The 72,089-nt window shown below is 33.7% G+C and overlaps 3 protein-coding genes and 1 long non-coding RNA gene across 7 annotated transcripts; 3 read left to right on the top strand and 1 right to left on the bottom strand.

The window, feature by feature from the left end:
• Positions 1 to 17,038: 17,038 nt before the first annotated feature.
• Positions 17,039 to 25,037, top strand: LOC112536521. Of its 3 annotated transcripts, XR_007215443.1 has the most exons (8): positions 17,039 to 17,498; positions 17,900 to 17,965; positions 18,630 to 18,710; positions 21,519 to 21,625; positions 23,135 to 23,723; positions 23,843 to 24,247; positions 24,319 to 24,431; positions 24,560 to 25,037. It is a non-coding gene; the product is annotated as an uncharacterized LOC112536521 (long non-coding RNA). The 3 variants fall into 3 exon arrangements; XR_007215442.1 differs by having other exon boundaries at positions 17,039 to 17,965; XR_003080513.2 differs by lacking the exon at positions 21,519 to 21,625 and having other exon boundaries at positions 17,039 to 17,965.
• Positions 25,038 to 49,550: 24,513 nt separating this feature from the next.
• LOC125369848 lies at positions 49,551 to 50,819 on the top strand. The gene is made up of 2 exons (XM_048373121.1): positions 49,551 to 49,960; positions 50,162 to 50,819. The coding sequence occupies exons 1-2, from the start codon at positions 49,551 to 49,553 to the stop codon at positions 50,817 to 50,819; spliced, it is 1,068 nt and encodes a 355-aa protein (XP_048229078.1).
• Positions 50,820 to 53,130: 2,311 nt separating this feature from the next.
• On the top strand, positions 53,131 to 56,277 carry LOC8271097 (vesicle-associated membrane protein 722). 2 transcript variants are annotated; one of them, XM_002530099.4, is made up of 5 exons: positions 53,137 to 53,471; positions 53,854 to 53,995; positions 54,071 to 54,191; positions 55,729 to 55,791; positions 55,956 to 56,277. In XM_002530099.4, exons 1-5 carry the CDS (start codon positions 53,282 to 53,284, stop codon positions 56,103 to 56,105), a joined length of 666 nt encoding a protein of 221 aa, XP_002530145.1. In that variant the 5' UTR covers positions 53,137 to 53,281; the 3' UTR covers positions 56,106 to 56,277. The 2 variants fall into 2 exon arrangements, with proteins under 2 accessions (XP_025015054.1, XP_002530145.1); XM_025159286.2 differs by having other exon boundaries at positions 53,131 to 53,471; positions 53,854 to 54,191.
• Positions 56,278 to 56,699: 422 nt separating this feature from the next.
• Positions 56,700 to 57,987, bottom strand: LOC8271096 (transcription initiation factor TFIID subunit 8). The gene has a single exon (XM_002530098.4). It carries the CDS (start codon positions 57,801 to 57,803, stop codon positions 57,030 to 57,032), a length of 774 nt encoding a protein of 257 aa, XP_002530144.1. The 5' UTR covers positions 57,804 to 57,987; the 3' UTR covers positions 56,700 to 57,029.
• Positions 57,988 to 72,089: the final 14,102 nt, after the last annotated feature.

Below are 72,089 nucleotides of genomic sequence, written 5' to 3'. Positions count from 1 at the left end.
AAAGGAAATGAATCGGGGAGTGAGAAAGTAGATCAGGAGAGAGAGAGAGAGAGAGAGGGTGATGGCCGAAGAAGAAGAAGAGGAAGGCGGCGGCGTGCTGTTGTGGTCGTGGGTCGGAGCAAAGAAAGACGGCGCACGAGCTTGCGGTGTAGAGCAGTCTGGCGGCGGAATCGCACGTAGGAGCAGCGCCGGAGGCCGTCCAGCCGTTCCGTGGTGTTGGCGGCCGAGTCGAGTGGCGATCGGCTCCTCGACGAAGGGCTCTCTCGCGGCAGATGGCGGCTGGGTGGCCGGAGTTGCAAGATCCGGCAAAGTGAAATTTAGAGTAGTACCGTCATTTTCGACTTTTCCAAATGAGCTCCGTACGGAGGATGGACGATCGGAGGACGTATCCCGACTCTCCTCAGCTCAAGCTTCGCATTGGCACCGGTTTCATGGCGATCGGGCATCGTTCGCGAATCGACGGCCGAGATCGTTCGCAAATTTTTCCGGATGATCGGGTCTCAGATAAGAAAATCGGAAGCAGAGATTGTCATCAGCGCGTAGTTGTGAGTCCGATGGTGTGTTCGGATCGTCGATCGGACTTCGGCGGCCGGAGGCGAGTCGACCGAGCGATCCAGCGTCTCGGTAATTTTCTCTGGCCCGTTGATCTTAGAAATCCTTTGATTTTAAATTTGTGCTTATTGTTTTATGTTTAGTATTTAATATTTGTGAGTCAAAATAATTGTTTGTCAGTTTGCTTACCTCGTGTTTTGTATTGTGTGGCGGAGTCGGGAAAATAGTAAAGTTTGAGGACCCGACTCCCGTTGTTTGAATTGTTAAGTATTTGAAGCGTTTTTCTGGCAGGTCCTGGACCCGTTTTTACGGGGGGGTAATGTCCGTGTTGTAGGGGAGGTTCTGCCAGATTTTTGGTAGAATTCTCCCGAGTTGAGATTCTTAGACAGTCAGTCCTAGGAGTCTAGACCTAGGATTAATGATCGATTGTTTCAGCATAATTGATAAATTGTTTTCCGTGATTAGATGATCTGTCTGTTCGGCTCGCTCCAACCGAGGCACCGGAGCAGAGCTAGGAGGTCGCCCAATCCAGTGAGTTAAAGTCACATAATCTCTACACTATTGCCAGACCTAATTTTGATATGCTATCTTGAAACTCATATTTAATATGATTATTAGTATCGCAATATAAATAATTTCATTTAATTATTATTTGCCGAGCTAAATTTCAATATTGTTACTAGTAATATTATATCACTATTTTGATAGTTAATGTTATATTCACACAATTGTTATTATTATTTTTCCACATATCGCACGTTGTTTCCTCGAAATTCTGATTCTTTATTTCGATATGTGTTTAATAATTTTGCTAGACCATGATTATTATTATATTTGTTGAACGTGATTTGGAATGAGGCTTTAGTAGAACATGCCACCTGGTGGGTTGCATCAGGACCGCGTGCGCACCGGTAATGATCATGGATATAAGATTATTATGGATTTGTTTGCCCTGATCGAGCATTGCTCTCTGGGCTGAGTTCAGTTGATTGCCGGAGTTAAGGTCCCTGATCGAGCAACGCTCTCTGGGCGCCGGCTTATTTGGAATTCAAGTGTTCAGGCTGGAGGTAAGGTCCCTAATCGAGCTTGCTCTCTGGGCGCCAGACCTGTTGGATTAAGAGAGTCGAAAGGCTACTAGAATTTGGGGTTAGGGTCCTACTGAGCCACTCGTCCCGTAAAAGTAAAAATATATTTTTATTTATTCATTTATTTATTTATTATGGTATGATTATAATATGGGTTGTATTTACGTCCATGGTTTATATATTGATTCGAATGATTAATATTTTCTGTGAAGAAAGCAATAGGGTATGATTATAATATAGGTTGTATGTATGTGCATGGTTTGATATACTGATTTGAATAATCTATATTTTCTGAGAAGAATGCAATGGTCCCCAGATTATTTGATTTTAACTCACTCTCGAGACTGACAGTCTCAATTTACTTTTTTTTTTCAGATGCGTGACTGTTAGTCTTCCCGCGACTCTTATTCAGTAACCCGACTCCTTCATCATCGGGTGATGTATTTGATTTGGTATGTAAATTGGTAAATCTTAGATTCTCCACAGTAGTAATAGTAGAGGTATCAGTTGTAAATTTTCTGAGTTTCGGGTCTCGCCTAATTTTTCTGGCAGATCGATGTATTTATGTAGAATGTAACTATTAAGATAATTTATGGCTTTAATAATATTAATTTTGAGATGAGATTTGATTGAATTAGTGAGTTTCAGGCTTACTACGGAATTCGGTGGCCTTAAGCCTACCCATTTCCTAGTGCCGGTCACGGGTCCACGGGTGAGGTCGTGACAATGACATACTAGCAACAAACATTACCAAGAGACACATAGTAGCTAAATGAAGTGCGAATTGTTCGAGCTAAAAATGCTGATAATATAACGATGACTCCCTGAACCATCATTACTTTTTTATGAAAATCTTACGAGTGGTTTTAGCGCTAGGTATTAGTTTAAGCAATGATTGTTGCCATCATTAAATGAGGTATTTAATGATGCACAATTGTCTATCATTAAATAAGTACACTAGCGATGATATATGTCCGTTGTTAAAGTATTTTTAGTGGTAGGATATCATTTTTGCATATTAAAATTTATAAAACAGTTAGTGGCGACCACTTGCCGTCTTTAAGTTTTTTTTTAAATGAGCGTTGTATTTTGTACTCATTTCTTCCCTTCGCCCCCTCTTCTCCACTCTTTCACTCCTTCTCTCTTACTTCCTCTCTCTCTCTCTTTATCGTCAATCATCAATTGTAAGAGGTGTTGCCACAAGTATGGTTCTAGTCCAATTTGCTTATGTTTATGTTGTTCACGATAAAAAAATAACAATTTGGAGACCACATTTAGCTACCATAAAAGTGTGATGGCTATTTGGACGCCACTCATAGACCACTTTATTATCACCGAGAGATAAAATTATATTTTGTGCTATTTACCGACCACTTTGCAACCATTTAGCGACCACATAAAATCTCGACCAATTAGAGATTACAATGTTGGTCTTTAAATTGGACACCAAATGCTTACGCATAATTTAGCGACTATTTAGAAACCACAACCATGGTCTCTAATTTAGAGACCACATGACGTGGTCACTAAAATAGTCCCTAAGTTTTTACAGGTAAAGTAACAACCACTTAGAGACCACATAAATGGTTGCTAAATTGAGAACTAAATATTAAGGGACATTTAGAGACCACACGACGTGGTCACTAAAATGGTCGCCAAATTTTTAGGGGTAAAGTAACGACCACTTAGAGACTACAGAAGTGGTCACTAAATTGAGAACTAAATATTAAGGGACGTTTAGAGACCACACTTATGGTCGCAAAGCTAGACACCATATTATGTAGTCTATTTGTTAAGTATATTTAAAAAGGATTAAAAAAATTATATATAATATTTATAGTATTAAAAATAGAGAATATGATATTTAAGCATTTTATTATTATTAGATCTTTTATTTATATATCCATTTATTTATTTAATTTTTATTTTTAAATTTTTTATTTTTATTTATATTTAATAATATATGCTATTATAAAATAAATATGTATATAGAGATTAACTATATTACTAATCATATTTATTATGTTTATTTTTATTGTATTATATATTTTGTTTAATATATTTCCAATTTTTTCTTATATATAATTTTTTTGTTCATTTATTAATATTAAATTATTAATTTATTTCTATTTTTTAAATTTCATGATATTTATATTTATATTATATATACATATATTATATAATTATATTATAACATAGTAATATATGTATATATTTATTTGGTTTGTATAAAAATTATAGTTATAGAATAGTTAATTTATTAAAAAATAGGTTAACAACCACAATGTATGGAGTTACTGTCACAACCAAATTTATTTACTTCTTTTTATTAATAATTAATATTCATTAGCATGTCATTAAACATGTCATTTGCATCATGATTATATATGATCTATTTTATTATATTATGTGGTAGATAAATAAATTATTTAGTTACATATTGATTTAATTGAAAAGTAATGATTTTGGACTAAATTGAAAAGTTAGAAAGAAAGAGGATTAAATTGTAATTTGCCTATTTCCACACCAATATACCACCTCTTTCATTTGTTCTTATCTACGTATGCTTTCCAATTTCCTTTTCTTCTTTGTCTCTCTCATTTTTCTCCTTTCCTTCTTCAACTTTGATTTTCCAAATCAAACTCTACAAAACTTTTAGTAAGTGAAAATCAAATTCTTCTTTTAAGCTTGAAAGATTTGGGCTTTCTTAATCAAGGAAAACAAAGGTGAGTAATTTTAATTGCTTGATTTTGCTGTAAATTAGGGTTAATGATATGAAATTGTTGATGATTATGTGTTTTGGAATTGTTTAATCAAGAGTAAACATGCTTTTACTTGTGATCTTGAAGCTGAAATTTCGGGCAGATTTTTCACTTATGATTTCGTGACCTTAGAGGCTTTATCTCGAAAATTTTCAAACATGAAAGTTGTAGGTATATGTCTCAAGAATATCTCTGTAAAATGGTTTTGCAGATTGTTGAGTGAGTAGGAACTTATGAGGTTCGATTTTGTCATTGCCTGCTTTTGGTTCAAGCAGTGACCTGGTTTTTGTGCTGACATTTTGAGGCATTTAGAGGCTGAACCAAGCAGAGAGTACATGAAAGTTGTTCATTTATATATGTAGTATATGTCTGAAAAATTTCATAATTTTTGGTTGAGTATAACGTGAGATATGTTGAACTTAATATGGCCTCAAACTGTTTTAAGCAGAAATCGGGCTTAGGATTCAGAAATTTATTGCTAATTGTGTGTTTCACAACTTGAGCTAGAAACGTCCAAATTGAGTAAAATTAGTGTCTATAGAAACTTTAGAATGTTAAATTTATATCTGGAGAGTTTCATCAGAAAATTCATTTGTTTGATTGGTCATTTAATAGGAAACCTTTTTTCTGTTCTGTTTAGATGGAAATTTGAGCAGCTGTATAGAAAATGCCATAACTATTTCTATACCAATGATTTTGAGGTGATTCTTTCTGCTATGGTTTCTATAAAAATGGAAGTGTAATTCTGGAAAATATGAGATTTTTATTAATTGTACATAAGTTTTGGTGTAATTTCTAAGTCAGTACCTACAAGCTGCCTTCATCAACAAATATGTTGATTTGTTGTCATTCATCTCATGCATCATATTAATATCTAGAATATATGTTATTTTGTTGAAATGTGATATTTTATTGATAGTAAATATATATATATATATTTATGCCTTGTGATTGAATTGTATTTGTATTGAATATGTGAATAGGTTCATCCAAAGGCAAGGAAGTGGTAAGAGAAAAGAATAGGATTACTTTGTTATCCTATAACTTCGGTAAGTATTTAATAGACTAAACTTTGTGTATATTGAGTAGGGACTGCTGTTTGATTACTTGATAATTTCTTGGTTGACTGAGTTGATATTAGTTATGTTTTGGCTTGTTATAAAGTGAATTGATTGTGATGTGTTGTGAAGTGAATTGATTGTGATGTGTTGTGAAGTGAAATGATTGTGATTAAGGATTGATGACTTTTGTATGGATATTGTGTGATCGGAAAGCCGAGCCGGGATAGCTACCCGAGTATGTGAGATGGCAAGACTGAGCCGGATAGTCTTGTCAAGTGGTTACTGAAATTTAAAAATGTGAGGAAATGTAAGGATGAGTCATCTGATCCTAATTTGATAGAAATAATGTGGAATTGAATTATTTGACTTGGTTGAGTTTGAGATTATTTGCATTACGTGAGATGAAATTATATGTTTATGAGAATAACTGAAATGGTTGATTTTGTGATTGTTAGTTAAGTGTTGGTATAATTTTCTGTATTGATAAAGATTTGATAATTCTAGCCTAATATACTATAGTTTAGTAAATTAAATGCTTATTGAGTCGCTAGCTCATTCCTTAGCAATTTTTTTTTTCAGGTTAGTGCAGTTGTAGATAGCCTTAGTTGTGCATTGCTCTTTTTGCATCAGTCAATATTATCAGGTGGGCCAAAGGAGTTATCTAAAGCATTGGGGCATTTTGGGAACTTGTGTGAATTAAACTACTGTATAAATATTTCTTATATATATTAAGTATGTCATGCCACTTAAATTGTATGAATGTATATTGTAACTAAGTAGTAAATTATGTTTATAAAGTTATATATATATATATATATTGCTATTCAATGGGAAGTTTGAGTTGGGGTGTTATAGTTTTGGTATCGAGCGGGATTAGACCACTGGGACATAAGTTTGAGTACTTATATTTGTGTTTATGTTATGTTATATGAAGGTGTGTATGTGTTGTGATATGTTAAAGTGAGTTGGAATTTTTAATATGTTCCAATATGTTAAATGCTTGTGTGATTGAATTGATGGGAATAGAGGGGATTAAGAGCATAACATACAAGCATATAGTAATTATGCACAACCATTTATTGTTGTGAAGTTTGTTAATGATATAGGCATGGATGAGCACTCCATTGGCCCAGTAGGTTCACATTCGTCAGTTCATGCACATCATATTGAACAAGAACAGATGCATGAAAATGAACAAATTACAAGGAAAAGTCGAAGGGTATGCTCAAAGAAATAGTCAAGAGTTAAGAAGATTAGCTCAACAATGACCACCACCTCCACTAAACGTACTGCATTGGATGCAAACTTTGGAAAGTTAAGAAAGCATGGCGGGAAAGAGTTTGAGGGACAACTGATCCAATTGTAGCAGAGGAATGGCTAAAGTCTGTTAAAGGTGTGTTTACACAATTTAATACCCAACCGACAACCCAAATGAAAGTGAGGTATGCAACCTCATTATTTCTTAAGGATGCTAGAAATCGGTGGGAGACAGTCCCGGTAGCCAAACACAACCATTGACAATGACATGGGAAGAATTCTTAAAGGAGTTCAAGATGAAGTATATGCCACCAATATATCAAGAGAGGAAGAAACTTGAATTCCTTGAATTGAAACAAAATGAGATGTCTGCCGACTATGAATTACAATTTACAAGGTTATCTAGGTATGCACCGGAGGAAGTGGCAAACTGATGAAGAGAAATAGATTTGAGAGGGTTTGAGATTGGAGATTCATGAAAAGTTGGCAGTGCAACCACCTACCTTTATTGCTTTATTGGAAGCTCGCAACAAGAGCGGTAAGAATTATTCTTAGAAAGAAATATATTAGAAGCAAAGAAAAAGAAGATAATTGGGACATTTACTCCATCTTTCTCTAGAGGTACCTCATTTACACCTAGGGGAGGATCGGGGAGGTCAGCGAGGGAGGTTTTAGAGGAAGGGTAGTTATCAGTTTAGAGGGCCAAGTAGTATAACTTTGGGTAGAAGTGGTGGATCAGTGAACATGCGAGGTAATTCTGGGTTTACTGGTAGAGGATATAGACCCGTTTGTGGCACTTGTGGAAGGACCCATTCAGGAGAGTGTTGGGGACCGAGAGTGCAGGGTTTGTTATAGATGTGGGAAACCTGGGCATTATGCCAATGAGTGTGTGGTAGGTAGAGGAGCATCGAGTACCTACCATTCAGGAGGACAAAGTAGTGTTGGGGATAATGTAGTACCTACAACGACTGGTCGTGGTAGAGGTAGGGGAGGTAGAAGTGCAGCCATGCAGATATGTCCATATTGAAGATGCGAACCAATCCTTACCGCAGGCAAGAGTGTATCTTTATTACGAGGTGAAGCAACTACTTCTCCGGGAGATAATAACTGGTATAATTCCTATTTGTAGGCATGATGCATATGTGTTAGTTGACCCCGGATCTACATGTTCATTCATTTCATGTGATTTTGCATTGAAAATGCATTGTGCCATTGAATCTTTAGGACATGATATTTGTGTTTCCGATGCCCTGCTTCGGAGGAGTAATAATGGTGAATACCGTAGTTCGGGCTTGTTCGTGATGATTTGTGGTACAAATATGTCGGTAGACCTAATTGTGATCAATTTGCGAGATTTTGATGTGATATTGGGAATGGATTGGTTATCTAGAAATCATGTCATAGTTGACTGTTTAACGAAGGAAGTAAAAATGGTTATAGATGGGAAATAAAAATAGTGTTCACGGGTGATGTGGAAAATTGTACCTACATGTTTGATTTCTACTCGCTTTTCATTTAATGAAATTTGGGTGTGATGCTTATCTTGTGAATGTGGTGAACCGGAATTGTTAGTCCAGGGGTTTCAGAGGTACCAATAGTCAAAGAATTCCCGGATGTATTTCTAGAAGAATTACCTGGATTGCCACCTCAACGAGAAGTGGATTTTGAAATTGAAACTATTCCGGAGTTGCTCCTATTTCTATAGCACCTTATAGAATGGCACCTACAGAATTACGGGAATTGAAAAAGCAACTTGAGGATTTATTGGAGAAAGGTTATATTCGACCTAGTATATCACCGTGGGGAGCTCCAGTGTTGTTTGTGAAGAAAAAGGATGGAAGTATGAGACTTTGCATTGATTATAGGAAGTTGAACCAAGTTACTATCAAGAACAAATATCCTTTACCTCGCATTGATGATTTGCTTGATCAACTCGGAGGGCAATCATATTCTCCAAAATTGATTTGAGATCTGGGTATTGGCAATTAAAGGTTAGAGAGACTTCTATACCTAAAACGGCATTTCGGACACGATATGGTCATTATGAGTTTGTTGTTATGCCATTTGGTTTGACCAATGCACCTGCAGCATTCATGTCTTTGATGAATAATATTTTTCAACCGTATCTTGATCAATTTGTGATAGTCTTCATTGATGATATTCTGATATACTCCGAAATTCCCAAGACCATGAACATCATTTAAGAACAATATTACAAACTTTGAGAGAAAAACAGTTATATGGTAAGTTTAGTAAATGTGAGTTCTGGATGAATAACATTGCATTTTTGGGGCATATTATATCTGCACAAGGTGTTCAACCGGACCCATCTAAGGTAAAGGCTATTCAGGAGTGGGAATCACCAAGAAATATTTCAGAAGTTCGTAGTTTTCCGGGATTGGTCGGGTACTATAGAAGATTCGTGAAGAACTTCTCCATTTTAGCAAAGCCATTGACTAATCTGTTAAAGAAACAAGTGACTTTTCAGTGGAATGATAAATGTCAAGCTAGTTTTGAGGAGTTGAAAAATAGATTGATTACAGCACCTATACTTACATTACCTATACAAGGAGGGAATATGTAGTCTATACAGATGCTTCACTTAATGGTTTGGGTTGTGTATTGATGCAGAATGGAAGGGTTATTGCTTATGCTTCTAGACAACTTAAACCTCATGAACGAAATTATCCTACACATGATTTAGAATTGGCTACAATTATACATGCTTTGAAAACTTGGAGACATTATCTTTATGGAGAGACATTTCGGATATTCACTGACCACAAAAGCTTAAAGTACATACCTACACAGAAAGAGTTGAACCTCAGGCAACAAAGATGGATGGAATTATTGAAGGATTATGATTGTACCATTGATTATCACCCAGGAAAAGCAAATGTTGTGGCAGATGCACTTAGTAGGAAGACTTTGGAAAGGGTTGCAGGTATGATTTCATATCAGATGAGTTCCTTAATTTCACTAAGAGCTATGGATATGCATTTTTCTATAAAGAATGGGGTATTATTGACTACAATGAAGACTAGTCCCCAGATACTAGATGAGATCAAACATGCACAAGGTAGTGATGCATACTTAAAGAAGTTACAGAAGAAGGTGCAAGATGGTAAGACAAGTGAACTAATCGAGCGAGATGATGGAATGTGGGTTATGAAAACCAGGGTATATGTACCTAATGTAGCCGCATTGAAACAAAAGATTTTTTGGGAGGCTCACAATTCTCCTTATTCAATGCACCCGTGAGTACAAAAATGTATAACAATTTGAAGCCACATTATTGGTGGTCGGGCATGAAGAGGGAAGTTGCGAATATGTAGCTAAATGCCTAACTTGTCAACAAGTGAAAGCGAACATCAATCACCCTGCAGGTAAATTACAGTCTTTAATTATACACCGAGTGGAAATGGGAAAGAATTACTATGGACTTTGTTGTTGGTTTGCCTCGCACTTTTAGGAGAAATGATGCTATTTGGGTAATAGTTGATAGGTTAACAAAATCAGCGACTTTTTACCTATTCAACAGAATGATTCATTGGATAAGCTAGCCAACTTGTATGTGAAAGAAATTGTTAGGTTGCATGGTGTACCTATCTCCATTGTTTCGGACAGGGATCCTCGGTTTACATCTCATTTCCGGAAGAGCTTACAAGTGGCAATGGGAACTAAATTGCATTTCAAGATCGCTTTTCATCCCTCAAACAGGATGGGCAATCCGAGAGAACTATTCAAACTTTTGAAGACATGTTACGGGCTTGTGCATTAGAGTATAGCCGGAAATTGGGATGAACAGGTACCACTTATGGAATTTGCTTATAATAATAGTTTTCATTCTAGTATTGGTATGCCACCATACGAGGCATTATATGAGAGAAAATGTAGAAGCCCTATATGTTGGGATGTAGAAGGGTTGAGACAATTGGAAGGTCCTGAAATTATTCAAGAAACAGTAGACAAGATACAAGTTGCGGGCGAGTGTATCAAGGCCGCACAAGATAGAGCGGAAAAGCTATGCGGATAAACACAGGAAGGGAAATTGAGTATGAAGTTGGGGATAAGGTTTTCTTGAGAGTATCACCATGGAGGGGTATCCTTCGATTTGGTAAACAAGGTAAACTAAGTCCTCGATATATCTAGTCGTATGAGATTTTAGAGCGGGTTGGTCCTTTAGCCTATAGACTTGCATTACCCCCGAGTTAGCTCAAGTACATAATGTTTTCCATGTTTCTATGCTTGACGATATCGATCTGATCCTAGCCATGTCATCAAGATACCAGAAATTGAAGTTTCTGAGAAACTCACATATGTTGAAGAACCGATTCAGATATTAAACCGATAGGTTAGAAAATTAAGAAACAAGGAAATTCCTATGGTAAAGGTGAAATGGAGTCAACATTCATCTAAGGAAGCAACTTGGGAAGTAGAGAAGCATATGATGGATAAATACCCGAGCTTATTTGGCATGTCTGTTGGCGATTAGTTAATTTCGAGGACGAAATTTTTTAAGTGGGTAGGAATTGTCACAACCAAATTTATTTACTTCTTTTTATTAATAATTAATATTCATTAGCATGTCATTAAACATGTCATTTGCATCATGATTATATATGATCTATTTTATTATATTATGTGGTAGATAAATAAATTATTTAGTTACATATTGATTTAATTGAAAAGTAATGATTTTGGACTAAATTGAAAAGTTAGAAAGAAAGAGGATTAAATTGTAATTTGCCTATTTCCACACCAATATACCACCTCTTTCATTTGTTCTTATCTACGTATGCTTTCCAATTTCCTTTTCTTCTTTGTCTCTCTCATTTTTCTCCTTTCCTTCTTCAACTTTGATTTTCCAAATCAAACTCTACAAAACTTTTAGTAAGTGAAAATCAAATTCTTCTTTTAAGCTTGAAAGATTTGGGCTTTCTTAATCAAGGAAAACAAAGGTGAGTAATTTTAATTGCTTGATTTTGCTGTAAATTAGGGTTAATGATATGAAATTGTTGATGATTATGTGTTTTGGAATTGTTTAATCAAGAGTAAACATGCTTTTACTTGTGATCTTGAAGCTGAAATTTCTGGGCAGATTTTTCACTTATGATTTCGTGACCTTAGAGGCTTTATCTCGAAAATTTTCAAACATGAAAGTTGTAGGTATATGTCTCAAGAATATCTCTGTAAAATGGTTTTGCAGATTGTTGAGTGAGTAGGAACTTATGAGGTTCGATTTTGCTGCTGCTCTGTTTTTGGTTCAGCAGGTGACCTGGTTTTTGTGCTGACATTTTGAGGCATTTAGAGACTGAACCAAGCAGAGAGTTAAACATGAAAGTTGTTCATTTATATATGTAGTATATGTCTGAAAAATTTCATAATTTTTGGTTGAGTATAACGTGAGATATGTTGAACTTAATATGGCCTGCCCGAAACTGTTTTAAGCAGAAATCGGGCTTAGGATTCAGAAATTTGTTGCTAATTGTGTGTTTCACAACTTGAGCTAAAAAAGTCCAAATTGAGTAAAATTAGTGTCTATAGAAACTTTAGAATGTTAACTTTATATCTGGAGAGTTTCATCAGAAAATTCATTTGTTTGATTGGTCATTTAATAGGAAACTTTTTTTCTGTTCTGTTTAGATGGAAATTTGAGCAGCTATATAGAAAATGCCATAACTATTTCTATACCAATGATTTTGAGGTGATTCTTTCTGCTATGGTTTCTATAAAAATGGAAGTGTAATTCTGGAAAATATGAGATTTTTATTAATTGTACATAAGTTTTGGTGTAATTTCTAAGTCAGTACCTACAAGCTGCCTTCATCAACAAATATGTTGATTTGTTGTCATTCATCTCATGCATCATATTAATATCTAGAATATATGTTATTTTGTTGAAATGTGATATTTTATTGATAGTAAATATATATATATATATATTTATGCCTTGTGATTGAATTGTATTTGTATTGAATATGTGAATAGGTTCATCCAAAGGCAAGGAAGTGGTAAGAGAAAAGAATAGGATTACTTTGTTATCCTATAACTTCGGTAAGTATTTAATAGACTAAACTTTGTGTATATTGAGTAGGGACTGCTGTTTGATTACTTGATAATTTCTTGGTTGATTGAGTTGATATTAGTTATGTTTTTGGCTTGTTATAAAGTGAATTGATTGTGATGTGTTGTGAAGTGAATTGATTGTGATGTGTTGTGAAGTGAAATGATTGTGATTAAGGATTGATGACTTTTGTATGGATATTGTGTGATCGGAAAGCTGAGCCGGGCGGATAGCTATCCGAGTATGTGAGATGGCAAGACCGAGCTAGGCGGATAGTCTTGTCAAGTGGTTACCAAATTTAAAAATGTGAGGAAATGTAAGGATGAGTCATCTGATCCTAATTTGATAGAAATAATGTGGAATTGAATTATTTGACTTGGTTGAGTTTGAGATTATTTGCATTACGTGAGATGAAATTATATGTTTATGAGAATAACTGAAATTGTTGATTTTGTGATTGTTAGTTAAGTGTTGGTATAATTTTCTGTATTGATAAAGATTTGATAATTCTAGCCTAATATACTATAGTTTAGTAAATTAAATGCTTATTGAGTCGCTAGCTCATTCCTTAGCAATTTTTTTTTTCAGGTTAGTGCAGTTGTAGATAGCCTTAGTTGTGCATTGCTCTTTTTGCATCAGTCAATATTATCAGGTGGGCCAGAGGAGTTATCTAAAGCATTGGGGCATTTTGGGAACTTGTGTGAATTAAACTACTGTATAAATATTTCTTATATATATTAAGTATGTCATGCCACTTAAATTGTATGAATGTATATTGTAACTAAGTAGTAAATTATGTTTATAAAGTTATATATATATATATATATATTGCTATTCAATGGGAAGTTTGAGTTGGGGTGTTATAGTTACTGTTTTAGCTAAATGAAACGGTAGTCCAACTTACACTTTGCCTTATTTTAGCGGCCACATCAGAGACCAATAGAGATGTGGTCTCTATCTGTGAAAAATATCGAATAGAAGCTCTTTTTCCTCCTCTCCCAACAGTTTTCATACAAAATAGACTAAATCCCTAATTGATTGGTAGGGCCACTAGTCTCCAGTGTTGCTCTTTTTTCTTCCTCTTGTGCGTCGCTGCTCAACGTCTCTATCTCTCTTTGGGGGTATGAAAAATCAGTCTCTCTCTATCCTCTCGTCAAGTTTCTCTTCCTCTTCATTCATAAAAATCTACAACCTTATCCGATTCTCTTATAGGTTTAGCAACCATTTTCGGTTTCTTTCTCCTTCTCTCATTGTTGTTCGAGGTTGGCTTTGTATTCTAAGATGTGTTCCTCAAATCATCGTTGATTGTATCTTACTGTTAGCATTGTTTAAGCAGCAATTCATTAATGAAGAAAATGAATTTGTTACTGTTTTTGGTTAATGTTAGTGAATAACAATGGACCTTTTTTTAAAATTTTGTAATGGTGAATCAAATGAATTTTTTTATGGTTAGCTTTTTTATTTTATTAGAATTTTTGGTGAATAATTTAAATTAGAAATGTTACTGATTTTATTTTACTGTTGAGGATATGTTACGTTATTGATCTTGTGATTAAATTTATACCATGATTTTCTTGTAATACTAGTAAATGATTTTGTTACGGTTCAATTTGGATGTTATGAATAGAATGTCCCTCGATTCCTATCTTGCCATGTCTAGTAATTATTTTCAAAATTTGTAAAGTACTAGATATACAAAGATGAAAGATGGATTAGTATAAAGTAAACATGAACCTTTTAATAAGATTATAAAGATAAATCATATAGTATATAAGCTGAATAAAGTTGCTTTTGTAATATGATTCTATTATATACTTTCTACTGATTATATTTAAAGGGCTCACCCGATGTACAAAGTATTTTATAGCTATTGCTAGTTATGAAAGGAAGGATGCTAGTATACAGTTTTTTTTTTTTTTTTTTTTTATTTTTTATGAAACCGTAATATACAAATTTCTAAAGAAATAATATTAGTTATTAATTGCACAAAGAGTTGTCATGCCATATCGTGCATAAAGTTTTTAGAAGAATTAATTTCTAGAAACCTTCTCCTTATTTGTCTGCTTAGTACCATGTAAGTTAGGGAGGATCCCATCCCACCTTCCGTCAAAACAACAATCAAGTCCACTTTGCTCCAAAAGTAATTAGTACAAGCTTGAAGATTAATTAGATCTTAAGTTAAAATTGATTAGAACCCTCCAAAATAGTTCTCCATAGGTTTCTTTAGGAATGCTATTTGTACTTAACTTAGAGTTTTGAGTTATAAATCTATTAGGTTAGAGTTTTTAAAATGGCAATGTTATAAATTGGCGACAACTCTATAATTTTGTTAGCTTAACTAGTATATGCATAATAAATAACTATTATAATTTTAGTATTAAGACTTAAATAAATAATCATCTCTTTAAAAATAGCAAAATATTCAGACCTCAATAGGATGATTGTAAAGAAATAAAAAATGATTATTCTTTGAGGCATTACTATTATAATCAAACATCTATATTCACATGCAGATTATTTGGTTCAAACATGCACGTCTGAAGTCATTTCCGTGTTTTTTTTTTCCCTCACTTTCTTTTCATTTTTTTCTTTGGCATTATTTAAAGAATTTATTAATAGTACAAAGTAACATAGGAAAGGCGAAAAAGAGAAAATAAAAAAATTTGACATTTATTATTATTTCTATATCAAACTTAGTGAGTTATTAAAAATAGGGCTTTATTCTTGAATTGAAGCTATTCTTGAATCAATCTCAATCTTGTACACGACTTTAGTTAATTAATTGACATGCATTTATGTGTTGTTATTATAGAAAAACATAAGTGAGGTTGAAGCTAGATGTATCAAAGGCCAATAAATGTTCCTAATCCTAAGTTTATCGACGGTATTGACAAATTCATTGATTCCACGTGCACTCATCCAGAATGTATGGACAAACCAAAAATAAAGGGTCCATGTCCACACAATAAGTGTTAGGACCGCCAATACCTAGATGTTTAACCAGTGAAATTACTTCTTTTGAGATATGGCTTACCGGGATATTACGTATGAACAAGAAACAAGGAGACAGAGGCAAGGACCACTGAAAATCAACCAGTTTTTCTATCTAAAGAACCCGCAAAAATAGTTGACAACCAGTACTACAAAATAGTGATGGATGCTATAAGACCTTCATTCAATCCCAATTTTGATGAGTAAGAGATTTCTAATCTGGAGGCATAAAATTTATCTGACATGCTACATGCAACATATAATTTGTTGTGGCCCAAATGTCAGACCCATTCATAGTTATCTTTAGTCTTTAGAATGCTAAATATCAAGGCTGATCACCATTTATCAAAGTGTGCTTTTGATGCAGTTGCTCAACTAATCAAAGATGTCGGCTCAAAGATGCACGTTTGGTGTAATATTCAGAATTTTTCTTTTAATAATAGTAATATTAGTAATAATTAATAACAAGTTTTATTAAATTAATATTACTTCATTTTTAATTAATTTATTTAGGATGATTTAAAATAGAATTTAATGCTAGATAAAAATAAGAGAGTTATTTTTCTATATCTAATTAGTTTGATTTTTAAGAAATTAATTAAGTAAATTTCTTGGGCAATAAATTATATTTTTGTTTACTTAATTTTCTTCCCATATGAGTATATGAATTGAATTCTATATTTGAAAGTTGTGAAAGAATTGGTAAATAATATTTTTATAAAAGAATTTATTAGGGAATAGCAAATCTTAATTAGCTAATGGTGTTGATTTTAATTGAAAAATAGTTAGTAAATTGATTAACTAAGTTAATTAAGTATTAGGATTAAATTGACAATTAATTTTGGAATAAGGATTAAGAATATAATTGCTTTAATCTCGAGTTTTAAATGAAAATTTGTATGATTGGTATTTTTGTAATTTAATATGTCGATAAGGGCACTTTGGTAATTTTACTTTTAAAAGCAAGGGTAAATAAGTAATTCTCTATTTTTAATAATTTTAATTTGGCCCAAATTAAGTAGCTAGGGGCTTAATTGAAAAGCTAAAAAATAGTTGGAGGATTAAACGAAAATTTTACAAGGCGAAATTTTTAGTAATTAATAAAGTTGAGGGACTAAATGGAAAATAAGAAAAATTGAGGGACCAAATGTCAATATAGAGAAGAAAGAAAAGAAGGAGAAGAGATCGACGTGGGATAGGGAAGAGGAAGGGAAGTAGCGGTTAAGTGGTGGCATGCTTCGAGGCTTCAAAGGTGTACGGGAGAACGCGAGGAAGCAACTGCGGCTTTTCAACGCCATTTTAGGCGTTTCCAGCGTCCTTTGGCGGCAAGGTTGGTCTTAAAATGACCGGTGAGTTGAGGGCTTCCTTTTAGGGGTAGCAGCGTCAGCGTTAGTGGCCGGAGGAAAGAGTTTCGGTGAAGTGACGACAACAGAATTTTTGAGCTTTTTTGGCCGTCTTCGGCGAGCTTTGGCTGATCAAAGGGCATATCTGGACCCCTCTCAGCTCAAGCTTTCCAATGGCAGCAGTTTCGCGTCGATTGGACTCCGTTTGAAAATCAACGACCGAGATCGTCCGTAAATTTCTCCGAATGATTGGGGGGTCAGATCGGAAGATCAGTGTTGGAATCATCATTAGTGCATTGTTTCAAGTCCGTAGGCGCGTTCGGATCGTCGATCGGACTCCAGTAGCTGGAGGCGAGTCGACCGAGTTATCAAGCGTCTCGGTAATTCTCTAGCCTGATGATTTTATAGTTTGTTGAGAAAAATTATATAATTAACTATTGCGTTTAGCATTAGAAAAATTATGTGAGGATTGTTGGCCGAAATAAATAGTGTGTTGGACCGTTTGTCAATATGTGATTTGTGATGCATTGCAGAGTTGGAAAGATTAATGCAGTTTGGGTGTCCCAACACCTGTTAATTAATCGCAGTATATTTGAAGTGTTTTTGGCAGGTTCTGGACCCGTTTTACGGGGGCTAAATGTCCATATTTAGGGGAGATTCTACCAAATTTTCGATAGAATTCTTCCGAGTCGAAATTCTTAGACATGGAGTTCTAGGAGTCTAGGCCTAGGGTTATTTATCAAATGTTATACTTTTCTGATTGAATTGTTCCCGTGATTAGATAAATCCGTCAGTTCGGCTCGCTCCACCCGAGGCATCGGAGTAGGGCTAGGAGATCGTCAGAACTGTGAGTTAAAATCGTATATCTGTTTACATGTGTCATGCTAAGATTTTACGTAATTCTGATTAAATGATTTAATATTTTAATTATTTATTTAATTACTATCCATACATGTATCATTTTCTGCATCAATGCTATTGAAAATGCATGTTAACTCAGGATGAGATGGCAGTAAAACATGTCACCTAATGGGTTGCATCAGGACCGCGTATGCACCGGTATGAATCTGAGACAGATATTAAAAGGTAAATTTAGGACTTGCCCTAGTCGAGTTTAACTCTCTGGACTGAGTATAGTGAGTTTGCCGAAGTAAAGGTCCCTGGTCAAGCATTGCTCTCTGGGCGCTGGCTTTGTTGGAAATATAAGTGACCATACTGGTTTAAGGACCTTGGTCGAGCTTTGCTCTCTGGGCGCCAGTTCTGCTGGAACGAGAGAGCCGAAAGGCTAAGGCTATTAGTAATGGGGATTAGGGTTTTACTGATGTACTCCATCCCATAGTACACTTTGTGAAATTTATTTTATAGAAACATGGCATGACACGTAATTTTGCATGACTTAATAGTTTATTATAATTAAACAAATATTTTATTGAAGTGTTTGTTTTTGTTTTTGGAATATATGATTTTAACTCACTCTCAAGACTGACAGTCTCAATTTCACTTTTTTTCAGGTGTTGATAGTTTTTTTGCAAATCTTTTCCTCTAGCAGCTCGATTTCTTCATCTTCGGGTTAAACGTAATTGACTTTATTGGTATGTTGACTTTTAAAATTCTAGAATCTCCGCAGTAGAAATTCTAGATTTACCTTTTTGTAACATTATATAAATTCAGGTCTTGCCCAATTATGCTAGCAGACCAAATTTAATTTGTAGTATCTGGTGGCTAAAGTTTAATTGTGGAAAAGTGCCAACAGATAAAATTTAAATTGCAAATTGTTTGAGTTAGTGAATAGTCAGGCTTACTACGGGATATGGTGGCCTTACGCCTACCCATTCCCTAGTGCCGATCACGGGCCCATAGATCGGGTCGTGACACTTGGTTCGCAGTTTGAGATTACTAATAGAGAAGATATATTATTGTTTTAATGGCTGCATGGTTTATTGGGGGAAGATGTTAACTTGACTGTGTGCAAGATTTGTGGCCATCCAAGTTATAAAAGATGACATGCCATTAAAAGCAGTCAAAAGAAAAATAAATGTACCTTTTAAAAAATATATTACTTCCTTTTGACGCCATAACTTCTTAGATTATACGCTTCAAAAGCAACCGCTAATGAAATGAGGTGCCATATGGAGCATGAGGTCGAGAAAAGTGTAATACAGTCATCAAATTCTATTTCTTAGAATCATTTTAATGATGTTCATCCTAATTTCTCTTTCAAAATCAGAAATGTCCATCTCAGACTCTACACTAATAGATTCTAAGCTTTTGGACAATCCAAGCAATAGTACTCATGCTGGCCAGTGATAGTGATAATGTATAATCTAACCACCCCCCCCCCTCAATGTGTATAAAAGAGACATTGATATTTTTAACGGTCCTTATTATAGGACCTCAGAATTCAAAACATATGATAGATTTGTATTGCACCCATTGATCAGTGAATTAAAGTAGTTATGGGAATATAGGTCTTAAGCATTCGACACTTTTTGAAATCAAAACTTTTAATTACGAGTAGCCTTAATATGGACAATTATCAACTTCTTCGTGTATGCAATGTTGTCTGGTTGGTCCACCACCGGTCGTTTGGCTTGTCCTTATTGAATGGAGGATTCTGATGCCTCTACCCTAAGTAAGAGTGGTAAGCAATCATGGTTTTATAATCAAAAGAAGTTCTTAGATGCTGATCATCCTTTTAGAAGGAACATGAATTTTAGAAAAATCAAATTGTGAGGAAAGTTGCACGCTTAGTTAGATCGGGAGAAGAAATATTGGGTATGCTTGATGATATCAAAATGAAAAAGGTAACAGATGGATATTCTGATGCAACTAATGGTGCACTAAGTAAATCATGGGGCTGGAAAGAAATGAAGCATCTTTGGGATTTGCCCTACTAGAGCTCCAATGTAATTTGACATGACCTTGATGTTATGCATATTGAGAAAATTCTTTGACAATTTTTTTAATAAAATATTGAACATACCTAGCAAAATAAAGGACAATATGAAATCTAGGCAAGAGTTAAATGAGTATTTTCGGAGGCCAGAGCTTGGAAAGTCTTTGTCAACTAGTAAATACCCAAAGGCTTGTTATAGACTTGATAGGGAAGTTAAATTAATTTTGTTTGAATAACTTAGTAAGTTGAAATTTCCTAATGATTATTTGTCAAATATGGAAGTATGTGTGTGTGGATATGAAAAAGTTGAGGTTGTTTGGTATGGAAAGCCACGACTACCATGTCTTAATGCAGAGGTTAATGCCTATCGCCTTCCATGAACTACTACGGGGAATGTGTGGAAGGCTCTGCAACAGTCATTGTGAATGAAGATATGTTTAGATTTAAAGTTGGGATCCCAATTATCTTATCAAAGCTTAAGAGAATATTCCCTCTGAGTTTCTTTGATTCTATGGAACATCTTGTTATTCACCTATCATATAAGGCTCCATTGCTGGACTTGATGAAACCCATCTAGCACAAGGAATTCTACTCCAACAAGAAATCCTAATAATGCAAATCCTACTAGCTCAAGGAATCCTACTCCAATAAAGAATCCTAATTCAACTAGAAATCGTAATCGAGTAAGGAGTCCTAATTATGAGAAACCATCTAGCACAAGGAATTCTACTCTAATTAGAAATCCTAATGATGCAAATCCTACTAGCTCAAGGAATCCTACTCCAAGAAGTAATTCTAATTCAACTAAGAATTCTTATCCAGCAAGGAGTCCTAATGATATTAGGAGTTCAAGCGACAAAAAGAATTCTAATTCCACTAGAAATCCTAATCCAACTAGGAGTCTTAGTCTGATTCAAAGTCCAAGTGAAATTGGGCTTAATCAAGAAAATGAGCCTCAAGTTTATTCATCAACTTAATTCAACATATGGAGGCATGATCAAGTTAAGATATGCCTAAAATAATCAAGCCAAGCTATTTGGAGTCCAATACTGAAGAATGGGTCGCATATCACATGTTACTTAAGCCAAATTGTCATGTTAATTATATGGGCTAGCGTTGGATGAATTTTAGGAGTTTTGTTCATTTAAAGAAGTCTTTTAATATTTAGGAGTCTTGTTTTAAGTTATCTTTTTAGTTTAGAAGTTCTATTCCTAGTCTTATTCTTATTTGTTTCCTTATCATTATTAAGATTTTTTTACAGCTTATATAAGCTGGTACGAATTCTATGTAATGACAGGTTATTGAATATTGATTATTTGAGTTAAATCTCTTATTTTGTTATGAAGTTGGTGAATTTATCAAGTGTAGACTTAATATTTTACAAACTTAGTTTAATCTAAATTTATGTTTATGTTAAACAACCTTTAATTCTTTATAATTAAGGTTCTTAAGTATAAGTTATTTAAGGGTATTGTTGGGAGTTAGAGTTTCTTTTCTTGATTAGGTGAATGATCCTTGGCAAAGGCATCAATATTGAATACGGTTTTGGCACAAGTTAGTTATGTTCGTATCATGACCTGTTCAGTTTCGGTGGATGCATCCATTTTAGAGGTTAGAAAAATCTATCACTATAATCTTTTTAATATTCTAATGTTTTCTTTCACTTGATATTAGCGCAATAACTTTGTAAGGATCTTCAAAAGTACAAGAATATTGTGAGAAATAAAGCGTAAGCGGAAAACTCAATATGCAAAGCCTATTTAGTATAGGAGGCATCTACTTTTTACTTGTACTACTTTGAGGATCATTTGCCAACAAGCAAGATCTATGCCTTACAATTATGAAAGTGGAAGATGATCAACCAATTTACATTGGAAACCTTTCCATTTCCAAAGATAGTGGTAGATCATTTGGTCATTTAAGAATAAGACATATGACACCAGAAGAGTACAAGCCTGCTAAGTCATACATTTTATTTAACTACAAAGAAGCAAATCCATTAGTGCGGTTAGTTTTATATTATTATTAGAAACTTAATAATTGACTTAGAATTTCATTAATCACGTCATCTAACACTATACATTATAGTATTTACACGGATATATTACGACAACACAATCCAAACTTTTGCGGATGAAGAAGTGGATGAAAAACTTGAAGTGGACTTTCCTAAATGGTTCAAAGCATATGCAAGTCTTTTCTTCTAGCAGTGTTTGTTGAAATAATGAATGTTTTTTTAATATATCCATTGAATTTAGTTTTATATTCTAGGCACACGATTCATTAAGTAATATCCATAACAATTTCTTAAAGAATCTTGCAAAAAGGCCTTTGACTACTATTACAAAATACCTTGGGTATTTTCTAAATGATTATAAATTTCACACACAGTTCAATGAATAGTAGGGCATGCATCAAAGGCCAAAATTATAGTGTTTTGGAGAATGATTTCTGTGGTTGGCTAATTGAGGTTGTCCAAATCGAATATCCTAATTGGCCAATTAAGAGAATAGTTTTATTCAAGTTTGAATGGTTTCATCCGATGACTAATGTGGATACAATGGTTCATGACAATATAAAATTATTGAAATCAATCATAGAAGACAATATGGGAAATACGAACCATTTGTTCTTGCATTACAAGTAGTTGAGGTGTATTATTGCTTGTACCGATCCACACAACAAGATAGAATTGAATGGTGGGTTGTCTCAAAGCTTAAACCTAAATGAATTATTGATATCCTTGAAAGCTATTCTCAAAATAAACTTGCACTTGCACAACCCCCATTTTAGGATGAGTTAATTGAAATATATTCTATTGAGACACTAGAAGAGGATCAACTTACCGCATTAGATGATCCGATGGGTGATTTAATTGATATTGCAAATGATCTTCAGAAGAAGAACGAGAACCACAATTAGAAGCTTTCTTTAAATCAGAGGACGAATTAGATATGGATGATATAAATAACACTCATAGTGAATAGAGGTACTTATATGATGGTTGTATGATTAAATGGTTATCTTTTGGTTATCCTTATAATGATGCACTTTTAAATATTTATTTATTATATTATATACTAATTTGCTTATAATCATAATTAATGTTTTATTATATAGGACAGTGGCTAGATGACACCATAATGGCACCTGAAGTGATGGATAGGGTCAAGGCTCATGTGGGGGACCTCCATCCCACCAATAGTTCGTTTGCAATGCCTAGTGATTCCATCGCTCCATCCATATCCACATCTATAACTCCAACCCTATCAATAATACCACCCCCATTGTCAACTCCACCCATATCCACAGCTCTATTCTTGAGTGCACCTCCATTCACTAGAGTGCCATCGCCGTCCATTGGCACCTACTTGACAATTGGCGATCCAAGCCTGACTTCACACTCATCTCCATCACAACTGACTACACCTATGATGCCTGGTGCTGTGTTAAGCTCGGGTAGTTGTGGAAGTGGTTGTAAGAGGATATGATTAGAAGATAGAAAGTAAGTAATGTTTTATACTTTATGTTATGTTCATTATGTTTTTTTTAGTTTAACTATTGTTATATGTGTTTAATTTAAATTTGTTGAGTCACACCACATGGCTTCCCGTATACCTGTATATTTAAGGAAATTATCTATTATGAGGGATATACATGGAAGGCAATGCCACTAGCAGCTCAAGAGGGATACTAGTATGAGTTTCAGGTTAGTTCTACATTTATATTTGTGTATTTATTGATTTTATCAATGTTACATATTTGAGGAAGTGTTGTATTAACTTAGAATGTGTTTTATTGAGTTATGAAGTGTTTTATTTATTACAGGTAATTTGCCTCAACTATTTGAGGTTTGGATAGTGCATATTACATGGGAGACTCTGCCAATTTTTTCAAAAAATTGGTATATTTAATTATTTTATGTATATATATTTGCCGAAATGTTTTGAGTGGGAGGACTCTATTAATGAGATTGTGAGGTTGGCATAGGAGAAGCTAGCTGCCAGGAGATATAATGATATGCTACACAGGTGGAGGGCAAGGTTGACCCCCATGTGTTTCATAGGAGGTTTGGGATAAATGACAGGCAAAGTAGTCTAAGAGTTCCTTCCGAGCAATTGCAATGCGTCAATCGAGGAATCATCTGAGTGAAATAGGAGGCCCTAGATCGAGGCCGACGCGACACACTTATGGCTCCATCTTTATTCAAGAGCACGTTAAAAGGATCGTAAGGTTGTTATATATTATATTTTTAATATAATTTAAAAAGTTACGAAAAATTATATTTTATTTTTTATTTTTAGGAGATGTTGAAGGTGCATCCCCGGTCAAGGTCCGGATGTTCCATGAGACTAAGATAACTAAAGGCAATGATGGATCGAGGCTATATGTGGATGACCGCGCCATGAAAGTTGGGGTAAATGCGTAATAAATAAATTAATTTAGTTTATTTAATTATTTAATTAAATAATTTAATTTAGTAGGTTCATTTTAATTATATTTTTATTTAATTTATATATTATAATATGTTTAATGATTAAGCAGGAAAGCCTTGAAGAGCGTATAATAGAGGCATCTCACGGTGAAGTCGGTAATCCGGTGACACTGTCCTAAGAGGAGGAGAGAATTTTCTTAGAGACAGTTTAGGCTTTATTACATAGCAAATATGTATATGGGACATGCAAGAATAAGACATCTTCATATCACTCTGATGTCTTAACCTCCATAGTTGCCACTAGTGGGATTGATGATCACCGCTTTCGACAGCTTGAAGACACGAGCTTGTAGTTGGCAAATCAGTTGCAGGAGAGACGAGTGGATTCAGCTGTTGGAGACCACTATGCGCTAGTTGGTGTAGAGGTTGACCCTAAGCACTCAACAATATGTCCTGACCCCCCGACGACAACTTATAGCAAGATCCACCTTTTGGTAAGTCGTAAATTTATTAGTACTTCTTCTTCTATTTTTAGTATTCTCTCAGTGTACATCAACTTTATGACCTTAGATTTGGTTATTTATTGTTGTTAGGGTATCTGCACTTATTAAAATTTTTATACATTATAAAATTCTTAATTTAAATTATATTTCTCTTATGTTTTGTTACTTTGTAATTTAAAATTTTATTTTTCATTATATATAATTTTAATATAGATAAATTAAATGACATAGTAATAATAAGACTAAATATATTAAAAATATCCAATGAAAATTAATATAAAAAATATTTCGATATAAATTTAGCTACCACATGCTAAGTGGTCTTTGACGTGGTAGCTAAACAGAGACCATTTAGTGATCACAATTAATTGATAGCTAAAATTAGAGACCATCTATTTAGCAACCACTTTTGAGTGGTCTCTAAACTAGCTACCACTTAGCGACCACATCTCGTGGTCTCTAAATTGACTACATAAAATTTTGGTCGCTAAGTGGTCTCCTACATCAATGAAATAATGACCAACTAGAGACCAGACAGAGACTACATTTAGGGTAGCTAAATAGAGACCACATGATATGGTTGCTATTTTTAGAGACTATATTGATTTATAGTTGTTATTTTTATTAGTAACCACATGATGTGGTCTTTAAGTCTATGTTTTAGTTTAACAACCACATCTGGTGGTCTTTAAACCACTACTTTTTTATTGTGGATATGATTAGTTTAATCAATAAGGTCCTTAATAGTAATTGAGATTTTTTCATTATTGCTTTTGTTGTGCTTTATATGTTTTCTATATCAATTCTTAATAGAAAATGTATTTTAATAATGAAGCATTAGTGAGCCCTTTAGGTAGAAGAAGAGGTCTTGCTCTTTGGTGGACATATATTTAGATAATTAAATATTCTTATAATTTTATTCACGTTCATTATTCCAATTTGGAAAGGAATGCCTCTTATTTTATCACTTTTATTTATGGAAGCCTTTATAGACATTAAAGGTAGCACGTTTGGGATAATTTTTTGAGCCTCAATCCCAGGTTAAGGAGATCTTAATTGTGTTTTGTATGACCATGAAAAGAAACGATGTAATGAGATTGACCAAATGTAGAAATTTCAATTTTCAAATTGGGTAAATAGAGCTAGTCTTATTAACCTAAATTACAGAAGAGAACCTTTTACTTGGTCAAACGAGCTACTTAGTTATAACTTGATTCTCCAAAGACTTTATAGATCTTTTGGTAGTCCGCAATGTAAAGAATTATTTTATAGAGCTCGAGTCATCTCATGGTTCCATGCTTAGATCAAATCATCGACATATAGTTTTATTGACTGACGTCAAACTAAAGATTCTAGGAAAAGCTTTAAATTTGAAGCTAAATGGCTAGACGAGATTTTAAAAAGATTATTGATCCTGCTTAGAGTATAGACCATAGAGGATCTTCTATGTTTTCTATTTTCAGAAACTTGGAAGATTGTAGGAAAGCTTTAGTTAAGTGGCAACAGCGCCAAAAACTTGATGGGCTAATTGTGTTAGCTATAATCTAAGGCAGTGATCCTATCGATGCAGTCTAGCACTCATGGCGAGTATCAAGGTCGTATTCCTTGGGAAAGTGAAAGCCTAGAGTTACTACTTTGTTCTTTGTTATATTAACCTAAAATGAATGATGAATAATTTCTAAACTAACTAATAGCTACAAGCTAAGTTCTAAGGGAGATGCAGGAATGAATGGATAAATGAAATAACAAAGACAAGAAAGCAAACCCAAAGGGAACCTAAACTAGTTGGCAATCAAACAAAAGATAAAGGATTGATGAGTCTAATTATGCTACCCGTGGATGAATTCTTAACTGGATTCGGTTTCTCTCTCGAGATAACCGAATTCCTAAACCTAATAACCTAAAGTTGGAATCTCTTCCTAACGATTGATTCTTAAATTAGCATTACGCTTTAATCCGCCTCTATTAAGCTTTGTTAATTCTTAATCTGGCTAGTTAATTATCCTTATCTCTAAGTGATTATTAACCAGTTCTTGCTATTCAAAATTCTAATTGCCAAATGGACTTCTCAATCACATAAAGCAATCTAAACACCACAATTCACAACGTTTCATGAATAATGCATTATCTTATTAATACTGAAAGCAAGAAGAATACAAAACTAACTCAAACAATCTAACAATATAATATTAAGCCAACATAGTATAAAAATCCCAATGGATTTAATCAATCTAGTTAAACATGTTCATGTTTAAAACAATCTAGGAAATCAATTATAATAAAAGAATAATGAAAATGAAACATGTATACCCCTTTTCTCTCGAATTGGATGAACAGCTCCAAATCTAGATCTGTACTACGATTAATCTCCCAAATTGCCTCTTGAATTGCTCCACTACTATTTTGCACTCGAAACTTTGCGATTCTGGGGTTCTTCGTCTCTGCAACTCTCTCCCGAACTCAGCATTATGCAAAAACTGAACCAGCCGCCAAGGCTCTCTCTCACCCCATACTTAGCTAACCCTAAAAAAAATAGTTTACCTTATATAATTGTCTCAGCACGGCCAGAGTCCAGGCCGTGCTGGAACTCTGGATCTCACCAAGTAGGTTTTCACCATGGCCGTGCCCCCGCCGGTGCTGGCCACCATGTGCCGTGCTGGAGGCCGTGGTGGCTACGAAAACCGTGCCCAAAATACCATGTTTTGAAGACCGAAAGCTCATGGTTGGTCACGGCGAGAGTCCAAGCCATGGTGATCAGCACGGCCTTGACCTAGGCCGTGCTTAATGTATGCACTGGGAGCTCTTATCCGATCTTGATGAATTCCCGTTTGTTTTCGCATGTATTGATCTATAATTGCTCAAATACTGATGATGGTCCTATAAATTCTCCTGAAATACAAAAGAACACAAAACACGGGTGATCTTGGAATAAAAGCACAATAATTGCTAAGAAAATACGCAATAATATGCAAGCAAATATGTGTAAAACTATGCATATCAATTATTGATCCTGCTTAGAGCATAGACCATAGAGGATCTACTATGTTTTCTATTTTCAGAAACTTGGAAGATTGTAGGAAAGCTTTAGTTAAGTTGGATAAGGAGTTATTGCGAAGCCTAATGAGGTTATTAATTATTTAATTGCAATTGATAATGCTCCAATGACTAAGAAAGAAAAAGAGCATGAAATAATAATGAGTCAAGAACTAAAAAAGCTTGGAGTATGGAAGATGCCTATTATTGAATCTCTTAAACCTATTTTATTCATACACAATTAAGTATATCTCACATTTTTATTAAGTGTTTACATGCAAGGCAAAAAGGATCAAAATCCTTCGTCTTCTTAGAACAAGGGGGATTCACGCTTGTGAACTTTTTATCACACTTTTGAATTTTCTGTTTCACAACTTATGAAATAAAGTTCCCACTCGTGAAAGTCTTATAGCTCAAAGGTAAAAGTACCATAAGGATTCATGGTTAGCCTTCCCAGCCTTGAATGTGAAGATTCATAGCCATGAATAAATATTCTCGCTCGTGAAGTTTGTCTATCTTGAAGAAGTGAAACCGTGATAGTCTTCACAATCGGCTTTCTCAGCCATGAAGTTGAAGATTCACAGCCATGAACAAATCTTCACACATGTGAAGGAGATTATGGCCACGAACCTAGATTTTCACCCGTGAAGGACTTTTTTCTCTAGAACTTAAGAAACCACAGAATACTTCACAACCAAAGTTCCTAACCATGAACTTTTGATCATGCCTATGATGGCTTTTAGACTTTTAAATTTGGATTTCGCGTTGAAGGTTCACGGCCGTGAAGGAAGATTCTTACCCATGAAGCTACATTTATGAAGATTGTTGAAACAACTATTTTTGCATTTATTTGAGGCTTTAATATCTCGAGTTCATCTAGAACTATATAAACTTCATTTTTAATAGTTCTAGGGCAACCAAGAGCAATATTTTTAAGGCACCATTTGTATTAATTCTCAATAACTTTAAAATATTCTTTAATTTCATCTTGCTTTAAAGACTCAAGTTTAGGCTTGAATCTTTAGGGGGTTGAGTGATTAATTTTTATATTCAAAACTCAAAAAGGGTTGATTTAAGTGTTTGGGCAAGGGATTGATTACTCTTGTAACTAAGATTTGTAAATCTTAGATTGAGCCTTAGAAAAACACTTGTGTATAAATGTTAGCCATTAAAACACTTATAAGATGTTAGAGTTTGAGCCTTGAGAAATACCTAGGTTTAAGTATTAGCCACTGAAACACTTGTAAGAAGTATAAGTGTGAGCTTAGAAACACTTGGGTTTGATTTGGCACCCATAAAAGGATCATTGATACTGAAAATCTCAAGTGAACCTTGATAAATGGATGTAGGCTAGAAGTTGGCTGTACCACTATAAATTCTTGAGTTTGATTTTCTATTCCCTAAGCTCTTATATTTACTCATGTTGATTTTATTGCTCACATTATCATATTGGATTGTTTAATTGTTTTAACTAATTGCTTCCACTAATATTGGTTTTAATACTCAAGTTTTTCAAAGCAAGATTTTTTTGTTGAAATTGATTTTTGTAAACAACTAATTTACCCTCCTCTTAGTTACCAGAAGGTATTTCACCTATTGCTTTTAAAGGTCTAGAATTAATTGGTTGCAAATGAGGGATAGAAAATCTAGACTTTCTCATGCCTCTACCCTAACAAGAAGACAAAGGAACTACATTTTAATGACCATGGCGATTGGGTGGAAAATGAAAGAGATCTTTAATAATTTTATTGCACAATTTCGTTTATAATTAGTATTCCTCTAAGCCTACTTCTCATTATGAAGAGTTTTTTGTTACATTCCTCAATATGTACCTAACTTGTTCAACCAAGATCTTTTAGCTCCCATTTTTGGCTTTGAGATTAAAAGAGCTATTTTTAGTATGCAAGTTATAGAGCCCCAGCCCTTGATGGCTTTTGAATGTATTTTATAAGAAGAACTGGGATTTGATTAAGGCTAAGCTTTGTAGGTGTGAGTACAACTTTTCAGGGCTCGCCCCAAATGCTTAGTGACCTCGTTACTGCATCTAGGTACCATTCTTTGTATGAGACTTTTTCAAAATGAGTTGCTCAATTGAGGGTCCTAAGGGATTACGAAAGGCCTTAAGACTAATTAGAGAAAGAGTCGCCACCCGATGAGAACAAGACATGTTTCGAGGTGAGGATGACGACTTTGTACCCTTTCCGAAGAGACTAAGTTTCCCCCTCCCTAAAATCAGAGATTCTAGGTTCGAAAAGTTAAGTATGGATATGGAAGGTTTATGAAAGCACTCTTATCCGCCTATGTGGTAAAGCCTAGTCTCTACTAGAGTAGACGAGCCTTTGCCTATCCTAGCAATATGGATTCTCAGCATGTCCCTAGCCTAAATGCTTGTGAGGTTAGAGCGTGTCCTCGCTCTATCCTCGCGCGAGGGCTAGGTAAACTCACATGAGGTTACCTTAGACATGCCCTAGCTTGTATTGGGTGCGCACGAGATGAGTGATTCGCACGGGGTCTAGGTGGACTCGTTCAGGCTCAGAGTGAGCCTGTGCAGGGTTACTCTAGACTCACGCGAGCTCAGGCTTAAGATTAGGGGTTTTTGAAAAAAAAATTTCCTTTTTGTTTCTCTTTTTGTGAGCAATTTCTTTAGTGTTTTAGAGGCTATAGTCCTTTTTTCTTTTTCGACTCATAGCCATTTAAACCTTCTCATCATTGGGCTTTATATAACTCTAGCTTTTCGGATTTCCATGATAACAATAGGGTTGTTAAATCCTTTCTCAAGGAGGTTACCTTCTTAAGGAATTGAACAAAACTAATATTGCTTTAATCCTTTAAATTACCTTACCCTGAGTAGATTTCTCAATTTAGACCTACTAGTTTTTGTAATTTTAATTATTAGATCATAGCTAATATTATTGTCTTTATTGAAGCCTTGGCTTCTAAGCTTATCAACTAGTTTAAATATGCCTTTGTCTTAGGTAGGAATATTCATGATATTATTATAGTGGCTCGTGTTGTTTTTCATTCTTTAAGAACAAATCCTGACAAGAGGTTTAAATGGATGTTAAAGCTAGATGTGCATAAAGCATATAATAGGGTGGATCAGGTTTTTCTTGAGTTAATCTTGACCAAAATGGGATTAAATAGAACTTTTATTCGATGGATTATGCAATATGTCACCATTGTTTCATATTCTATTCTTATAAATGGATTCCTTCTCAATCTATCTATCCCTATAGAGGTTTAAAACAAGGTGATCCTTTGTCCCCTTACCTTTTTTTATTTGTAACAAATACTTTATCTATGCTTATCAGGCAACTTTGATTAATGGTTCTATAAAGGGTTCCCAAATTATTTCTAAGTGTTCCTTTCTTTCTCATCTCTTTTTTGTTAGTGACACTTTACTTATGGGTGTAGCTTCTATTAAGGAGGCTTCTACTATAAAAGATATTCTTGATCATTATACGCCTTGTTTAGGACTGAAAAGTTATTCCATAAGTCTGTTATTTTCTTAGCATGTGAGTATTTCTAATGCTTTAAAGAAAGCGATTTGGGAGAAGTTTAGAATGAAAGAGATGGATAAAGAAGATAAATACTTGGTTTGCCTTCTGTTTAAGTGAGCTCTGAATCTGCTGCTTTGAGATTTATCCCAAACGAGTTTACGTCTAAAGCTCAAAGATGGAAGAGAACTTTGCTTTCTCATGCTGGACGGGAGGTAATGATTAAATCTTACTCTCTACCCTTCCAAGCTATACTATGAGCTGTTTTCGATTTCCTAAGAATGCCACTAGGAAGACTAAAACTAGTATTTAATCTTCCTTTTTGTGGGGTAATAAAGTGGATAAGGGTGGTCTTAAGCTGATTAGTTGGGAAGTTAAAACTAGGTCTAAATGTAAAGGAGGGTGGAGTTACAGAGACATGGATGCCTTTGGTCTAGCTCTATTTAATAAATCATCTCTGATCCAAATTCCATATGGGAGAGAACTATGAAGGTCGTTTATTATTCTTCTACTTCATTATTAGAAGTTCTATTTCGGAATGGGGTTTCTTGGGGGTGGAGAAGTATGCTGGCTGTGAAAGGCATCATTAGAAAGGGGTTTTAGGAATTTGTATTAATAATGGTAGAAATACCTCTATATGGAATGATCCTTGGACTCCCAACCTTTCTCTTTTTAAACTATCCTCTTCTCAGACTCCTTAATGTGCGTAGAACAAGGTGTCTTATCTAATCAAAGATCATAAGTCATAAAATGTAACTTTATTAATAAACTCGCTCTCTAAAAATTAATTAAAAGCCAATATTATAGTTCCTATTGGCCCTAGCAATATGGAAGACAAATTTATTTAGATTCCTAATGCTAAGAGTAATCTTACTACTAAGTTTGTCTATCATTGTATTTGTAATTTGAGAGATGATGTCTCTTATAGATATAAAGCTTCTGCGTCAAGTTGCAATGATAATGTGTTTTTGAAATTTGTTTGGAGTTTAAATCTTACTCCTAAACTCAAGTCCTTTTTATGGAAAGCAGCTAGAAATGATCTGCCAACTAATTTAAAGTGTTTAGGGTGAAAAGGAAATATTTTTCAAATTGTAATTCTTGTAAGGAAATCGTGGAGCATATTTCATTTTCCTGTGATCATGTCAGAGCTTCTTGGCTAGCTTCTAATTTGAGTTTCATTCCTCAATCGATGGGCTTTCTTATTTTAAAATTGGTGGCTTAGTATGGTTGGCAAGGCTGTTTCTTTTTTATAAGGATTTTCTTGTTAAGTTAGCTTCTTTATGTTCAAGTATTTAGAAGGCTAGAAATAAAGTTGTGTTTCAATTTGTGTTTCTTAACCCTTTTCTATCTATTTACAGAGCTCCTCTAGAGCAATTCAAACTTGTACTACTTTTGTTGTTGAAACTTTTACTCTTCTTTTTATTGTTAATATTGCAATTGCATTGCAAGCTCATAGATTGGATTTTTGAAACTCATTGTCTAGCTCTAGCTGAAGCTATTAATATGCCTGATGATTGCCCTTGGGACATCACTCCCATTATCTATAATATTTTGCTTACTCTAGCTTATATTCCTAGGTTTTCTGTTAATTTTGTTCCTAGGAATTGTAATCAGATTACTAATTGGTTAGCGTCATCAACTTTGAAAAATAATTTCCAATTGGTGGGTTACTACTCCTCTTATAATCTAGCAGCCCTTTTTAAGGGCTAATTTTGGCTAATGAATTTTCTTTTCTATTAAGAATATTACTCATATAATCATCTTTTATATTTATTTATGTCTTTAAGTATTAAATAAGAATATTAGAAATTGAATGCAAAAATTCCTATTTTTATTATTTGATTGGAATATTACTCAAATTAAAATTAGTTGTTATATTAATTTTTATATTATAACAAAAAAACTCACCAATAAACTGAACATTTAGAATTATAACAATTAAAATTATTTACTCTAATTTAATTTTTAGTTTTTATTTATTTCTTAAGAATTGAATGTCATATAGACTCGACTCTTTTATTAATTAATAAATTCTGAAGAAACCAACTTCGTTCCACGTTGGATAATTAATAATTCTACTATTCGATAATTAATAATAATTTTTTATAATTATTTATTATTATATGAGATATTTCAACGAGAACTAGAATATGAGTAAATAAAGATAGTGTCACGACCCCACCCGTGGGCCCGTGACCGGCACTAGGGAATGGGTAGGCTTAAGGCCACCGAAACCCGTAGTAAGCCTAACACTCACTGATTTAAACAAATCTCAAATTAATATTATTAAAGCCACAAATTATCTTAAATGCTACATTTTACATAATTTAATCGGTCTGCCAGAAGAACTAGGCGAGACCTGAAACTCAAAAAATTTACAACTGATACATCTACTATTACTACTGCGGAGAATCTAAGATTTACCAATTTACATACCAAATCAAATACATCACCCGATGATGAAGGAGTCGGGTTACTGAATAAGAGTCGTGGGAGAACTAACAAATACAAATCAAAAATAAGAAAATGAGACCGCTACCGAGAGTGAGTTAAAATCAAATAACTGGGACTATTGCATTCTTCTCGGAAAACATAGATTATTCAAATTAGTATATCAAATCATGCTCGTAAATACAAATCATACTATAATCATACCCTATTACTTTCTTCACAGAAAATATTAATCATTCGAATCAAAATATCAACCATGCACGTAAATACAATCCATATTATAATCATACCATAATAAATAAATAAATGAATAAATAAAATATATTTTTACTTTTACGGGACGAGTGGCTCATAGAACCCTAAACCCCAATTTCTAGTAGCCTTTCGGCTCTCTTAATCCAACAGTCCGCGCCCAGAGAGCAAGCTCGATCGTGGTCCTTACCTCCAAACTGAACACTTGAATTCCAAATAAGCCGGCCAGAGAGCATTGCTCGATCGGGGACCTTAACTCCCAGAATCAATCAACTCACCAGAGAGCAATGCTCGATCGTATGCATAAATCCATAATAATCTTATATCCATGATCATTATCGGTAAGACGCGTCCCGATGTAACCCATCAAAGGCATGTTCTACAAGCCACATTTCCCAATTCGCAATCATCACATATAATAAATATTATTATCCGATGAACTCAACCAACACATATCAAATAAAGATTAAAGATTTAAGGTAAAACAACGTGAAATTTGTGAGGAAAAATAATAACGTTTATCTTATTATAACATACTAATAATAATATTTATATTATTTCAAATATTAATAATCAAGTGAAATCATTCATTTTGCGATACTAATAATCATATTATGCATGAACTTTCAAAATAGCATATTAAATCGGACTTAGCAATAGTGCAATGATTAAATGACTTTAACTCACAGGATTGGCGACCTCTAGCTCGGTAGAGCGAGCCGAACAGACAGATCATCTAATCACGAAACAATTTATCAATACCGAGACAATCGATCATTAATCCTAGGTCTAGACTCTAGATCGATCGTCTAAGAATCTCGACGGAGAATTCTACGAAATCCCAGAACCTCCCACAACACGAACATTACCCCCCAAACGGGTCCAGACTGCCAAACACTCCAAATATCCAACAATTTAAACAACGGAGTCGGGTCCCCAAACTTCACTATTTCCGACTCGCCACACAACACAAAAATACAAGGCGTAATCGACAGACAATTATTTTGACTCATAAAATCATCAAATACTCAATATAATCCAATAGACACAATTAAACCAAGAATTTCTAAAATTAACGGGCCAAAGAAAATTACCGAGACGCCGATCGCCGGCCGACTCGCTTCCACCACGGGAGTCCGATCGACGATCCGAACACACCATCGGACTCACAACGACGCTACCGATGACGATCCCCGCCCGATTTTCCAATCCGACACCCGATCATCCGGAGATTTGCGGACGATCTCGACCGTCGATTCGCAAACGAAGCCCGATCGCCACGAAATCGCCATCGCGAAGCTTGAGCCGAGGAGAGTCGGATACATCCTCCGATCGTCCATCCTCCGGCCGGATCTCACGGAAAAGCTGAAAATGCCGGCCGCCACCATTTTCTCTCTCCACCGGATCTTCCGTCTCCGGCCACCACAGTGCCGCCGGCCGCTAAAAGAAAGCTCGCCGAGAGAGCCGATCGCCACCGAACTCGCCAACAACGCCGGAAACACAAGCCGCCGCCGTTCTTCCGCCATTGAGCTGCTGCCGCCGTCATGGCCACAACAAGACGCCGTCCGGCTTGGCCCACGCCCGACGGCCGCCACCGACGATGCACGCCGCCTTCCTCCCCTTCTTCTTCTGGCCATCGCCTCTCTCTCCCTCTCCGATCTACTTTCTCTCCCCGATTTCTTTCCCTTCAATATCGACATTTGACCCCTGAACTTTTCCTTATTACAATTTGGTCCTCAACTTTCTTAATTACTTACAATTTCATCCTGCGAATTCCAATTTGACCCCCAAACTTCTTTTTAGCCTTTCAATTAAGCCCTAACTATTTAATTTGGGCCAAATCCGAATTATTGAAATACACAATTACAAAAATACCTGACATATTTATTTACGAAATACCAAACTCACAAATTTCCATTAAAACCCCATAAAATAAAATTATACTTTTAATCCTTATTCCAAATAACCCTCCAATTAAATCCTACACACAATTAAATTAAATAATCAATTTCAACTTAAAATTTAATACTACTAATCAATTATAATACTAATTCTCCCAAAATTCTTTTATAAAACATCCTTTATAATTTCTTCCAAAATTTTCAATATATAATTTTACTTATATAAATATGCATTTGGGAAAATTTTGAATAACCAAATATAATCATTTCTCAAATAATTTACTTGAATAATTTCTTAAAATTTCAAACTAATTGGGTATAGAAAATAACTCATTTATTTGATTAATATTAAATTTTTCATTAAATCATTTCAAATTAAACCCAATAAGAATAAAGCTAAAATTAACTTAAATAAAAAAAACTCATTATTAACTATATAAAAAAAAATTTCGGGTGTTACAGATAGTTAATTTTATATTTTAATAGGTCGCCTTCAAGTATGAAAAGCTTTTGGAGCTTTATTTTTTCTGTGGAAGATTGGGTCATGTTATCTGTAATACTTGAAATTTTTTCCTATAATAATGATTAATAAATGAGTTTTTATTTAAATTAATTTTATTTTAATTTTTATTTGGTTTAAATTGAAATTAATTAAATGTAATTTTGAATTTTAATGCTAGACAAATAAAGGAGCTATTTTCTATATCCTATTAGTTTAAATTTTTAAGAAATTAATTAAGTAAATTCTTTGAGAAATAAATTATATTTTTGGTTATTAAAAATTCTCCCCCAAATGAATATATTTAATTAAACTCTATATTTGAGAGTTACGAAAGAAATTGTAAAGGATATTTTATAAAAGAATTATTGGGGAAAAGGGTATTTTAATTAGCTAATGGTATTAAATTTTAATTGGAGAATGTTTAGCAAATTGATTAATTAAATTAATTGTGTGCTAGGATTAAATTAGAAATTTATTTTGGAATAAGGATTAAGAGTATAATTTTATTAATATGGAATTTTAATGAAAACTTGTATGTTTGGTATTTATGTAATTAAATATGTCGACAAGGGCTTTTTGGTAATTTTATATTTAAAAAAGCAAGGGTGTATATGTAATTATATATTTTCAATAATTCTAAGTTGGCCCAAATTAAATAGTTAGGGGCTTAATTGAAAAGCTAAAGAAAAGTTAAAGGGTTAATTGGAATTTCTGCTGGATGAAATTGTTAGTAATTAGAAAAGTTGATGGACCAAAAGGTAAGAAAGAAAATTTGAGGGACCAAAAGTCGATATGGAAGGAAAGAAAGAAGAAAAGAAAAAAGGAAGAAGGAAGGGGGAGAAGAAGATGTCGGGGGAGAGAGAAGAAGGTGCAGTGGCCTCGGCCAAGGACGAAGCCGGACGAGGGTCTTCTGGCCGTGAGTCCAAAGAATGCATGACATGGGAATCGCCCGAAGGGGCAGCAGTTTCCGGCCATTCTGGGTGTTTGTGGCAGTCTTGCCGGCTGATTCTGTTGGCGATCGACTCCCCTCGGCGAGAGCTTCATTTAGGCGGTGGCGGGGTCGACTTTGGTGGCCGGAGGAGGGAGTTCCGGCGAGATGTTGGCAGCGGCATTTTTCAGCTTTTCCGGCAAGCTTCGGTGAGGGATGGATGATCGGAGGACATATCCGGACTCTCCTTAGCTCAAGCTTCGCAATGGCACCGGTTTTGTGGCGATCGGACTCCATTTATAAATCGACGGCCGAGATCGTCCATAAATTCCTTCGAATGATCGGGGGTCGAATCGAAAAATCGGAGGTGGGGATCGTCATCAGCGCGTCGTTTCGAGTCCGTTGGTGTATTCGGATTGTCGATCGGACTCCGGGGGCTAGAGGCAAGTCGACCGAGCGAACAAGCGTCTCGATAATTTTTCTCTAGCCCGTTGATTTTGGAATTCTTTGGTATATATTATATGTTTATTGAATTGTATTGAGTATTAGAAAATATTGTGAGTCAAAAATAATTGTTTGTCGGACTGCCTGCCTTAAGTCGTCTTTTGTGCTGTGTGGCGGAGTCGGAAAAAATAGTGATGTCTTGGGGACCCGACTCCCGTTAAAATAAATTGTCGAATATTTAAAGTATTTTTTGGCAGGTCCTGGACCCGTTTTACAGGGAGTAAATGTCTGTATTTTAGGGGAAGTTCTACCGGATTTTTGATAGAATTCTTCTGAGTCGAGATTTTAGACAGTCAGTCCTAAGAATCTAGACCTAGGTTTAATTGTCAACTGTTTCAGCGTTATTGATAAATTGTTTTCTGTGATTAGATAATCCGTCTGTTCAGCTCGCTCCACCCGAGGCATCGGAGCAGAGCTAGGAGGTTGTCAAGCTGTGAGTTAAAGTCATATATCAGTTATGCATGTGTCATGCATAAATTTTTGAATAGCTATTGTGATTTTTTGATTGCAAGTTTAAATTATTCATTTAATTATTATTCATATGTATCATGCTTTTTTATTACTATTCATATATATCCTTCCCTTTATCATTGATTTTATTATTGCATGATGACACGGGATGGGACGGCAGTAGAACATATTAGTTTGATGAGTGTACTTGTATAGATTCGAGAGTGATGGAAAAAGGGTAAATAGGTAAATTTAAAAAGGAAAGTTTAGAACTTTCCCTGGTCGAGTATCGCTCTCTAGGCTTAGTAAAGTGTGTTTGCTGGAGTAAAGGTCCCTGGTCGAGCATAGCTCTCTGGGCGCTGGCTTATTTGGAAACCTAAGTGACCAGACTAGAGGTAAGGTCCCTGGTCGAGCTTCACTCTCTAAGCGCCAGTCTTATTGGAGTAAGAAAGCCGAAAGGCTAAGGCTGATAGTGATAAATAAGTGACCAGACTGGAGGTAAGGTCCCTGATCGAGCTTCGCTCTCTAGGCGCCAGTTCTGTTGGAATGAGAGAGCCGAGATGTTAGAGTTGAGGTTAGTCGAGATATCAGTGTTGAGATTGATTGAGATGTTAGTGTTGGGATTAGGATTCTACTGAAGTACTCCATCCTGTTGTGTATGAAAATTATTTTATTTAAGCATGGCATGACATTGCATGACTTAATGATTATTTCAAATTAAATAAATGTATTATTGAAGTATATGCAACTGTTTTTGGATATATGATTTTAACTCACTCTCGAGACTGACAGTCTCAATTTTACTATTTTTCAGATTTAAGTTTGTTAGTCTTCCTGGGGCTCTTATCAAGCAACCCGACTCCTTCATCATCGAGTGACGTATTTAATTCGGTTTTTCTGACTTATAAAAATTTAGATTCTCCGCAGTAGAAATAATAGATATATCAGTTGCAAGTAGTTTCGGATCTCGCCTAATTCTTCTGACAGACCGAATTAAATATGTAAAATTTAATAGTTAAGATAAATTGTGGCATCAGTAAAATAAGATGAGATTTAATTGAGTTAGTGAGTGTCAGGCTTACTACGGGATTCGGTGGCCTTACGCCTACCTATTCCCTAATGTCGGTTGTGGGCCCACAGATGGGGTCGTGACATTATCCATATCTATAAGGCTAGAGAAGAAACCATTGAATCATCTAGGAATGCACGTCTACAACTTCGATATGGTACTTGGTTAAAAGCCACACTCCTCTTCTATAATGCGAATGATACGGAGGGCGAAGGGATGCTATTGATTCGGGGGTAGAATAGGATTTGCAGAAGGACCTCAAAAGAGTGTCATTGCTGGAAGTCGATAACCACGATTTGCGTATAGAGGAAGGTTAGGACTACACGCTCCAAGGGAGGGTAGACTGAGTATATTGGAAAAGACCCATGTCCTAAATGACTATATCTATGACATATAGACACTTCCTAGGAAGGATGAGAAGGTTTCTCAAAAGGTCAATTGCTTGATTGATGGTACTCCTTAGTAGGCACTAAACGTTACTTTAGCCAGCTTCCATGACAACTCAGCTCCTCCTACCTTTGTCCTAAAGTCAACTAATAATTTATTGGATTTCCTTGCTGGGCTCAACTCCACAAACTCTAGCCCAAGTTCCTCAACCAAAGTGGGCTCCCTTTTCTCTGTTTATCCAACTTTTTTCTTTTACCCCAGTAATGTATTTATTGGAATGCGATCCGCCAGCTTGAAGGTCAACTCAAGGGGGAGCTAATTCAAGAGGAAGCCTTTTAGGCATAAAAATCCCGTCAAAATTGGTTAAATAAGGAGATAAAAACATGACTTTCTTTCATGTACATACTATGCCATGGAGAAGTAAAAACAATATTAAGGGTTTGTTTGATGATAACGGGCAGTGGCAATCTACAAAACAAGGAATTGTCAACACAGTTCTTAGTTATTGAAGGTATCTACTCTACCTCTCATCCTTGGGACTTTGAGGTAGTTACTAATGGGACAGAGAGAAGGGTTACTGCAAAAATGAATAAATCTCTCACAATAAAGGTTTGCAATGAGGGAATTCGACAAGTAGCCTTTAGCATCCAACCTCTTAAAGCACCAGGAAGTGATGGTTTTACGGGCTTATTTTCAGGAATATTGGACCATTATGGGTATAAATATTTGTCGAGCGGTTAAAGCCTTCTTCCATAATGGGCATATCTTGAAGAGCTTGAATCATACGATGATTTCCCTTATACTAAAGGTGAAATAACCTATCTCTATGCAGCAACTCTGCCCTATCAGATTATGCTTTGTGGTATACAAATTTATTTTCAAAACCCTTGCTAGCCAATTACAACGTGTTCTCTTAAGCATTATTGGAGACACTCAAAATGCCTTCACAAAAGGAAGATCAATTATGGATAATATTATCATTAGTCATAAGGTAATGCATTATTGTAAGACAAAGAAGAAGGGTAAGCAAATGGAAATGGCTATCAAGCTTGATATGAGCAAGGCATGAGAAAGTTTAGAGTGGTACTTCATTCAACATATTCTTCTGGTCATGGGCTTTGATAGTAAATGGATTAACTGGATCATGGAATGTGTATCAATAGTATCATATTCCATTTGCATCAATGGCAAAAAACATGATTTTATCTGCCCATTTAGAGGAATTTGACAAGGAGACCCTCTTTCCCCCCTTCCTGTTTGTCTTGTGTATAAAAGGGTTTGCTAACCAATTCATTCAAGCTCAAAATCATAGGTTTCTCTTAGATATTAATATTGTGCATAGAAGCCCAACAGTATCCCATTTATTATATGATGATGACTCTTTAATATTTTTTTATAAACTACTAATCTAAAGATTGATTGTGTGAAAATAATCATTTGAGTCTATGGTAATGCTAGTGGACAACTAGTCAACTTCCAAAAGTTGCAGTCCTCTTAGCGCTAATATGCCTGTCGATATTAAGAACTCTTTAGCATCAAGCTTAAATGCCCCAAAGATTAGAAATCAAGATAGATATTTGGGCTTACCTTCGATTATCTCTAGGTCCAAGTCCTCATCCTTTTCAAACATTACTAGCAAAATCAGTAATAAGTTACAAGGTTGGAAAGAGCAACTCTTATCGATAGGAAGGAAAAAAGTTCTCATCAAAGCGATTACACTAGCAATTCCGGTTTATGTGATCATGCTTTAAGCTATGTGAGGTGGTGAATAGACTTATAGCTAACTTCTAATGGGGGCAGAAACAAGAAGAGAAATGGTATCACTAGGTTCCTTTAAAAACCCTATGTAAATCCAAAGTAGAAGGCGAGGTAGGTTTTAAGGACCTCGAATGTCTAATTTATCGCTTTTAGTTAAGCAAGTATGATGAATTCTTCAGGCTCCATCATCATTAATTCATAGTTTGCCGAAAGGAAAATACTTTATGTCATCCTATATTTTAAAAGCTACTACTAGTCATAACCTATCTTAGGGCTGAAGAAGCTTACTAAAAAGAGTTGAACTCTTATCTAAGGGACTAAGATGGCAATTAAGGGAGGGCAACACTATCAATTGTTGGGAGGATCCTTAGGTCCCCTCCAATTATCCTTTTCTACCAGTGAGAATTAGCCCTAACCCTCCGGTCAAATATCATAGTAGCAGATTTGATTGATAGAAGTAATCTCAATTGGAAGATCTCAAAGGTCCATGAACTTTTTACTAGAGAAGATGCTGAAGCAATCTTATCTATTCCTATTTGCAAATCCCCAAGCAGGGATGTATGGAGATGGCACTTCACCTAATATGGCTCTTTTACAATAAAATATAGGTACTGTATAGTTAGAGAATTGCTAGTAGAGAGCAACAACTTGGCAGTTGGGGGGGAACATGTCTTTATACCCTATAATGAAAAGGCATCTTGGAAGTTTCTATGGGCTATATCAATACCAGTTAAAATCAAAGTGTTCATGTGGAGAATTCTCTATAACTCCCTACCCGTTGGAGAATGCTTCAATCATAGATTTCAAGCGAATGTCCTTTGTTGCAAATATAAAGCCTCAAAAACTACCTTCCACCTCTTCTTGCACTACCCTTTTGCCCAGGTTATCTGGTTTGGTTCACCTTTATGTCTACGATCTGATTCCATTCAAGACTAGGATGTTTTCCTCTGGTGGCGGGAAAATTATGGAGATGTCAAATACTTTGGGCCTTCCTGAGCAACACTTATGTTTACCCCCTTTCTTCTTGTGGCATATTTGTGAAAACATGAATAATCATGTTTTTAAGGCCAAGTTGGTTTTGATCAAGAGGTCATTAATAACACCGTGCATCATGCTTAGTAACATTTTCAAGGAAACTCCCAAGATGTTGATTCTTCTTAGAATGAAACAACTCCTGCTCATCGTTCTCATTAGGTTCTCCCGCCCTCAGGTTGTATCAAAATAAACTTTGATGTTGTATCCTGCTCCTTTAGATGCTTTGGAACTATAGGAGTGGTGGTTTTCAATGATGCTGGTGAGATTTTGGATTGGTACTCTAAGAGGTTTGCTGGAATTTGTGATCCTTTGATTTTCGAATTCTTGACTATGAGAGAAAGTCTTCTTTAGGCGACGTCTAGAGGTGATCGAAATGTTATTTTTGAAGGGGACTCCCTTATTGTTATCCAAATTGCTAAGAATGGTGTCACTGATCATGCAAAGATTACTGAAATCTATGCTAATATTACTTCTCTATCAAATTTCTTTGATCGTTATACTTTCTCTTTTGTTCTTAGAGGCCTTAACCAACTCACTCATTGTGTCATTGTGCAGGCTAAATACTTGGGTAAACTTGTTTGTTAATTTTATCCTACAAAAATGAATTATTGCCTTCTATTGAAAGAAAAAGTTATTATTATAGATATAGAATGATATTAACTCTTTTTTAGAGTATAAAAATATTTTTTATAATCATTGAAAATTGATATACAGATAGAATATAAATTTATTTTATATATTAAATTTTTAATTTAAAACTTTTCTAATCCGTTATACTTAGCATATTAGTTAATAAATATTTTAAGTTCTCGATCATTATAAACTTAAGAAGTTAATATTTTTAATATTTAATAATATTTTAATCTATTAAATATATTAATTATTGGAGGGCACACTGTAAGAATAATATTATCACAAAACTCATTATTAAGCTTTATACATTTTAGTTTTATTTTATTTTATTGAGCTTTTAAATTTTTATTTCATTTGAATTAAATAATTTTTCCACATATTTTATGAGGTTTTTATTTGTTTTATTATAATATTTTATTTTTATATTTCTTTTCATTAAAGACTTTTAGATTCTTAATTAAATTAAAAACAAAAATAAAAAAACTTAAGAAAATAAATAAAAACTAAAAGCATTAATAAAATTAGATTAAAAGACTTAAAATTGCATTTTGCCTAATATTATTTAAGCAAAAGGTATATATAATGTAATGCCCACCTAATGCATTTGCTTTTATTTTTATAACATGCATATCATATATAGATGAGAAATGCATGAGATATGTATGGTATTAGTGCTAATGTTAAATAGAAGAATATTATAAATGTTACAATTAAGTCCATAATAAGAATTAGAAAGTTAAGGGATTGAGTTGATTAATGGCAAAAAATTATGGGGTTAATTAAACAAAAAAAAAATTATTAATATGATAAAAAAGGAGAAGAAGAAAGAAAAGGTGGTAGTTCTTCTTCCTTCTTCTTCTTCTTCTTTCTTTCTTCTTCTTCTTCTTTCTTTCTTCTTCTTCTTCTTCAAAAACAGGAAACTGAATTTTCAAGTGGAATTTGGAGGTTTAGAATCCATTTTTTATCTTAATCTTCATCTACAAAGGCTTTAGAGATTTATTTGCAATTTGGAATGAGGATAACACCCAAGTAAGCTCAAGCAAAGGGAAGGAAGCAACAAAGGTAAGTGAATAACTTAATGTTCTATATGAATGTTGAATGGTGAATTCGAGTGTCTTGTTATAATATGAACAGTATATTTGATTTAGCCATATCTGGAGTTTTATAACTCCCAATGGAGTGCTACTTATTGCTATAGAAAATTTGAAATGTAATTTACAAATATTATAGAAATAGAGGAAGCTTGATTTTGCTTTTTTGATGGCCAATCTGGATCATACTTTCTATTGCTTAATTTTATTGACAGCTTGACCATGGTAGAATGTTTTTGATGTTTCTCTTTCTATACACATCCATTTGATGTAAAATCAGTTTCAAATTAATCTAGACTTATAATATTAGTGATCTGGAGAATATGGTTTTGGAATTCCTAATGTGGAAGTTTTGGTGTATTTTTGAATGCACACTATTAAATATGCCATGTTGGAATATGGTATGTTTTTGGTATATCATAGGTATTATTATGGTTTCTTATATATTATGGAGATGTTAGTTATTTAAATGGTATATATATGATAGAAAAGGATCCCATGATCCTAAACCGATCTTACCTGGGATCGCAAATCCCAAGTTTGTCTATGAAGAGCAGATCTAATTATATTAGTGTCTATAATTGATTTCTTCTGTGTAATACTAATTGATAGGGCCTCATTGGTAAGTGCTACAAGATCTCGTACATTGGAACCCATGGTTATGGACCCGAATCCATTAGTATGGAACATTTTCTTTTTCAAGTGAAATCCCCTAGTATATGAAAGAGTAAAAAAGTGCTTTCGTTGTTGTGGAATAAGAAGCCTTCGTATCTTAATGCATGTATTTAATTTATTCAGAGCTATTAGAGCGGGATCCACTTTTTTGGGAATATGAGTCGAAGCAATAACAATAATATTTATGGTTGGATGACTGTAAGGACGCAATGCTACTTGTGAATGAGGCAAGGCTGTATGCGATATGGAATTCCCCCATAAGATTATGGTTGGCTGTGTGCGTATGGGAATCCATAAAAATAAAAAAATATATATATATTATTTTGGAATTAAATGTAATTCACAAGTTCATTGATGTCCTAAAGAAAATACTATGACAAGGTTTATGTACACACTATAAAGTCATAATTAAATATCAAATGGTTTGATGTTTGATAATACTACACGTTTGATTGTGTTGTTTTTTATAGGTAATTATGTTATTCTTTTGCTGAGTTGCAGGCTCACTCCTCTGCATTATTTCTATTTTAGGATTAGAAGAATTATAATTGGTTTTGACAAAACATTTACATCTGTCGCACTAGCATTGTGTCAGGTAGGTCAGCAGGAGGTCGCCCTCAATCTTTTTTTTCTTGGACGTGACATGTCTAGTGGATTTCATTATCATGTATAAAACTGGAGCATTTTATGTGTATATAAAAAAAGTGTACTATTTGATGTTGTGAGCTTTTTGGTGTGTGATATGTATGACTCATATAAATAGTTTTTGTTATACATATTAATTTGTGAGTTAAAAGTTAATAGTTAAGAAATATGTTATGTATCAGTCTTTGCATACAATGTATGTCTGACATCCTTTACAGGTGTCACATTTAGTGGTATCAGAGCACGGTTTAAAATTCATTGGGATAGAATTGTAAAAGCATTTAAAAGCATGAATGCATATACATGTTAGGGATGCATATGAATGTAAGAATTAAAAATAAGTGTTTATATTTTTAATAGGATGAGTAGAGAGGGGCCGACCGAGAATCCTGCTGACCTAAGTGAGTATGAGTCTGTGCATGGAGTTGAGCATATAAATGCACCACCACAACCAGCTCAGGAATTGCCACTGGTAATGCATCAATTTCTTGAGTCTTTGCAGCAAATAGTTAATCGGGTAGCCACTCAGCCAATCCAACAACCAATAATGCAACCGATGGCAGAAGTTAGAGAAACAAAGGCTAAAGATAAAACTTACGATAGGCTGAGAAAACAAGGAGCTACAAAATTTGAGGGGATCACTGATCCTGAGATAGCAGAAGAATGGTTACGGGAGACAGACAGGGTGTTGGACAGGCTAGATTGCATATAAGAGCAAAAGTTGAAATATGTTGTATCTTTGTTGAGAAGATCAGCTTTAGATTGGTGGGATCTGGTTCGAGGAAGTAAAAATAGACCTATGACCTTAACTTGGGATGAATTCCTTAGGAAATTTACAAATAAATACACACCACCAATGTATAGAGATCGAAAGAAAATGGAGTTTTTGAGCTTGGAACAGGGATACATGACAGTATCAGAATATGAAATGCAATTCTCTCGATTATCAAAATATACGTTAGAAGAAGTGGCTACAGAGGATGCAAAATAAAGACGGTCTGAAAAAGGATTGAGAATGGATATTCGGGAAAAGATTTCCTTGAAGCCACCAAGTTACAGTACTTTATTAGAGGCTGCATTGAGGGTAGAAGAATGTTTGATTGAGAAAGATGCAATGACAGCTAAGAAAAGAAAGATGATAAATGAATATGGTGGTTCAGAAAGGAAAGGAAGAGACATTTCTTTTAGAGGTTCTGGGTCTCAAGGGAGTAGATATTATGGGAGAGGGGTTAGCCAGCAAAATATGAGTAAGTCTGCTATAGTGATATCGGGTAGAGGCGGACGAAGTGGTTACAGCCAGAGTAGGGTAGAGAGTAAGAGAGGTGAGGGAGGTGTTTCAGTTAGTCGAGGATATAGTTCACCATGTGCTAGATGTAATAGGTTTCACAGTGGGGAGTGTTGAGGACCAAGGCAGATACTTTGTTTTTACTATGGTAAGCCGGGGCATATAGTTAGAGATTGTTGGAGTAAAAATCGAGCTAGTGAAAGTCAAGTTTCAGGACAGAGTAGCATAGGTGAAAATATGACTCAAGGAGGAATAAGTAGAGGAAGAGGTATAGGAATGGGACGAGGAGCTTCTAACATGGTACAGGCTTGACAGATAGGCCAACCTCAGCAATCACTGCCCCAAGCTAGAGTGTATACAGTGACAAGACAGGAAGCACCTTTTGCAACTGATATTGTGACTGGTAAAATCTCTATTTATGGTTTTGATGCTTATACGTTAATTGATCCAGGATCAACATGTTCATTCATTTCATATGAATTTGCATTGAAAAACCACAACGATATAGAAACCTTGGGGTATAACATTTGTGTATCAATAAATCGGAACACCATATTCATTGTAGATAAGATTATCAAAACTTGTCCTGTGATCATAAATGGGAACACACTGTATGCAGATCTAGTAGCGATAAAACTTAAGGAATTTGATGTTATTTTAGGAATGGATTGGCTATCTAAGAATCATGCTATAGTAGATTGTCACACAAAAGAAGTGGTTATTGAGACCTCAGAACAAAGAAAAATAGTTTTTGTGGGTGAAGGAAATATTGTTTGAACTTGTTTAATTTCGGCTACTGCTGCTTTCCATTTAATCAAAAAGGGTTGTGAAGCTTATTTGGCTAATGTGGTGGATGTATCCAAAGTTAGTCCAGGAGTAATGAATATTCCAGTAGTGAAGGAATTTGCAAATGTATTTCCAGAAGAACTACCAGGTTTACCTCCACATCGAGAGACAGACTTTGAGATAGAAACTATACCTGGAGAAGCACCAATATCAATTGCACCATATAGAATGGCACCCTTGGAGTTGAAAGAATTAAAGAAGCAACTAGAAGAATTATTAGAAAAGGGGTTTATTAGACCGAGTACATCACCCTGGGGAGCTCCAGTATTGTTTATAAAGAAAAAGGATGGCAATTTAAGATTTTGTATTGATTATAGGCAGTTAAATTGTTTTACCATAAAGAACAAATATCCTTTGCCACGGATTGATGACTTATTAGACTAGTTAAAAGGAGCAACTGAATTCTCCAAGATTGATTGAAGGTCTAGATATTGGCAATTGAGAATTGCAGAGGCACACATACCAAAGACTATGCATTATGAATTTATTGTGATGCCATTTGGACTAACAAATGCACCTGCTACTTTTATGTCTTTAATGAACAAAATATTTCAGAGGTATCTAGATCGTTTTGTCATTGTGTTTATCGATGATATATTGATTTATTCTGAAACTCGAGAACAGCATGAAGAACATTTGAGAATAGTGTTGCAGATTTTGAGAGAAAAGCAGCTTTATGCAAAATTTAATAAATGTGAGTTCTGGCTAGAAGAAATTGCGTTTTTGGGGCATATTGTTTCCAAAAATGGTGTACAACCTGATTCTTCGAAGATCGCAGTCGTAAAGGAGTAGGAATCCCCTAAAAATGTATCAGATGTACGAAGTTTTTTAGGATTAGCTGGATATTATATGAGATTTGTTGAAGGATTTTCAATCATTGCTAAACCATTAACAAACTTGCTGAAGAAGAATGTCATATTTAAATGGGCTCTAAATGTGAGAAAAGTTTTGAAGAATTGAAGAAAAGACTTATTTATGCACCGGTTCTAACCTTACCATCAGGAAGTGGTGGATATGTAATTTTTACAAATGCATCACAACATGGATTGGGGTGTGTGTTAATACAAAATGGAAAAGTCATTGCTTATGCTTCTCGACAGTTAAGGAGTCATGAACTGAATTATCCGACTCATGATCTAGAATTGGCAGCAATTGTGCATGCTCTAAAAATCTGGAGGCATTATTTATATGGAGAAACATTTCAGATTTTCACTGACCATAAAAGTCTGAAATATATCCCAACACAAAAAGAGTTAAACTTAAGACAAAAAAGGTGGATGGAGTTGTTAAAGGATTATGATTGTACTATAGATTACCATTCGGGAAAAGCTAACAAAGTTGCTGATGCTTTGAGTAGGAAAACCATTGAGAGAAGTGCTGGAATGACTTGTTAAGAAAAATAAAGGATAAAGTACTTTGGGATGATATACTTCTTGCAAGTATGCATGTCAAGCCTTTATTGGACAGTAAAATTCAAGAAAGGCAGATGAGTGATCCATATTTAAGAAAAATAAAGGATAAAGTACAACAAGGAATGAATGAACAGTTTGCGTTGAGACGCGATGGGATGTGTTGATTGATGGATGTATTTGTTTTCCAAATATAAGAGAATTGAAAGAAGAAATTCTAAATGAAGCCCATTATGCACCATACGCAATGCATCCGGGAAGTACTAAAATGTACAAGGATTTACGATCTTTTTACTGGTGGCCTATAATGAAGAAAGATACAGCTGAATGTGTAGCAAAATGTTTGACATGTCAACAAGTAAAAGCTGAACATCAGGCACCAGCTGGTAAGCTTCATCCATTGTCTATTCCAGAGTGGAAATGGGAAAAAATAACGATGGATTTTGTTCTGGGATTGCCTCGAATCTTCAAGAAGCATGATGCCATATGGGTAATTGTTGATCAACTTATGAAATTAGCTCATTTTCTACCTGTGCAACAAAGTGATTCACTAGAAAAATTGGCAGGAATATATGTGTCAGAAATTGTAAGATTACATGGAGTGCCAACATCAATTGTATCAGACAGAACATCAATTGTATCAGACAGAGATCCACGGTTTACATCTCATTTTTGGGGAAGTTTGTAAAGAGCTTTAGGGACAAAATTACATTTCAGTACAACATTTTACCCCCAGATAGATGGACAATTGAAGAGGACAATTCAAACATTAGAAGATATGTTAAGAGCTTGTATGCTTGAATTTAAAGGGAATTGAGATGAGCACTTACCATTGATTGAATTTGCTTATAATAACAGTTATCATTCGAGTATCGGTATGGCTCCATATGAAGCTCTATATGGCAGAAGATGTAGAAGTCCTGTTTGTTGGGATATGGATGGATTACAACAATTAGAAGGTCCTGAATTGATACAAGAAACTATAAACAAGATTCAAATAGTCAAAAAATGCTTAAAGGCTGCACAAAACAGACAAAAGAGTTACGTGGACAAGCATAGAAGAGAGATGGAGTATGAAGTGGGTGAAAAAGTATTTTTGAGAGTGTCACCATGGAAGGACATTATATGGTTTGGCAAGCAAGAAAAATTAAGTCCGAGGTACATTGGCCCTTATGAGATATTGGAAAGAGTTGGTCCCTTAGCTTATCGGTTAGCACTTCCACAAGAATTATCGCAAATACATGACGTGTTCCATGTTTCCATGTTAAGAAGATATAGATCTGATCCTAGCCATATAGTACAAGAGTCAGAAATACAGTTAACTGAAGATTTAAGTTATAAAGAAGAGCTTGTTGGAATTCTTGATAGGCAGGTAAAGAAGTTACGTAATAAAGAAAATCCAATAGTAAAGGTTAAGTGGAGTAGACATTCACCAAAAGAAGCTACATGGGAAGTGGAAAAAGACATGAGAGTTCAATACCCTTACTTATTTTCTGAGAATGGTGAGTCACTTTAATTTTGGGGACGAAATTCTTTAAGGTGGGAAGAAAATTTAATGCCCACCTAATGCATTTGCATTTATTTTTTTAACATGCATATCATATAGATATGAGAAATGCATGAGATATGAATGGTATTAATGCTAATGTTAAATAGAAGAATATTATAAATGTTACAATTAAGTCCATAATAAGAATTAGAAAGTTAAGGGATTGAGTTGATTAATGGCAAAAAATTAAGGGGTTAATTAAACCTAAAAAAAATTATTAATATGATAGAAAAGGGGAAGAAGAAAGAAAAGGTGGTAGTTCTTCTTCCTTCTTCTTCTTCTTCAAAAAAAGGAAACTGAATTTTCAAGTGGAATTTGGAGGTTTAGAATCCATTTTTGATCTTAATCTTCATCTACAAAGGCTTTAGAGGTTTATTTGCTAAACCAATTTGGAATGAGGGTGACACCCAAGTAAGCTCAAGCAAAGGGAAGGGAGCAACAAAGTTAAGTGAATAACTTAATGTTCTATATGAATGTTGAATGGTGAATTCGAGTGTCCTGTTATAATGTGAACAGTATATTTGATTTAGCCATATCTGGAGTTTTATAACTCTCAATAGAGTGATACTTATTGCTATAGAAAATTTGAAATGTAATTTACAAATGTTATAGAAATAGAGGAAGCTTGATTTTGCTTTTTTGATGGCCAATATGGATCATACTTTCTATTGCTTAATTTTATTGACAGCTTGACCATGGTAGAATGTTTTTGATGTTTCTCTTTCTATACACATCCATTTGATGTAAAATCAGTTTCAAATTAATCTAGACTTATAATATTACTGATCTGGAGAATATGGTTTTGGAATTCCTAATGTGGAATTTTTGGTGTATTTTTGAATGCACACTATTAAATCTGCCATGTTGGAATATGTTATGTTTTTGGTATATCATAGGGATTATTATGGTTTCTTCTATATTATGGAGATGTTAGTAATTTAAATGGTATATATATATATAAGAATTATGGCTGGATGATTGTAAGGACACAATGCTACTTGTGAATGAGGCAAGACTGTGTGCGATATGGAATTCTCCATAAGATTATGGTTGGTTGTGTGCGTATGCGGATCCATAAAAATAAAAATATATATATATATATATATATATATTATTATGGAATTAAATGTAATTCACAAGTTCATTGTTGTCCTAAAGAAAATACTATGACAAGGTTTATGTACACACTATAAAGTTATAATTAAATATCAAATGGTTTGATGTTTGATAATACTACACGTTTGATTGTGTTGATTTTCATAGGAAATTATGTTATTCTTTTGCTGAGTTGCAGGCTCACTCCTCTGCATTATTTCTTTTTCAGGATTAGAAGAATTATAATTGGTTTTGACGAAACATTTACATCTGTCGCACTAGCATTGTGTCAGGTAGGTCAGCAGGAGGTCGCCCTTAGTTTTTTTTTTCTTGGACGTGACATGTCTAGTGGATTTCATTATCATGTATAAAACTGGAGCATTTTATGTGTATATATAAAAAAAAGTGTACTATTTGATGTTATGAGCTTTTTGGTGTGTGATATGTATGACTCATATAAATAGTTTTTGTTATACATATTAATTTGTGAGTTAAAAGTTAGTAGTTAAAAAATATGTTATGTATCAGTCTTTGCATGCAATGTATGTCTGACATCTTTTACAGGTGTCACATATAAGCTTTTTTATTTTTAATGAAGATGTAGTTAAACCTTTACACTCTAAAGTAATTTACTTATATTAATAATTATTATAAAATATAATAATTATATCCTTGAAGCTAATACATTATATTTTATGGTGTAATGATATAATTGCCAATTAATTTTAAGTGCTAAAAGAATATGTTTTAAAGTTTTTCTGGCTTAATTTTTTATTTGAGGTGGAGAAGTATTAAATTTACCTATTTGTGAATAAAGATTATAAAATAATAATTTTTTTATTTTAATAAAAAAATCAATTTTATATTATTAATTTTTTTAAATAACACCCTCATTATTAGTTAAGAAAAAGAGTTAGCTCTAAATATATAATTATTTTAATATTTAAATTTTTAAAATATAATCAAGTTACTTTTAAGTTTAAGTTTAAGTTTAAGTTTAGTTATTTAATTACATTATGGCCGTAAATTTAGAGTTTCTATATACTTTTGCTTATTATCTATCTAAATCATTAAATGCAGACATTTGAACATGATTTTACTATTTCTTAAATTTTCTTTGATTTAAACCAAACTTTTCTTTTTCTCTACTCTTCTTTCTCTTTCTCTTTCTTACTTTAAAACCTCCAATTCATTAAACCCTTCTCTCTCTTTCGTTCACCTCTCTCTCTCTCTCTCTCTCTCTCCCTATCTCCCCCTCTCTCCAAAAAGACAAGAAAACTAGCAGGAGAGAGAGAGATTTGTCGGTATCAAAGTGCTCAGATCTCTGCTAAAAAATGGGTGAGAAATCTTTGATCTACGCATTCGTTTCACGTGGAACTGTGGTTCTTGCAGAGTACACAGAATTCAGTGGGAATTTCAATTCCATAGCATTTCAATGCCTCCAGAAACTCCCTTCTACCAACAACAAGTTCACTTACAACTGCGATGCCCACACCTTCAATTTCCTAGTTGATAATGGCTTTAGTGAGTTTTCATTTGTTCCCCATGAATTTTGATTATCTGAAGCTAGTGTTTTTGCGATGTTGATGTTAGTGTCTAGAGTTACTAGAGCCATATATGAAAACATATCCCATGAGTCTCAATTCAAGACATTAGAATTCATATCTCATATGGGTTTTGATACGAAAGTTTTTCTAACACGGCACTCTTTACAATTCTAGAGTTGACATTATTTAGTTTCTGTTTGAGAATTTGAAGGGCATATTTGCAAGATTTGATTTTACTGTTTGTACATTGAGTTATCTGATAGTTATATATAAAAGGAAAGAGGATTGATTTAGTTTACTATTCAGATTATGTTTGTATTTGGTTGGTTATTTGATTGACTGTTTGTTCAATGGTGCAGCGTACTGCGTAGTTGCAGATGAATCGGCAGGACGACAAGTACCTATGGCTTTTCTTGAACGTATTAAGGAAGACTTCATGGCAAGATATGGCAATGGAAAAGCTGCTACTGCTCCTGCCAACAGCCTTGACAAGGAATTTGGGTATTCTACTCTTTTAATGAATGACCATTTGAATATGCAGTTGAAAAATATATTAACTATTTTATTTGTTTGCAGGCCAAAACTAAAGGAACATATGCAATATTGTGTTGATCATCCTGAAGAGATAAGCAAGTTTGCAAAGGTGAAAGCTCAGGTTTCAGAAGTTAAAGGGGTCATGATGGAAAATATTGAAAAGGTATATAGGAACTCTGCTTCTTATATGAATCACAATGTTCTTTCTCTTTATTTTTTAAAAAACCTTTGTGCAGCTGGTTTACATAGATTAATAAGAATGCTTTTGAGAGTGATATTCTATTATGTATGGGCAATATTGTAAATGAATCCTGAACAATACATAACTATTCAACTTAATTTACTAAATACAACTATTGAGATAAATTTTATTTTATATTCTTGTATGTTGCAACACATGCCCAATTTTGTATTTTGGTATAGGAATAACTCATTTCTTTGCTTCTTACTCTGCTAACAGTAAACAAAATTATGAGTTAAAGAAAGGAAAAAGAAAAAAGATAATTATTGGAACTGCAAGCATTGCTGCAGCCCTGAATCTTAGACATTCAAAATAAAAGTCTGCATATGTCTAAAATTCAAATGGCTAGTGCATAATTTATTTTATGTAGTTTTTGTATCTTTATGGAGAAATGGAATTTTTAATTATTCTTTAACTGGTGCACAAATTTTTGACTTATAATAGCTTTACTAGCTGAACAATTTCCGCACTGGTGTAACTTGTGCTCTAATTGGTTTAAGCAGGACATAGCCAATCCCGACTGAGTTTCCTTAGTTGACGTTAGTATAGTTTTTAGTTTAAGCAGCCTGGTCAGGAGTTCATTATAATAGCAACCAATTATCTATTTATTTATCGTTATAATTGCCTTTGGCTTTTGTCCATCTGTTTTCAAACTTTTATGTCCATGTTTCTGGACTGGATATGCTGCATGCGGTGTTGTTTCTGGTGTATGACTTTCGCTTGAGGCATTTGATTCATATTTCTTGCATTAATTTCCAATGAATGCTTGGAGATATACTTGCTATCTTTTGCTACCAGCATTCACTTACCTACAATCAACACTCTTATGAACCATTCCTCATTTGGCAGATTATTTGTTAATAAAAAGAATATATTGCTCTTACAATCTAATTGATAAGAGAAATTTCAATGCCACTGCCTGCATTTCAATGTTGTTATACATGCACTTTAGCATTTAAAAATGAAATCAGTTATGGTTTTACTTCATAGATTCTGTATTAATTTATACTGTATTATACTTTTAAAAAAAAATAAAATTTGTTGAATGAGTGATGGTCCATGTTTATGTTTTATTTTTCTGATTTTGGGTTTGGGTTTGGGTTTGGGTTTGGGTTTTGCGATTCTATATTCAACTTAACTTTGTGTTCTCTAGGCTTCTGGATGTCTTGTCTATTTGTCAGGTTTGCACTGTCATTCATTTAGAGATTTGTTGTGCTATTAGCCCAGGAAAATCCGATTTCGTTGAGAAAGCCATTTTTGGGGATAGAGGGACTTGAACCCATCTACCAGTTTCAGATAATGCTTTGCAATTCATTCTTCTCGAAAATATGACTAGCAGTATAATCAGCATTTAGTTGGTTTGCATTGGGCCGAATTCATGCAAAGCCAAGTAAACATTTCATCTCTTGAGAGTTCCTGTGACTAATCTTACAGATGGTAATTTTCTGTCATGCTGCAGGTTTTAGATCGAGGGGAAAAAATTGAACTACTGGTGGATAAGACTGAGAATCTTCATCAACAGGTCTCTCTCTCTAACACACGCACATTTATGTCTGTGTGCATGCCAGCATGGCCTTGCTAGAGATCAGCAGGCTTTGGGAATACCATTCTAGATCATTCATTTTATTGTTTTAAAAGCTAAAGTGTACGTGTTAACAAAATTGTGGAAAACTTGGTCCTCTACAGGCACAAGACTTCCGAAGCAGTGGGACAAAAATCCGGAGGAAAATGTGGCTGCAGAATATGAAGATCAAGCTTATTGTTTTGGCAATACTGATTGCCTTGATCCTCATCATAGTCCTTTCAGTTTGCAGAGGTTTTAACTGCGGAAAATGAGTGCTATCTAGGAAGGCTTTATATTATTAATGGAGCTTTTTTCGAGTTATATATATATTGTGATAATACCGTGTGTAGCAACAAACAACAATTTCTTGATATCTTTGTATGTGAATGAGAACTCTATACTATTGTGACATCATTACAATGCTATTAGCAGATTTTAGTTGGATGTCCCTTGCAATTTATGAATTCCGGTACTGAACCTTGAGTAAAATCTGTTGCAATGACAAAGATTACATTAAGAGAATGTTAGGGATGATGCAATATCTTTTACATACTATGTAAAAGATCATTATATTATTGGTGAATCATTTCATATATTTTTTCAACTAAATAGATAAAATCTAGAGCATGCATGACCTACTCAAAAAAGAGATTTTTGCCATTTTATTTACACACTTGTGGGTAAAATAATTTTTTTTTTTTAAGTTTCATTCAAGTTTGAACTAATTAATGAAATTCTTTGAACAAGGTCTTTAAATTGAATTTCGAATAATTGAACTCAAAGTCTTAAAGAGGTCAGTCTTAACCATTAATTAATTAATTAAGAATTCGATGATATAAAATAAATCTGTAGACAATTTTTGTGCATGATTCTAAATGCTTATAATATATTAAATTCATGCTTATGTTAATTCTATTTAAGAATCAACAAGCAAATATATAAAGGTACGATGGGAAGCACTAAAGAAGGAGGAAGCTGCTGATGGGTTGGCCAAATGGCGATTTGCTATTGAATACCCAAAATGATGCAAGGTTCGATTCCTCTTGTCACCATTATCACAATAAATATCTGATAATATATATGCCTATTTCTTGATATCAATCACTCCAGTCACTCACTCTTCTCCATCAAAAACAAACTCCAACTTTAAATGCTTTTTTACTTCAAACTTGTTCTTCACCACCTATAAATCCAAATCACAAGCACACCCTTTTCCCTCCTTTACTTGCCCAATTCCTCTTGTACACTCTAATATCAACAATTCCTCCCTTTTCTACTTCTCCAATCTTAAACCTCACTCTCCCTCTCTCCATGACCAAATCCCCATCATCATGGCTTTTCTTCTTCTTCTCCTCCTCCTTCATGTTTTCAAGTAAAATGCCATTCCCAATTCCACCACAATTATTTTCCCACAGACCCAGATCCTCTCTTAATCTCTTAGTATCTCTCTCCCATTTCTTACATGCTTTCTCATCTGGAAACCTTGGCAGCCACTTGGGGATATGCTGCATGCTTGTACTTTCCAAACCCAAACTTCGCCGCGGAGGAACTGGATTAACTCTTGGAATAGGCTTGGCAAAGGGGATTTCAACGATGGAATTTACAAAAACAGAGAGATCTTTTACTACTCTTGAGCTTGACAGGATGTTGGAAGTATAGTGAAGGGTAGATGCTCCTGTGAAACCTTGTATAGAGGAGAGGTCATGAAGGGCATTTATGATGTCAAACACGTTCGATTGGGTGCGGTTTGATGCACTAGAGTATGATGCGGAGGCTTTGGCTAGGTTTTTGAGATACAGAGTGGCTATGTGGGTTAGGGTTTCTAATGCTGAGAGCTGCGTGGATTTGAAACCCACTGATTGGCAGATTTGTGAGACTGATATTTTGGTTATTTGAAATGGGAAATCTGATGGATCTGTTGCTTTTGGGGAGTGGGTTTCGATTATGTTTTGCTTTGATTTTGGTTTCATGGTGTGATTGGAGATGCTAAATGCTAGAAGTTGAAGATTGCTTCTGCTTTGAAACCCTAACTATGGCAGCCTGCTCTGAAACTCAGCTTTAAATTGTTTTTTTTTCCTTTTCTTCTTTTGGTAAATTTTCAGGATTCCTTAATTAAAACCGTTGCTTAGGTTTTTTATGGAAAGCCCAACCCAAATCCAACCCAAAATGTAAAGGGAAAATTACATCATCTAATGTTATTTTTTCATACGGCACTGTTAATTTTGGAAATAATATAAAATTTGATTGTGTAATTTAATTTTTTTATAATATTTTAATTCCATAAGAATTATATTGTTAACTATTTGTATTCAAATTCATTAACATCATTAATTGTTATAGAAAATTGAATTTTAAATGAAATTTGATCGCTGTAAATTCAGTCTTGCTGGATGGATGATAAAATATAAAGTTCTATAGTCTTATTACATCATCTTAACTCATCGAAATTGATTAAAATTTAAAAAAAAATTAAATTATGAGAATATTTTCTCTTTTTGATTTTTCTATTCAAACTTTATAAAAATTAACAAGACTGGTCTTAGATAAAAGCAAAGTTAGTAAACAATAAATGTTGTGGAATCACAAATCAATTAACACTAATGCTATATTTGGTTTAAATCCATAAAAAAAATTCATTTTATTTAAGAGAAATATATGAGAGAGAAGATAAAATAGAAATGATAAAGTTGAAAGACATATTTTTGGTGTTATGAAATGTATTTATTGATGTAGAATTTATTTGGAAATTTTACTTATTTTGTTAGAATTTAGTTTAGCTATAACCAATTCTACATAAAATTGATTATGTAGAATACTAAATTAACTTTCACTCAATTTAAAGCATATAATTTTAGATTCACAAGTGATTTCCATAAATTTTATGAATTTCAACTAAACACTATGTAAATGAATAAATTACGATTATTGAATTAACATTAGTGAATTTGGATACAAATTATTAATGTTTTAATTCTCAAAATACTTAGGTATTATAAAAAAAAACTATAAAATCCTAAGGTTTTACTTGGATGGAGTTAGGAGAAATATAATTAATGGAAGGTAAAAAGAGATAAGAAAAGAAAAGGGAGGAGAAGGACAGGAAAGTGTACATAGTTATCTTCCTCTTCTTTGGGAGAGGAGTGGGAATAAAATAATATTATTATTAAATAAAAAAATAACATCACAAAAGATGAATAGAAATTTTTTGTTTACAACTAACAGGAGGACTACGACTATCACTTCCTCAACTTAGTGTCCTCTTTTCTATGATTCCTAGTGGAGGCTGTTTGGCTATTAGTCACTTTTCTCGCTCCTCAAGAAAGACGGCTAGAAACTTCTTATTAGGAATGGCTTCCTTTCAGATTGTGTTGTTACAGACCAAACTGTTCTAATAGGGCAGGGGAGATGAAGAACTAATCTCATACAGTTTCAACGGTAATAGCACAGATAAGATCAAACTGAATGTGTAAAGGATATGGTTTTGATTCTCTTCTGTCCCGTTCCTTTAATCAAAGAAGAATCCATGCCTAGGGCTAGTGCCAGTGCATTGTAAGAGTCTACCATGTGTGCCTAACATCCACTCCTTTTAGTCGAGTGCCTTCCAGTGCCTTTAACAATGAGAGAAGGTGATACCAAAGAGAATAACTCAAGGGCACTGGCTACTCCATCAACTCAATCTCGTTGCATAAGTAAGGATGCTAGTCAACGTTCTGCTCCTCTACAATAATTAGAAAGGGCTACAATATTCCTCTCGCGCTAATCGATATTAAGGTTGAATCTTTGCCTATCTTCCATGCTCTGATATCTAGACATCCCAGAATCAAGTCTCATCCCATCGGGCATGACCATTACTGCATATGACAGTGAAAAAATGGAAAAAAGAACCTTATTCAGTTGGACATCGAGTTCGGCCCTACATTAGTCCCAATCAAATTCATTCTATGTGCTGGATAGTTTTCACTTCAACCAGCAGAAAATGGTTATAAGTCCTCAAGGCGGTCGCATCAATCTACCACCAGTGCATAAAGTTCCCTTATTGGGGAAGTGTCTTCGTCGTCTATGAAGACCCCCCGCCAAAGGGTACAATTAAGACACCATCTTTCATCTCCCATCAGCATACCCAAGCCTGAGCAGTCAAAGCATAAACTAGGCTTTAAACTAATGTTATCTCTATGGGACCTTCATCATCCGCGATTAAGGTCATTCAATTGACGTCCGACATCATGTGGATTATCAGAAATATGAAGGATCAATCAAAGCAGTTCAATTGACTTTCTCGTAGAGCTTGGCCATCTTCTACGGGGAATAGGCTATAAGCCATTAAAGGCCTGGTAAGAAGGACACAATGATAAATCAACCCGCTCCGACAAAAAGCAAAAAGGTTTGGGGTACATCCGGGAAGGAGCTCACCATCAAATCAAGATCATGACCAAGCGAAAAGGATGGCACCCACCTTTGACCTGGACCATACATACTTACTTCAAAAAAGTATGACCACTTAATATGAATAAGGCCGGTTGATGAAGGTCTACTTGTCCAAGCTCAGTAAAGAGGACGTCTGGCAGCACCTCTTATCGATTAAAGCCGCATGATAATTCTTTGATCCGATTTAGGCCTAGGACCTAACTCCCTTCCTTTCACAGGTGACTTCGACTCCTAGGGTGAGGGGTGAGCTCCCAAGTGATTGATTTATTAAGACTAAACGTCTTACCTTAGTCGTTGGCCTCGCACATATGAGTGCTGCTTTCAGATGCATTAAACCCCATTATTTTGTGGCCTTTTGAAGAAATATTGAATATAAGAGTTAAGAAGGCCATCTACGATCTATGAAAAGAATAGTATATTTTTCCTAGGCATAAGCTCTACTTTCTCTCTCTTATGGTATTCCCATATTGATTTATGATTATACATTACTATTTTCACTCTTATTTGTATAATATTAACATATTCCTAGTAAACTCTTAAATTAAATTAATAATTTTTTTATTTCATTTCTTGGGACGTGATCCAAGCCTTACTTCTCGGCCTAAGGCCTTTTACCGCACATTTTTTGGTTAGTGGAAGATTCCCGGAGGTTGTATTTCATTCCTCTTTCTCTATTGTACTGAGCCTTAGGTGCCATCTTGGAAAGACAAGATATGTGTTCCTTTTCCTCCTGCGCTCGCCTGAACCTACAAGAAATATGCCAATTTCTGACTCACGATAAATGTTTGTTTATGAGCTTTTTTCTCCCTTGTAGAAACCCTGACCGACCAGTAATCTACCTTAATGTTCCTTTCCAAGGTGAAGTGAAGTGAGAAAGCTTGTTACACCTGTTACAAATGTATGGAAATTTATCAAACTTTAAATTTAATTAACTTAGGCAAGCAGGTAAGCAAGAAGGAGTAGTGCAAGGTTAAGTAAAAAAGGTAAGGTATTCCATCATCCACAAAGAGGGATACGTATACATAAAAGCATTTATTAACTCGGATTAACTTCACTCAATCATAGACTAGTATAGAGAGAGAGAATACCTGCAAGTAATCCTAAGGCCTTGCTAAGTAAGCTACTCGTAAGATAATCCCCCAATCTAGTACCAATGTAATTCCTAAGCTAAGCATATCCAATTGAAGTCGTAAGCCAAGCTAGTGTAATTTTAGTGGTAAGCAAGCCTAGAAAGGGCAAATTGTGACTATGCCAACTTAAGAATAACAACTTTACTTTATAAGGGGCTAGCTATCAAATACCACAGTAATAGGGCTAGAGCAATCCATCAGTAAAGGCAAGTTCACAACACAAGCAGGAAGTCGTCAAAAGGGGAAATGGCATCGAATGGAACAGTCAATCTATCAAGCAAGAAGGAATCATCCCTTGACACTTATAGGTCGAGTTTTGGCTTGGTATAGGTTGTAGACTCTCAAAGTCCTAGCAAAAGAACACATGCCATGTATATTCGAAGTGTGATATGTTAGATCTTCCACCAAGGGCGAATCCATCGAATAAGGGTGTCTAGCAAGCCCTTTATCCAGTCAACTTAATCCTCACTAGTGAAGTTAGCTCCTTGCTTGATGGTAATGTGAGTTCGCAAATGTTTTGGCTCATACTTGGTAATGTCTTTTAGAAATACCAATGACCAAATTTATTTTTATACGGTTCGACATTTAGTGTAAAACTCAAGGACCGAATCAAATAACTTTTATGGTTTTAAATTCTTTGATTGGAGTGAAGTGACATCTTTTGGCAAGTTGCTGATCAAATTGGCTAGAAAATCAAAACCTGTGCATTCACTCCAAATTCAGAGGCAAATTAACACTTTAGCCCACCTAATTCTGTTCTGTTTAGAAATAGGAAAAATGCATATTTGGCCCCTACACTTTATAATTCTCCCTTGTATTTTTACTTTTCCATATTGAGTCCTTATACTTTTATTTTTATTGACATTAAATCCCTTTTTAATAGAAAGTTAGTGCGTGGAACGCACATCTCATTAATAAGAGTGTAAATGAATTATTAAATTTTATTTTTTAAACTTCTTTTAAATATTTGCTTTCTATACTTTTTTTTACCATAAATTTTTATACTTTTATTTTTGGCAACATTAGTCCCTTGAAATTTATTATTACAATTTAATGATAATAAATAGTAAAAAAAATTTGTTATAATATAATCTAATTTATTATTTAATTAAGAATATTTATAGAACTAGTCAAATCATAAATATATCAATAGAATGTACTATATATATATATATATCATGAAAGTTGAATAATCATTTAAATATTTATTTTCATAATTTTGATAATTATATATCTTTAATTATTAAGAATATATTAAGAACAAATTATGCATATGCTAATATACTTTGGAGGGGCCAATATCACTAAAAAACAAAAGTACATGGGTAAATGTATAAAATCTTTTAATACAAAAAAGTAAAGAAAAAATACTCTCATTAATGAAGCATGATGTATCACACACGCTAACTTACCATTATAAAAGGATATAATACTAATAAAAATACCATTATAGGACACTCCAATAAAAACACAAGAGATAATTGTCAAAAAAATAAAAATTCAAGGGAAAAATATGTCTTTTCTCTTAAAAATAAGCATTTTAACTTTTTTTAAAATGTATATTTTTGTATTTCATCTAAATAGTAGGTGACATCCCAGTTAATGGGTATGCAATGTGGCAATTTGATCCTTCTTTTAGATGCATCAACATTAATAATTACACTCTTATAATTATTTATATATATATGCTTGCTATTGCTTAATATATATGTTGTGAGCCTCTTGATTTTATATTTAAATTTCTTTCCATCAACATTAAGTCCTTTCTGTTAGATAATTATTATTTTAACTAAAATTCTCATTAAATAAATTTTATAATCAAATATCTACTAATTTTCATTAAATATTTTGTTAAATTAAATTATTTTATAGAAACTAAAAGGAAGTAAATGATTTAAAAAATATTTATTTTGAAATACTTAAATATTAAAATCAATATTAGTAAAAGCAATTAATCAAAATAATTAATTAATTTTTAATTTGAAATCTAAGAGTACATCACAACATATATATTAAGCAATAGCAAGCATATATATAAATAATTATAAGAGTGTAAAGAAAAGAAATTTAAATATAAAATCAAGAGGCTCGCAAAACTGTTATTTTAGTTATTTTGAACTCAAAATTTGACGAGTCTGTTACCTTTGAGGAGTTGGTTTCGATTATGTATTGCTTTGATTTTGGTTTCATAGTATGATTAGAGATGCTGAGAACTAGAAGTTGAAAGATTGCTTCTGTTTTAAATCCCTAATTATGGCTGCTTGTCCTGAGACAACTTTAAATTGTTTTTTTAAATGTGTATTTTAGGGACTTCATATACTAATTTCCTTTGGGCAATTTTACGCGATTGCTTAATAAAATCGTTGCTAAGGTTTTTTTATGGAAAGCCTAACCCAGAAAACAAATCCTCATCTTATTATAATAACAGCAATAATCGCAATAAAGTTTGCCTAATTCTGCAGTTTTTATTAATTTTTTTATATTTAGTCCTATGTATTATTTTTTTTTTGAAGTTCTCTTTATATTTTTGCTTATTTATATTGAATTTTTATAGTTTTATTTTTATTGATATTAAGTCCTTTTTTAATAATAAATTAGTACATACATCACACGCTTCGTTAAGTTAAGAAGAGTGTATATAAATTTTTAAACTTTCTTTACTAATTTTTTTTAAAAATATTTGCCCTCAGTACTTTAAACTTTTTAACATTAAATTAATGTAATTTTATTTTTAGCAACATTAGGATCTTAAAATATATTATTTAAATTTAATAACAATAAATAATGATAACATTGTTATTATCTATTTTACTTTATAATTTTAATTAAACATATTTATAAAATTAGTCAAACTATAAATATATGAATAGAATATACAAATGCTAATGACAATTAAAAGATAAATATATTTGTTATATCTATATAAAAAATGAAAGTTGAATGTCGATTTAAATATTTCTTTCTATAATCTTAAGAATTATATATATTTTTAATTACTGGTAATGTATTAAGAATAAATTATGTATATGCTAATATAAATTTGGAAGGGTTAATATCGCTAAAAATAAAAGTAATATAAAAAAATAAAAATATATGGAGCAAATATATTAAAAATATTAAAATAAAAAATTTAGAAAATTATTCATATTCTTATTAATGGAGTATCTATCAGACATCCTAACTTATAATTATAAAATTATCTAATACAAATAAAAATAAAAGTTAATCTATTTGCCCATTGTATTTTTTTTTTATGCTATACTAGTTGTGACATTTAAATATTATATTCTTTAATCTTTTAATTTTGTGAAGTTGTATTAAAAAGTTCCTTTTGTTAAAATTTTTGTTAAACAATTGTTAAATAGATTAGGTTAAATATTTCTAACCCTTTAGTTTTTCTCTAATACATAACTTGCCTCTTACATTTTTTGTATTTGCTCCTTATTTTTTAATAAAATTAACTATTACCTCTTTCATCTAAAATCAATTAAAAGACGACTTGATAAAAAAATAAAATTATTTATTAAATTTATTATTAAGTATCAGACTAATTTAATTTTTTTATAAAATTAAGATAAAAATTTATTTAACAAAAATTAATTTTAGTTTCTAATAAAAGTAATTAAATGTTATTTTTTTTACTTATCTCAATTTTTACTTCAGAACATTTTAAAAACACTTATTTAGCAACATATTGAAAATTCATATAATTTAGTTTTAAGTTATCAAAACAAAACAAGAATAAATTTTTATTATTAATTCTATTAGAGATAAAAATTATAGTTTGATAAAAAGTTTAAGGATCAAATTATATTTTTCAATCAATTTAGTCTTTTAATTACGTTGACTTTCAAAATATAAAGGCATTTTAATGCAATAAATAAAATATAAAAGGCAACTCATATATTAAATAAAAAATTAAAAGGCAAATAGTGTTTAACTGAAATTCTGACAGAAGAACTTTTTAATATAAAATTATAAAATAAAAAGATAAAAATATATAATTTTGAATAGTTGAGGGATAAATAGTACAGTACAGTGCAATACATGATATATAGTAATTACCTGTATAAAAACTGAAAATGTACAAATAAAAATACATTAAAAATATATAAAAATTGGGGAAGGAATATATGTTTTTCTTTAAAAATATGCAATTTTTTAAATATACATCTCATATCTCATCTAAATAGTAGGGAACATCCCAGTTAATGATATGAAATCTGACAATTTGAACTTTCTTTCATAGATGCATTAACATTTAAATAACTATTTTTATATTAAAAATTTTATTAAAGAAATTATTTTTTTACAATACCTACTAATTTTCATTAAATATATTATTTGATTGAAGTATTTTTTGGCAATTAAGAAGGAGTAAATTGATTGTTACAAAAATCAATTTCAATTTAAAAGATATTTATTTTTAAAATTTAAGTATTAAAACTAATATTTGCAGAAGCAATTAGTCAGTTCTTGATATAAAATGCAACAATATATCATAGTATATAAATAAGCATAAGCATGAACAAATATGCAAGTGTAGGAAAGAGAGATTCAAATACAAGGTTTATAATGGTTTGGCCAATTCTTTACCTACCTTCACTCTTCAAATTTCACTTGAGATTTTCACTACCAATGATTATTTGTGGTTGAAAAATTAAGTTTAGATATTTTTTAAGTTAACAAGTAAACTTCTTATAAGTGTTCTTAATCTCAACTATTTTTCTATGGCTAACACTAAAATTTCCAAACCAAGTATTTTGAAAGTACACACTTAAACCTTTTCAAGTGTTTTAATGGCTCATATATAATCTTTACAATAGAGAATGATTAGAGAAGAAAGAAATCAAGCTCACTTTTACAAATACAGCTTAATACTAGAAGGTAGATTAAACTCACAACCCTCACACAAAAGTGTTTCAATCCTACAAATGAAGAATAAGAGGACTTGATGATGATTTAGTTACTCAAGATGTATGAGAAGGTTTGCCACTTGTATATAATTTTATGTCCCAAGTGAGTATTTATAGTATCTCCTCTTCATATTACCGTTACAATAGTTGGTTAAGCCAAATATACTTCACCAGCTATAAAATCTGTATTAAATGCATTTTTTAGGGCTCAATTGTGGTCAAAATTTTTAAGTTTAACAACTAGTTCCATATGGCTCTTTCTTGTTGGCGCACGAAGTAACTACTACTATTGAGATATTAATTGCGATCGCTACATGAGGATCGCGATTTCTGTGACCTTATCGCGTCATGTGCCATAATTGTGACCTAGGTCATAATATCCTTTGGACGTTTTAAGATTACTTTTCATGGTCACAATATTTTGTGTCACGAGCTCGACCATTTAAAAACTCAAAATTTTAAGCTATACAATTCTAAATTATGATCTACATTTCTTTCAAAACTTTCACAAGTCTATTACAACTTTTTAGTTTCGAGAAACTCTAAGATCATCCATATTTATACTCTAAATATCAAAAGATTTTATTGCTCATTTAGTCGTGATATGTTTGAACATGCTTCATTATTTCAGCTATTATACCTTCCATACTCCTCGGATTAATGCAAGACCTTATACATATGGAACAAGGGTTATAGAGCTACAAAAATAGAGAAGAGCATGGTCAAAGTCCTCTTGTAGATATAACACCATTAGTTCTATTTGACCCTATTTATTGTGACCTAATTTGACAGTTTGAATATAATTCACTTAAAAGTCTAAAACTTCATTTTTCAAGCTCTAAATGTTAGCTAAGTTATTTCACTAACTTAGTAATCCTTAATTTTGATATCGACAATCAATTTAAGTAGTACTAGTGATATTTCTTAATGAGTTTATGTGGGACTTGAAGTACTTATCTTTTAGAGTTTACTTACTTATAATTCAATTATGCCTCCTAAATCATGACTGCCATTATGTAGTCGCAACAATGATATTCAGAAGTCTAATAGTTGTTGAAGTAGGTGGGAAGTCGCGATTGCTACTTAGGTTCTCATGACTGTGACCAAATATCACTTGACCTTAGCAGGTTTCACGACCTTAGTTGCGACTGCAATCCAATGCATTAAAGAAGTCTTCTTTAGTACAAAGGAAATTGATATTCATACTTATTAGGAAGACCGCCAATAATTACATTTTGAGGATCGATGTTACCATAAAACTTGAAAAAAGCTAGTGCAACTTTAAGAATCATAATCGCGATTTGGTAAGCACGAGTGCTGTTTAGGGATAGTGATTGCGACAACATTCTGATAGTGCATTTAATACACTATTTAAAGCTAGAAGTGAAATTTTGCCTAGGATATATTTATGACGTCTTTTTGGTGGTCTAAGGCAATAAATATCCCCTATAAAAGACATTTATGATTGATCAATAACTTTATTGAAGCCAAGCTATTGCATTTTCTTTTATTTTTTTACTTTTTGTAATCAAATTCTTGTGTTCTAACCTTGTTTAAGTTGTTGAAAGAGTAGTAAAAGCTTTTATAGGATTTGAGTGTGAGCCTTAGACACTTGCAATTGAGATTAAGAGTTAGTCTAGGATTAAAACTCTTATAAGGTTGTGTTTCTATACTTAAGGACAAGTTGTTAGGAGGTTTTTGTATATATTGCAAGGATTTTATGTTTGCAGTGTACATGTATATATAATTATACAAGCTAGAGTAATATGATAAATACAAACTAATACAAAATAAAGATAAGTCATATGAAGATGAAGATAAACTAAAAAGCTAATATGGTTTATCCCCTTATACCCCCTAAGTCAAATTAAGAGGCAAGATTTCGGCAGAAGACTTGAACATACAAGACGTAGGCACACTTTATTGACTGGTAATAGAAGAATAGAGATCATTTCAATAGAAGGCTTGAATAAAAAAGACATGGGCATGCTTTATCGACTAGTGAAGAAAGAATCAGAAATCACTTTAGAAGACTTGTACAGACAAGAATTGGGCACACTTTATCAACTCGTGATGAATAAATCAGAAATCAGTTTACCAGAAGACATAAGCAAAGAATATATGGGCATGCATTAATCAGTAATGACAAAAAAAAAATCATTTAACCCCTTAAAGCAATTGAAGATGAAGCTCAAACATTCACAGGTCGCAAGGTAAGAAACCAAGTTGAGGATAATGGCTTGAAATAGTTATATCATCTATTTGGTCTTGGACCAAACTTTCTACTGCTAACACATCCCCTTAAAAAATGATAATCCAATTCAACATGCTTAGTATGAGCATAAAAGACAGGATTCAAAGACATCTACACTACACCAGTTTTATCATACCAGAGTTTAATAGCCTTTATAGGAGCAAACCGAACTCCACTCGATAAGGATTATAACTAAAGGACTTCTGAGGCACCATTAGCAAATACTTTCTATTCTGCTTCTATGGATGACCGAGCAATAGTTGGTTTCTTTTTAGCAACCCAAGAGATTAAATTGCAACATAGAAAAATACCATAACCACTTATGGAATGCATATCATGTGAATATCTACCCCAATAACTATTAGCAAAATAATAAATTTGAAGATTAGGAGAATGTTTGACATGAAGACCATAAAGTATAGTATCATTAAATAATGTAGGAGCCCTTTTACTGGCTCCCAATGAACATAAGTTGGATAATGCATAAAATGACACAACTTATTGACTGAGAAAGAAATGTTTAGCCTTCTAAGAGTTATATACTATAGAGCACCCATTGTTTCTTTATATACATCTCCATTTGGCTTCAAAACACCCATAGTTTTAGACAAGAAAAGGTGAGCTTGACATTGGAGTATTTTGAGACCTTAAGTGTTCCATATTTGTTTGCTTTAAAAGTTTTTATATATATTTAGTGTGAAAGAACAATGCCATCAATAGAATAAAGTACTTCCAGGCTAAGAAATAGGCTAATCTCCTTATATCTCGAACATGAAAGACCTATTACAGCTTAGAAACAAAACCATCAACAAGTATAGAAGATATGCTTGTAATTATGATATCATCAACATAAATCATGAGGTACAGTTTTGATTGGCCCATGATAAGGATGAAAGATATCCTCTCCTAACCGAATGTTAATTTGTAATATTGTGAGGGGTAGTGTTTATCTATGTAAACATAAGCTGTTGTATTATTTTGTATGTATACACTACAACTATAATGAAATGATGTATCATTCTCCAAGAATTGAAGCAAGATAAGCAAGCACCTAAAGATGAGGATGTCATGTTGTTAGAGCAGTGGAAGTAGGAAAAGAAAACAGTCGATGTCTAGAAACTGCTAATGAACTCATCAGACCATAGAAAGGCTTTAATTCAGGCCTTGTTTGGTATAAGCATTAGCACAGTAGCTACCCCGAGAAAATGATCAAAATAGTGACTAATAAGACCACCGTGATGATTACCTTCTTAGATGAAGACCTATCACTTGAGGGAAGAGACCACAATAAGGGCCTTTTTATCGCAGTAGAGCTCAAAGAGGAAGAAAATCTCATGTGTGATGGTGGATCATGGGTCAGCCATCAATGTGTGTCCTTCTCGCATACTCCCTAAGCTGGGAATGACTGTAAAAGACCTAAAACCATCAGATATAGTTATAAGAACCTATGATGAGACGAAAAGAGATGTGAAAGGAACATTTTCAGCACTAGTGAAGACAGGTCCTATTGGATCCTAATGGAGCTCACTGTCGTGGAAATCCCAATAACTTTTGCATTGTTATTGGGAAGGCTATGGTTCCATGCCTTGGAAGGAGTCCCTTCCACTATACATCAGAAAGTAAAGTTCCCTTATAAAGGCAAGATCATCACTATTAACGTTGAAAGTGGTAAGATTGTCTCGGCTATCCAAGAAGCTGTCAAGGAGCTGGATGACCCCACTAGATTCTAAGCCGATGTTCTCTATAAGGACTACATGTATCCTAAAGTAGCCAACATATTCAAGAAAATGAACTTCATGCCTGGAATGGGGTTAGAAAAGAATCAGTAAGGTATTGTGGAGTTGCCAAACTTCAAAGGTCAGAAGACCAGATGCATATTGGGTTATTTTGAAAAGGAAGACAGGGAAAAACCAAAGGGTCAGACTCTAAAAGACTTTTCGTCTAGGAGTACATGCCTTACTATAGAGAGCCTAAACCTGTTAATATAGCTAGGACTGAGATACCAGGGTTTGAGATTTTTAAGAATCTAATCATCGGCAGGATGGTCAAGCTGAGAATCAAGGAAGTCCGAGAGAAGTCACACCAAGATGGGAGAGCTAAAGCTAGTTCATTGCCCAGCCGGAGAAAATAAGTCAAGAGAAACTAGCTCTTCTTATAGAAAATAACATTATTAATATTTTTTATGATTATGTAATAACTCTGATATTTATGAGGACAATGTTTCTTTCCATTCTAAGATCAATGATATGAACTATTTTGCTTACTTGTATAATATTTTTCTTGATGGTAGTGTGTATTTTGATAATCATGATATATGCATGTTTAACAACAATTCCATACAATTGATTCATTTAATTTAGACACAGATGTAAATCCATAGAATATTTTGATAAATCATGATATAACTCATAAAGAGAGAAGAGAATTCGAGAGAATAATATAAAAAAGAAAAATAGTATTTACTTGGTCATATGACGATATGCCAAGTCCAGACAAGAAAATAGCAAAACACATATCCCGACTCATCTACATATCAAGCCGGTTAAACAAAAGATGAGAAGCTTAAGGCTGGAGTGGGCAGAGAAAATATGAGAAAAGGTTACTAAGCAGGTTAAGGCCAAATTCTTCGACGTGGTTGACTACCCCGAATAGTCGGCAAACGTTGTCCTAGTCCTGAAGAAGGATGGTAAGGTCCGGATGTGTGTGGATTATTGGGACTTGAACAAGACTTTCCCTAAGGATGACTTTCCTCTTCCTCACATAGATGTATTAATTGACAGTGCCACCTCGAATGTGATGTACTCTTTTACGGATGGGTTCTCCGAGTACAATCAGATCATGATGGTAGTGGTGGACAAGCTGAAGCTATCGATTATCACTGAGTGGAGAACATACTACTATAAGGTTATGCCTTTTGGACTAAAGAACACGAGAGCAACTTATTAGAGATTGGCCAATATCTTGTCTCATGACATGATACATAAGGATGTGGAGGTGTACGTTGATGACATGATGGTAAAGTTTGAGACAAGGGAAGGGCACTTCTAGACTCTTGATAAGTTTTTAGGACGAGTGGAAAGGTACTTGAGACTCAACCCGAAAAAGAGTATATTCGGAGTTACATCAAGGAAGTTGTTAGGGCACATAATGAGTCAGCAGGCATAAAGATTGATCTGAATAAGGTCAAGGCTATTTAGGAGATGCTAGCACAAAATATGGAGAAAGAAGTCGGGTGTTTTCTGCGACGCTTGTAATACATCACCAGATTCATTTCCAAGCTCACAATGATTTGTGATCCTATCTTTAAGCTTTTGAGGAAGCATCAGCACATTCTATGGGATGAACATTGTCAAAACGCCTTCGATAGAATTAAAGAATATTTGATGAAGCCGTTGGTACTCAAGCTACTAAAGGATGGCAAGCCGCTGATCGTATACTTAGCCTTGGAGGAGGAAGCCATAAGGGCAATGGTAGCATAGTGCAGACCTGATGATGTGGAGCATGTAGTCAATTACCTCAGTAAGAAGTTGC

This window comes from Ricinus communis, chromosome 4 (genome assembly GCF_019578655.1).
Source record: "Ricinus communis isolate WT05 ecotype wild-type chromosome 4, ASM1957865v1, whole genome shotgun sequence".
In the NCBI taxonomy this organism is placed as follows: domain Eukaryota; kingdom Viridiplantae; phylum Streptophyta; class Magnoliopsida; order Malpighiales; family Euphorbiaceae; genus Ricinus; species Ricinus communis.
Note: the sequence above shows the minus strand (reverse complement) of the source record. Positions and strands in the feature narration are given on the sequence as shown.

What these genes read in the sequence shown, in the direction of transcription:
- LOC125369848 (XM_048373121.1), top strand. Translation starts at nt 49,551, where the DNA reads ATGCATCCGGGAAGTACTAAAATGTACAAGGATTTACGATCTTTTTAC. An exon ending in GTATCAGACAGAGATCCACG is followed by an intron (nt 49,961 to 50,161) that starts GTTTACATCTCA and finishes TTATAATAACAG; the next exon opens with TTATCATTCGAGTATCGGTA.
- LOC8271097 (XM_025159286.2), top strand. Translation starts at nt 53,282, where the DNA reads ATGGGTGAGAAATCTTTGATCTACGCATTCGTTTCACGTGGAACTGTG. An exon ending in TGATGGAAAATATTGAAAAG is followed by an intron (nt 54,192 to 55,728) that starts GTATATAGGAAC and finishes GTCATGCTGCAG; the next exon opens with GTTTTAGATCGAGGGGAAAA. An exon ending in CTGAGAATCTTCATCAACAG is followed by an intron (nt 55,792 to 55,955) that starts GTCTCTCTCTCT and finishes GGTCCTCTACAG; the next exon opens with GCACAAGACTTCCGAAGCAG.
- LOC8271096 (XM_002530098.4), bottom strand. Translation starts at nt 57,803, where the DNA reads ATGAAACCAAAATCAAAGCAAAACATAATCGAAACCCACTCCCCAAAA.